General features: G+C 35.4%; 1 protein-coding gene across 2 annotated transcripts; it reads right to left on the bottom strand.

Moving 5' to 3' along the window:
- Positions 1-3,740: 3,740 nt before the first annotated feature.
- On the bottom strand, positions 3,741-18,580 carry LOC110613048 (serine/threonine-protein phosphatase BSL3). 2 transcript variants are annotated; one of them, XM_043955779.1, is made up of 21 exons: positions 17,448-18,580; positions 16,254-16,314; positions 16,067-16,145; positions 15,871-15,950; positions 15,696-15,790; positions 15,451-15,550; positions 13,727-13,796; positions 12,078-12,179; positions 11,902-11,983; positions 11,572-11,751; positions 10,543-10,816; positions 10,209-10,461; positions 9,942-10,112; positions 8,882-9,120; positions 8,050-8,134; positions 7,856-7,954; positions 7,579-7,778; positions 7,420-7,495; positions 4,836-4,971; positions 4,612-4,751; positions 3,741-4,519 (listed from the first exon to the last, which is right to left on the bottom strand). In XM_043955779.1, the coding sequence occupies exons 1-21, from the start codon at positions 17,869-17,871 to the stop codon at positions 4,436-4,438; spliced, it is 3,030 nt and encodes a 1,009-aa protein (XP_043811714.1). In that variant the 5' UTR covers positions 17,872-18,580; the 3' UTR covers positions 3,741-4,435. The 2 variants fall into 2 exon arrangements, with proteins under 2 accessions (XP_043811714.1, XP_021609659.1); XM_021753967.2 differs by having other exon boundaries at positions 10,209-10,446; positions 17,448-18,577.
- Between the last annotated feature and the right edge of the window lie 53,509 nt (positions 18,581-72,089).

Genomic DNA, 72,089 nt, shown 5'->3' on the forward strand with positions numbered 1-72,089 from the left:
CATTGCCTTAGAACTACAAGTCACAGACTGCTCAATTGATTTCATGATATTGCATAGAATGCCCTTTAATCGGGGATCGGTAATTTCTGAAGAAATCTTAGAAACATGATTATATAGCAGCTCAGCAATAGAGATAGGGGTGGATTCTAGATTCAGCTGAAATTGGACACTGGATTCATGAGAAACCAGGCAGTCAGAAGCTCATTGCTGGCACCCAGAGACAAGCCACCTTTACCCCAACTTACCTAATTTGGAGCGGATGCTTTTCTAGCAGAAGAAGAGGCACTACTCTTCCTCACTACACTCATGTTGGTCTCCTTCTCTAACCTTCTCCATTTTGCAGGAGCCTTAGAAGGATCAAAAGTTGGCTAGGAAGAAAGCCTTGAATTTTTCCTCCTCAGACTACTAGACCCTTCACCACCAGGAGAGTAGGCTCAGAGACCACAACCCTAATAATTGGGGTTTTCAAATGGTCAACGAAAGTCATGGCAGAGTCAGTAACAGTTGCAAGGTCCGCACTATCACCAACTGTCTCAGAAGGGCCAAAAGAGACCAGTTGATTAGGTCCAACTCCAACACCCTTAGAAGATTGGCCGGTAGGAACTGGAAGCTGCAAAGCTCGGATAGGAGGTTACTCCGAGTCAAGCATCTTAGTCACTACTTCAATGGTCTTCCGAGAACTCATGGACTCAATAGCTTGCTTTATGGCATCTCGAGACAAAGAGAAATTTCTAAAAGTAGTGATCTCATCCATCGGCATCACAGAAACTGGAAAATTCACAAAAGGCATTAGACCTTGTGATATTCAATCAAATTTTACAAGATAGCAAAATCTAAATGATATGTACCCGCAAAGTAACAATCCTCCCCAGGCTTGATGTTCCAACACTTGAAGACATCATATTTCAGTGGGAGGAAAGTTATCGGAGCAAAATATAATTGTTCTCACTCGATGAGAAGAGAAAACATGTTACATTATGAGCCCAGGACATCCCATACGAGCTCCAAATTCCAAACATTATTCCCTTTTAGCCCAATTATAGCAAACCTCTCAGCCTAATGCTTAATCGAATTCTTATTGCCGGTGGAAATTGATGAACTCGATCGACCATTAAAATTGTATAACCTGTTATTATAACTAAGAAATTTTAAGCAAGCTCGAAATAGACTCACTAGCGGAGAGAAACCCAAACCGCGACATATGACCCCAAAGGCACTCATGAACAAGATGGAGTTCGGTATCAATATCCTAGACCCTGTAAACCCTAAAAACTGATAAAAAGAAAGAAGAATGGGGAAACAACAACTCATACTCAAATTGCTTTATATAAAAAAAAAATTAATTTTCTCTCCTGCTGGGCATCAACCAGATTAGCAGAGGAAGAAGGGGAAAATAGAGCTACGCACTCATTGCGATATGGAGCCCTTACGTAATATGTGTAGGTGGAAAGCAACCTTCTTGGAATAAATCAAGAAAGATTGGTGGGAGTGACTACAAAAAGCAATTCTTCAACCTTAGGAAAAATCAAAGGAGCTATAACAGAGATGTCAACATACATGTACTAATAGACTCTTAAAAAGGAAAACAGAGAAGAAAATGAGAAACGTTCGAAACAAAGCTAGAATTTTAAAAGGGGAGGAGAAAAGATGAAAAGAGATTAATTGCACGATAATTTATAACCCTTCGAAATTTAAAAAGGCATTTATGATGATGCTATGAAGACCAAGGTAAAGACAGTGTGTCTTCTCACAAGACATTATAATTGAAAGCTTTCAACCACTATAGAACGAGTAATTTACCTCCCAATAATCATAAATAGCCATTTGAAAAGTAAAGAAACATCTAATAACATAAAAAAATGTGTCCCTCTTGAAATCGTGATACATGTACTACTTATCTCTTCGAATAGGTGCATCCCGAGACAAGCAGGTATCCATCTCTCAGAGTTCAGAGCGTAAAGAGTACTAAGATTATCTTACCTTTACAATGTATGGATAAAGGTGCTCGAATAGTCACTTACTCGGACGAACATATGAAGCCTTAAATGCGCATGTTCTGACCGTCTTAATCTTAATCAGCTCAGCATTAAATGAATCAACTATACACCATTAATAAATCATCTGAAAAACTTGTTAAAGGTTTCCTCAAAAAGAACATATAACAAGTGTATTTTATACGGATGGAGATATATCCCCTTCTCGAGAAAAAGAATTTCACTTTATTTTCTCTAACTTCTTAACTCCTTCTACGACTCCAATCTTAAACCATCCAAAGAACACACTCAACTCATTACTACTCTCATTTACTCAGCTAAACTCATTTACCACCACTGCAAATCCTAACGTCATTCCACATGTCATTACCTCATGGACTGCTAGATCTCACAATCACCAGAGTCCATTAGTGTTAGTAAAATTACTCAAATCGACTCTTAAGTAAGAATAAATATAAAATTGTCTTATTTTTAATGTTCTATTATGTTACTATTCTAATTGAAAATTTCTTTTGTTTTCATTTACGCAGGAAAGAATGAAGAAAGAGAAGAATTAATTTCGTTGTATGAGAAAAGATGAATATTATATATATATATATATATATTAAATGTAATAATTGTACTACATACGATGCTTATGGACTATGCTTATGTAGTTTATGAATATACAATATGTTGAAGAAGAATTGTTATGCAATTTATGTATCAATATTTATTTATTATATTTGCATGCAATTAATATATTTTAATATCGCAGTACCGCATTGGTCTGTCTAATATAATATACTTATTAAGATATTAATTACGTATGTATCTTTTAATTAAATATTATATAATTAATAATTAAATATATTATAATATAATATTCTTGCTGAGTATTATATGTAGTATACTTGATATCAAGATTATTATTGTTTAATATTAGTTTATTATTTTTATTATTATTTTAATGTAAAATTTTTAAAATTATTTAATATTTTAAAATAAACATAAAAATATCACAAGTTTACGTGTAAGAATTAAGATTTACACTAAAATTGAAGTTAAATTATAATTAAAATAGTACTGAATCGTTTAAAATCAAACCAGAACTAAAATTTAGTTTCAACTTTAATTCTTAAAAATCAGTTTCAATTCTAATTTTTAATTAAAATCATATCAAAATCATAACCGACCGACCCTACCTTATATACCACTAATATCAATATAATTTCCCTTAATCTTTTGAACCAAGTAAGTATAAGAGTCGGATAGTTTTCTGAACTCACTCCTAGTACAGAAGCGTCACCTTCGTCAGATATCATTCCCTCTTTCGTCCAGATATTGGAGTCTCAGAACAAATCTAGTACCGTTTCGCTTGTCTTGCTTCAAGGACCATGAGAAAATATTTGAGTAAAGGCGGTTTAGCTGAATAAGGAGGGACGTCTGATTTTCGCCCTTTATATGTAGTTAAATTTCAAGGCCGATGCAAATTATTTATGTATATATATACATATATATAAATCTAATACAATAACCTTATAGGGGTCTTGAAAAAAAATCTGATAGGGTAACCGGTAAAAATTTTAAATAACACTATAAATATAAAAATATCCAAGTATTATTAAAACCCTTAATATAATATTTCAATTTTCATTTTTCTTCTTATTTTGCTCATTACAGGAAACAAGACAATAGGAACATAGAACACATGCTTCATTTGAATAATGTCCTATCTTTAATAAGTGGGAGAAAAAGAGAGAAGCGTTGCAGAGAAAGAATACAAAACTAATAATTCTCAGATTGAGGCCCAAATATTCTCACGCTTGTTTTGGAATTCGCAGCTGAAACCCAATTACTGACCAAAATTTCCCAAATTTTTACGTCGCTCAAAAAGTTTCTATCTTCACACAAATTACATTGTGATTGTACAGAAAAAACACAACTGAAAACTACACCAGGATGATACCTCTATGATACATGGACGCCCCCAAGAAGGATTTAAATATTTATATCTCACCACACCATATAAGGATCTCATGCCCCCTTTTTTTAAAAAAAGAAAAAAATTAGGCCTAAACGAGGAATGGGAAAAAAAATATTAAACTAACATGGAAAATACCCAGCACTAACAACCCAAACAAAGTTTTGACTTGTACCCGCTCGTGGCTCAATTTACAAAGGCGGGTGCTCCTGAACTGCATCTTTGAGCACATTAAACTAACAGCCGCCTGCAACCTGCTTCTCACACTTGTATATTTGTCATCTCGCCTACTGACCGCACTTTGAAGTCGGAAAAAAAAAATTAGGAAAGCCCTCAAACTTTTATCAGGAAACAAAAAATAAAACGATCACAAGTTTCAGAATCCCTGGATATGGCATCGTCATCTATACAGACACCATAACTCAAGGTGCTAGCATGCGCCCGGAATGAGTATTAGGGAAATAATCATAAGCATCTACTATATCCAAGCAAGAGATCCCCTGTCATTTGTCACTGGAGGACGACCTCTGGTTGGGGTAGGAGGCCTGTTAGCATTCAACTCCTGCTCTCATACAACACCGATAGCAATTAGAAACAAATTGTAGTTTTCGGAAAAAGGGGTCAAAGAATTGACACTTTAGAGTGCAACTTCACCTGCATCCATGTATCTTCAATGTGGCGTTCAGGTGAAGCTTCCGGTGATGAGATGGCTGGTGGTAAGGGATGAATTAGTTTTGGGACCACCACAAGGTCTCTTCCCAAAACTAAAATTGCCCCAGCGTTGTTGGCAGTACCTGTGGAAAAAGGAAGTCCCAAAACTAAAATTCTAAAACAAGTTGAGCTCCAAACAAAATAGATGATCAATGCCAAAAATATACCACAGTAATTGGTAGCTGAGAAAAGTGTGATTAGATGTCCCTGGGCAAAACGCTCAAAGCCATCCATCACACATTCATGGGCACGTACAATCAACTGCAGATCATTGTTGTTGCAGAATTCCATTACTCGATCCGGCTACAATAATGAACAGCATAAAAAACAGATAGCAAACCTTGCTCAGTTCCATGCTAAAAATGGACCAGTGAAACAATCAACAGACAGAGACATGTAAATTTAAAAAATATAAAATAAGCTAAAAAAAAGGAAATTACTATTTAGTCTCTATGGTATATAAAGGAGAAACTCATTGCTTGGTCTCTCAATTTTAAAAAATGCATCAAAATGTCCCTAACGTTTTAAAAAGTCTATCAGTTAATTTCTCCGATAGTTTTAGCAGTTAAGTATTGCAAAAAAGTTTAAAATACCTCTGATACGGAAAGACTAATTAGTAAACTTTTTAAAAATACGAAGGACCAACTAAAAAGTATTTCTAAATTATAATGACTAAATAGTAAAATACTTTAACATTAAAATTAATGGAGAGACTAACTAGTAGACTATTTAAAACGTCAAGAACATTTTAATGCATTTTTCAAAACCGAGGGACCATCTAATGAGTTTTCATATACCATACCATGGAGACTAAATAATTATTTTCCAAAAAAGAAAAAACTCAACTGAAGAACAGTAACTCTACACCCCAACTTGCCAATGAAGAACACCCAAAAGCATCTTTCAGCAAGAGCAGATACATTAATCAAGCATACATGAATCATGGAAATACATAATACACATAATTATGGGTGTGGGAAAGCCGTTTCATTAGGCACTAAGTAAGCCTCATGAAAATGCAGCAGCACATACTTACAAGGACATGATATTGCAGTCGTCCAGTCTCTATAACAACTAGCGAAGGATATATTCAATATTAACCACAGATCTCAAAACATGTTGCAACAACTCCAGTAAATGCAACTCCTGTGACTTTAATATGCCAACCTATCTTTTTAGGATGTCAATGGTCTAAAATTATGACCAAGTATTTATTGTTTTCTTTTTACATATCTAAGCATGCTGTTTAAATTGAAATGTGAAATTCAGCATCTTTAGGACAGTTAACTTTGAATCAATGCATTAACCATGTTACTTATTTAACTAATTCAACTGAATAGCAATAAGACAATTCTCCCTGTTTTTACCCTGAACTCCACTATATCTATCAATTATTTGAGTAAATTATAAACTTAAAAAGGTTCATGCCCCAAAGGCAAACTTTGCTGGGGGAAAAATCTCCGTTTTAGAGGTTTGGGACTCAATTTTCAGGTGAAGGAAACAGACAACGACTTGCATAAATAGACTTTAAGAATGTTGTTAATTCAATTTGCATTAGCCATCTAAGGAACCCTTCAGATGGACACATCTCTATCTCTAGCAAGACAGACATATCCATTACCCTCTAAGGACACCCATGGAGGAATTTAAAGAAACCATCATCGTCATCATTCTTAATCTAGCAAGACCTTCAGAATTCATTGCTTGATTTATCTCATTCAAAAGCTCAACTCATTTCCAAATTCATAAACAAGCTCACAAGCTTGCTCGTTAAGTAGGTTCACGAACAGGCTCGTTAAGAAAGTTAAGTTCAATTTCATACGAGAATCAAGGCTCGTTGAGAAAGTTAAGTTCAATTTCATACAAGAATCAATTTCAAGCTCTAATATTAGAGCTCGAATCAAGTTCAAGCTTGAGCCTACATAAATTTTCATGAGACGAGTCTAAGCTTTCTGTAGTTCAACTCTACTCAGTTCAATTACAACCTTAGAATTTGGAGATATTCAACCCGTTAAGATTCGAGAGGTTGTTTGTTTAAAGGTTTGCGAGTTGGCTCATATATATTCTATTTAACTAAAATTCTTTAGGTTTAACTTATCAATTTCAAACTAAAATTTATTAGAGTTATAAATAATTGAATAGTTCATGAACTATACCGAGACTCAGCTTGTTTGCTAAATGATCCAAGCTAGAGCTTTATTAATATTCGGCTCAAGTTCGAAATGTGAACTTGAGCTCAAAAGTTTTGATGAACTAAATTTGAGCTCTATAAAGCTCAGCTTAGCTCAGCTCAGCTTGGTTCATTTACACCCCTAGCCAAATCAAACTCAGAAAAAGGTTCTCAAAGGGGCATTAACTAAAATTCAAAAATCCATTATGCAAGAAATTCTGTCATCACTTGTTATCAAGCAATCAGGTTAACTGCATATACAATTTAGTAGTAATCTGAAGATCTTTCAAAGAATTTGAACATGTTAAGTATAGTTATATCAATAACATGAATTCATTAGCAATAATTCACAAAATAATGCAATTGATTAAAGCATATTCAAACCAATTTGACCAGAACTACATTTAATTGAAATGCGAATCTGAAGATATCCGCCAACCTAAACATTTGAAATTGCTAGCCACCTTTTTTTCAACAAAAAGGTTCTTCTAACTACTTAATCAGTTCTTTAACTAGGGAGAAAAGTTAACAAATAAATTACACCAGATTCATAAATAAAAATTAAGCAATAGAGCACTCACCCCAAAAGTCACCAGCCCTGGACCTCTAGCATTCGGCCGCAGTCCTTCCACACTGTCATTTTCTGTTGGATCCGACCTAAGGGAGAACAAGAAAATTAAAAAAAGCTATGGTCATTTAGAACAAATAAATGAATGAAAATAGCATGGACATGCACTCACCATAACAAATCCATAAGAACAATTGAGCCTGCTTCCATACTAATTGGACGCTGAAGATTCTCAATCTGTTCCACATGATTTATTGAACGACCAATACCGCCATGCATACAAATTATTTTCTTTTCAATCAGTGCTGCCAAGGGAAGCCAATTGAACAAACGATTTATCCGATGCCAAATCCAAATTCCATCTCTCTCCCCCTATTAAGTGATCATTTAGTTAGCAACTAGACCAGTCAATGAGAAAGATTGAAGAAACTATTAATATAATACAATACCAAACGCTCAATGCATTCAATCCGGAAGCCAAAAAGGGCATTGATATCTGCAGCTTCGTGATTCCCACGAATCAAATGAACATTATGGGGATACTCCACCTAGAACGATGAAATAACCATGCAGAACTATTAGCTCATCCAACTACCCAAAAAAAATTAGGAGAGGGAGAGAGAGAAAAGAAGCTCACAAATACCTTCAAAGCAAGCAGAAGAGTAATGGTTTCCAGGCTGTGCTGACCCCGATCAACATAATCTCCTAAGAAGAGATAATCGATATATCTGATAGTTGGGTAACAAAATTAGCTTCATTTAAAATACTGGGAACAAGAATTTGAATCCCCATGCACATATGTTAATTCATAATCTATACAATGTGTTTAAAAACAAAATGATTAAACAAAAGACATCAGTGAGAAGAAAATGCACATCAAAGGAGAAAAAAGCTGTAAAGACCAATGCAATAGCTTTTCCAATTTCCATTATTACAAATAGACCTCCTTTATTTCTCCAGATAACAGAAAAAAAAGGATAATATGTGTTTCTATACTCCATAATATTTGATATACATGACCCAAGTCTGAAAACTTACAATGGATTAGCATATACCAAAATGAGATTTCAATAGGAGGTGATGATTGCCTCACTTTAAACATAAAACCACATCCTCCAGCTCCCTCCTCATATGCTAATGCCAAACCATGCCAAAAGGAGGTTATATGTTACCCCTCTCCTCAAGGGTAAAAGAGGTGGATTTATTTTGAAAGTATAATTAAAACTAATTAGTATGATTATTATTATTATCCTTACTATTGGTTAATCTTGCACCACATTCCTTTAATTTCATATCAAACATAATTATCTTCTCATAAATTTCCCAATACTTTACTCCTCAAATGTATGTTAACTCTAGTATTTTTTCCCCGTACCAAACACACCTTAAACAGAATTAGAAATTAGTTAAAAAAATGCTAAAGCAAGATGGAACAGAATGCATAATATGAAAGAACTAGTAACGAAAATGCTTACGCTATATCACCAGCTGTTGATGGTGCACCATACTCATCAAATAGGCGCATCAGATCACCAAACTGCCCGTGCAAATCACCAAATATCTTGATGGGAGCTCTAAGCTGTAGAACACTTGGCTCACTTGACAATATCTTTTCAGCATTGTCACAAAGATCTGAAATTTCACCGCACTCCAAGAAAAATTGACGACGAACTGGAGGTTTCCATCCACGAGGCTTCAAAAGATGTGCTATAACCTGGAATGGTAGAAAGATAACCCATTACAAAATATGAAATGGGAACTTTAACTAGAAATTAATTGTTGATGGGTGATTAACCTATAACCCCAAAAAGAGGGCACAACCTGCATAAACACAAGATATACACCACCTAACAAAATTCACCTCTTACAACTCAAGGAATCCAAAACAAAAACACCAGAATTAAGCTGAAGTAGAATCTGAGAACAAGGCAAACAAGTCTAAAAAACAGAACTTAACTACAAATATTCAATTGACTGAACACTGAACCAACAAGATTATGTGGATGCTTAGAAGTGGTTGACAACAGAACTCACCACAAAAACAGTCGATCAGTTAGCATGATGAGCACATTGACAGACCAGCAACAAATACATAAACATCTGGAAAAAGCTTGGAATGTGCATTCACCAAAGTAAATCCTCATATTTTAACAATTGCCGTACAACAAGGTTTCATGCACAAAAGAATGCCAAACTGCTTGACCCAACAAAACATTCAAAGCAAATTGGCAGATATGACAGTTCTCACTAAGGAGCTTGTCGGTGACTAAGATGCAGACATAGTAGATTGCATGAGCAAAAAGAGTTATACTGCCCAATATTTTAACAAATTAGTTAAATCTGATTTTTAACCAATGAAATTGATGCCTATGTTGGATTTATTTCAAACTATAAACGTAAGGATTTTCTCCAAATATTTGTGGTCAGATGCATGGCCCTTTTCATTATTCTAATATTCGACAGGATAAGCTAGATGCATCTAAGAACATTTCATGACCTACATACAATAAATATACAAAATAAAGTCTGTTATACCTTTTTGGGCACACTATTGATGGACATCTGCCGATCTAGTAGTTTTCTAGCAGCAGTTGCATTCTCTGGGGTCCCATAGCTGACCCGCCTGCCTTCATTTTCAAACTGATCAATTGAAAGCTGTCTGACCATCCCACCTAAAGCTCCACCAGTCTCTGCAGCTACAACAACCTGAGATAGCAGGCAGGAAAAATATCCTTTTCATGTCCGAATTGACTCAAGGCTTGAATTCACAATAATAAAATGTTAATAGAAGTATATACTCACAGCTCTGTGATGCAGCCGAACACCAGCGGGAGCAACAATATTTGATCCAGCAGAATCAGGCTTAATCAAAGTAGATATCTGTTTGCCACTAGGGGTAGCCTCTGCACCACGATCCCTGTCTGGCAGTTCAACTTCTCCATTAACTTGCCGTGCCTTAGCAGCTGCCAAAGTGGCAGTAATAGCCTCAGCTTCTGCAGCTGATGCTTCAACCAAATACTCCACCCCTCGGTTTGTTCTCCTATATAGTGATTTACTTTCAGCATTTAAATGATTTCAGAAACATTTGAATTATATCCAAGATAAACAGTAACACAATTAAATTAGCTAGGCATACCTATGTCCAGGGAGCATGGCATTTTCAGTGCTTATATCGGTGTACATATCACCATTTATAGGAGGAGCAACTGGATTGCCCAGTACAACTGCACCATCAGGTACTGCTTCATGCATTGCTTGCCTAGATCCTTCATCAACAAATCCATACCTTCCAGATATCTTGCCTGAATGTACATTAGAAGCAGCAGCTGCAGCTGCAGCTTGAGAAGCTGCAGTTGTTGTTTCAGCAGCAGCTAGATCTTCAGCAACAAGCAAATCGTCAAGCAACACTCCTGTTGCACAACCAAAGTTATATGTTACAATACCATGAACAACGAAATAGTTAGGACAACATAACACAATCATAGTGTGACCTCCATGATCTAGTTTAAAAATGCTTTAAATACCTGCTACGGATTGAATGCCTATATGCATTTCTTCTCTCTTTCATGACCAGTAACTTCATTAAAAATAACAAAGTGAATCAAGTGAAGGTTATGAAATTGACCTACTATTCTATTCTAAAATCATCAACAAATACAGACATATTTGCTTAGCTTCTCAGACATATTCTGTTCTATTATGATGACTTCACCTATCATCAACAAATAGACATATTTGCTTACGATGAGCTAAAATAATTGGCATCCTATGAGTCAATCTTTATCTAATATGGTCCTGGCTCTTCCAGAAATTCAAGCAGCGTTACAAAATATAATATCTTAAAGCATTGATGCGTATATTAATTCAGATAATGACAACTTAAAAACCACAGTTAATGTCATATGAAGTCATTTAAGGTTTAATGACGCCACATTCTTATCAATTCTACTCAAAAAAATTCTAGCTGAGGCCCAATTCAACCTTCCACTTCCCACACCAACACTTCTTGACAATCATCTTTTAGCAGGTGTCAGTATCCATCTTGTCACGCCATCCAAATCATTTTTCACTTGAGAACAAATAGATTTATTCAGAAAACAATTTAGATGGTTGTTGGCTACTTGGCTTCATGTTAGAGGGCAATCACTAAGCGCCTCATTTTTACCTCCACGCAGACCACCATATATAAATATCAAGTCACCAATTGCAGCAGCTGCATGCCTGCAACGCCTGGTCAACTCAACTGCAGCATCCCCACCAGCAGCATCAGCACTGTATCTGCCAGTCCTTGGACTAGTAACAACAGATTTTGTATCACACCAAACACCTGCTGCAGTATCCAACACTGTGCACCAGAGAAAAATGAATTATTTATCAGAAATACAATGGTTAAATCATAACAAAAACAATGATACTAGAATAAAACTAATACCAACATAACTGCCTAATAGCATTCCACAGACAGTAAAATTTGGGCAACACAATGATCAAGTACCTGCAACACTGGATGAATCTTCTACCATGCGTCCACCGCCAAGTGCACCTCCAGACACATGGAGTCTCGCATTAACAAAAACCTAAAATCCAACATATGGAAGTGTCAAACCTTTCTGGATAGAGGTCAGATAAGTTGACTAAAAGAAAATAAACTTGAAGGAAACTAAAACCCACTGCTGCATGTTGATATCTTGGAGATGGAGAGACACCAGGAGCAATTGCCCATTCCCAACGACCATCCCTATGTTTAGCAAGACCATAAGCACTGGCTAATGGCTGCAAAAGTTACAAAAGGAAAAAAGCAAGAAAAACAAAAAAGAGGTTAACCAAATGCTGATCTAATAAATTCCAAAGAATTCTAAGTCATTCGCAATGAAGGAACAACAGCTTCATCCAACCCCCATTGCCTCTTGCAAAGAAAACATCAATAAACCAAGCAATTCCCTCTTTTATTAAATCATCTCCAGCTAAATTCTCCTAAATCAACAATCGAAAGGAAAGGGAGAATATTCCTTTGTGCACCTTTACCTTTCAAAATTGCTTTCCATGGAAAAGGGTTGCATAAAAGGATTTAGAACTAAAACCCTCCCCTCCTCCCCTACAATAACAGAACAATTTTATTTTCTGCTTCCTACAATTTAACTAAGGGGTTGTCATAACTTTTCACAAATACACAAATTCCTCTAAAACGCTGAGGCATTCAAAAATCCAGATTCCACACTATTGATATCATTTTACATTAGACTAATCATGTAGAATCTCAACTTGATTTAAAGCTAACAAAAAAAACTAGAGAATTGTGATTTAAAAGGAGAATCAGCATTCCAAAAGAAAATCATACCAAAGAAAAATAGAGATGATCTATTATCAACTTCCGAAGCATACAGTTAATCACATACTTTCCTAATAATTGTCTATAATCTTGAATTCTTAAGAAGCTTGCTAAGGTTATTACCACCTGTCAAATAGAAATTATAAATTCCTATTGTTTTAATACTATCTGAATATGAAACAAATTCAGAGAGCAGAAAGGTTGTAACATTTTATGCAATCAAAATTCAAAAGTTTTAATTAGGCAGCTGAGGAATGACAGCATAAATTACAAAAAAAATAAATAAATAAATAAAAACCAACATGGCATTAAAAGAGAAAATAAAAACAATACAAAAACACAGATCCCTACTGAAACAATCACATATATCCTGCCCTATGGAGAGAGGAAAACAAAAAGAATTTTCTTTGACCTTTCCATCAAATATATCCCATAATAACAAAAAGGAATACATTTGGGCATGCCTTTAGATATCAATGCCAAAGAAGTTAAACTATTAACTAAATGAGAAGTAGTAAATCACATGCCCCAAAAAAATGCAAAGAACTGGGAACTGCACAATACTTGCTCCACCACCCCCAAACAAAACAAATCCCAGTGAGTGTAGACCCGAGTATATAATTCGAGTTAGGACCACAGAAAAATACTTTAAAGCAATTACAATTTCCAGGAACATACAAAGTTTTTGGTACTTTGACTCAATATTTATGTATTAGCAAAATATTTACAAATCAACATTCTACTTCAAGTTAACACTATCATTTTCAGAATTCATGTATGGAATTTTTTATTTTATAATCTCAAGAATTTATTTACTTTTGCCACAGATATAATAGTAAAAATGTTCTTTTGAACTTGCACATAATAATCCACTAGCCATCTCTTGCAAACAATATTAAATAAAAATAAAAAACCATTAAGAGCTTATTAATTCTCCATCAATATATCCAACATAACCAAACAATTACGAAAATCGAAATTCTTCACTCACCACACTATTTGCATCCCTCCCCCCACAAAGCAGAAGAAGACCGTCTGATCGGGCACTTGCAGTGGCATACCTAATCAAATATGAAGGATCAGAAACAGGCTCAGACCAGGATATAAATAACTACAATGCAACCAACCAATTGTGATACAAATTCCATACTCGAAACAAGTAATACTAGATGTCCTGACTCATACTAATATATATTATAATTTATAAAAGCTTTCAAATATTGTGCATGGCCAAAGGAAATTGGAAAACATAGAAAAAAAACTGCCATCATCAGTGGTAAACCTACAATGAACAGACAAACACAAAGAAAACTCAATGAAGAAAAAAAAATTTTTAATATGCTGATTTTAACAAATAAATTTTGCTCTATTTTATTTTGTTTATATCAATAACTTTATCCATATGCATATCAAGAGAATCAAAAGCAGCTTACCCTAACCTGCATCCCACTAAGGGATGATAAATCAAAAAATTCAAAATACTCAAATCTTGTAGCGTTAGCATCAACCACTTAATCACATGGGAATTATACAAGACACCCGATTCAGCTCATGCACCAAAAAGAGAAAACCTGGGATCAAGTTTCCTTTAAAAGCCATTTGGAAAACTTTGCTTAATCTGATCTTCCTTTTCTTTTTTATGTTTGGCTTAAACTGTTTAGGTATGGACTGACTGATGAGACTTGCAGAAAAGAGGTCACAACTCACAACATGGCCATGAAGCACCATCAGGGCAAAACTTTCAACCGATAAGGCGTCATTCTTTACTAAGATGCAATTGGAATTGAGATCTTCAGGAATTACCTTCCTTAGTCATGAACTTTTGGGGCTTCTATGGGAGTAACAGAAAATATTTGTGCGCTCGAAACCCCAAACTATTTCTTCCATTTTGTGTAAAAAAAAAATACATGGCCTTTGAAAGAGAAACTGTATTTCCCAGTGCTACAAGATAGATGGCTAAATACATTGATGATCAGTTTGGTAGGCAGCAAATTGTGTGTATAAATGCTATAATATATTCCACTCTTTTTTATCTTTTACGTGACATCCTACTGGCACTCTTTAATAAAATTCTTTCTTTTTACTCATCCAAACAGGAAAAATATTGGAAGTCAAATAAGCAGAGGATAGCAACTGGATATTTTCTACATCGGAAGGATAGAAATATAAAATACAGCAATTCATCAATTATTATCAAATATACAAATATATGCAAAACTATTGCTAGCAGACCACCACTTGAAATAACAATCAGGCATGTAAAACCCATAGTTACCAAAACAAAAAAATTACGAGGATCACATCAGCCATGATCCATGAACAAGATGCAATATATTACTAAGGGTCTGTTTGACATCGTTTTAGCAACTACTGTTGAGAAAAGCTTTTTTTTAATATATTAATTGGAGAGGATTAACTAATTTAAAATTAACTTTGATAAGTTTTAGTCATGAAAACACTAAAATAACAAAACAGATTTTTCCAAACTGTTCTTTTCAACATCTAAAATAGTGCCTTTTTTTACCTAAGAAACAATGTTGACCCTCAAAGGCTCAAACCACAATGCCAAATAGGCATTAAATAAGGCTTTTGGAACTGAAGTCATAGCTTTAAATGCCACAAAGGAAGACTATAAAAAAACAACAATAAATAACAAAATAATAAAGTATATTAAAGAGACAGAAAGAGCAAGGAGAGTGGGAGAGTGAGGATTACATGCATGGCGGTGGACCTTCCCCTTCAGGTTCCAATTTACGCCACTCATAAGGTTTGGCAGCAGTGTCAAGGGCCCAGACATCAGACAAAGGACGCTTCCCTGAAAATTATTAAATATTTTTATAAATACACAACACCTTAACCTGTCCTCATATGTAAATTCACAGTTATGGATCACATTTTTAATTTTTAGTCCATCTGAAAGGGTGATGAGCTTATGATGCTTTGACGTTGAAGTGACTTACCATCATTACCTCCAATTGCCATGAGATACCTTTGGCCAACCAAAGCCATAACATGTCCATATCGTGGGCCTGGTCCAGGGCCTTGAACAACAACTCTACAAGAAAATTATTGCTTCAACCACAAATCTTGTAATAAATATGAACGAATGAGCAAAGACAATGTTCAAATTCTAACCTGTGCCATCGCGGCCGTTGTTGTGTGAGGTCAAGAACATGAAGATCCTCAGCTGACAAACCAGCTGGACCAATTCCACCCTGTATTAAGATGTGAGATTTTAGTTATAACTTGGTGAATATAGCAAAGAAGAGAATAATAGAACCATGATCTAGAGAACAATATAAACATAGATGATAATTGTCAGAGTGCTAACCTGAATAACTACCATGGTGCCCACAGCAGTTGCCACATGAGCAGCCCTTGGTGTGGGTGGTTCTCCAAAAGGAGTAATCCTAAAAAAATAAGTTCATTAAGCACTACCATAATAGAGAAAGGGGTTAAAAAAACGTGGTGCCATAGCCAAGATGGAATCTAATAAAATACGAAAATTATTGGCTTACCTAGACCATTTATTTGTTAGCACATCATAACAGTGAACATCAGCAGTGGCACCTGCTAGTCCTGCAACTCAAGCAAATCATAAAGGTATTAAGGTAATGAAGTTGTGAGGTAGTAACCAGTACAAGAATCCATAAAGACAAAATTCATCATATTAATCACTTTCCGCATATGCCAGTTGGGAACACAACTAGCATCAATTCTCCCATTATACAACAACTATTCATATCAACATGATTCAGGTTCATAATTATCAGTATCATAAAAGCAAATGGGATGTCCAAAATATGAAAGCTGACCAACTAAGACTTCAAGTAAATTAAGGAACTTAGAATCATAAGCAGCATATTATTTGGCCCTTGTGTAATTAGAACTCAAAAACAACAGCATAACTAACGTCACCCACAACATTACAAGCATCCACAAAGACAAAATTCATCATATTAATCACTTTCCATATATGCCAGTTGGGAACACAACTCGCATCAATTCTCCTATTAAGCAACAACTATTCAAAATAACATGATTCAGTTTCATCATTATCAGTATCGTAAGAGCAAATGAGATGACCAAAATATGAAAACTGACCAACTAAGACCTCAAGTAAATTAAGGAACTTAGAATCATAAGCAGCATACTAATTGGCCCTTGTGTAATTAGAACTCGAAAACAACAGCATAACTAATGTCACCCACAACATAAATTTGTCAATATTCAAAGGCAAAGCAAGGGTCAAATACTTTGTGGACCATAATCAAATTAAACCATTGGACCACAAATATAAGGTTGCATATATGCACGGACAATAAGCATCGTCTGAAAATTGAAAATAGCAAAAGCAAAATATCCCGTTTAACATGCACAGAATTCAACTTCAATAATCACAGACGACTTGATCTACAGTTTCTACTGCAATAAAATACTTAGCTTATAATAACATAAACAACAAAAAACCACAAAAGCTATAACATGCCAATTAATGATGTCTTTGCTTATGTCAATTTGTCTGCCTAAATTATTGATCCCTGAGTTTTAAGGAATTCTAGAACCGAAACGATGCTCTAGATAATTTAATATACAACCAAATCAGAAATTTCTCACACCATATCAACTTTCTGGCCAAAGTTAGCAACCTATCAACTCAAAAAATAATTGAAAGGACCAGATTTACAAACTAAATGGAATGGAAAACATACTAATGCCTGCATTCCCAGCTGAGGAAGGAGCCCCTGAGGCTGCAGAATTGCCCTCAAGAGCCGTGGCACCACCGAACAAAATCAACCTCGGCCCGATGTAGCCAGGCGTTCCCTCCTCGCCAACAGCAGCCACCGCAGTCAGGGTGTGCCCACACCTAGGCCCCGGTCCATCTTCCTTCTTCTCTATAATGGCATTCACCACCGAATAAGTAGGCGCATGCCTCGGCCCCACAACGGGGCTTTGCTGCTGCCCCTGAGGCTGTGCAGGCGTCTGTACCGGTGGAGGCACCGATGAAGGACTAGAAGATCCTGCCGGCTGCGGCTCATCCCTTAGCTGCTCCCTATCCATTGCAGTTGGCGACGAAGCATTTTGCACCGCTGAATCTTGATCGGTCTCCGGCACCATCGATGAGTCCACATCCATTGTTTCAAGCCTACAATCCTAACCCTAATTTGAAGATCGGAGCTAGAATTCCAACCAATTCGCATCCCTAATCACCATTTTCAACGATTCACTCCCCAATTCAACAATAATAGCTCACAACCAACTGAAACCCTAGCTGAAATACTATATATTCACAATCCAAAAAAACACCAAAAAAAAAAAAGAGAGAACTCCAAAATTTTCCAAGGGAAATAAAATCTTGAAAAGGAGAGAGAGAAAGCGTCGATTAGGTCTTCGCGTTTTATACTCTTTAACTCTCTTTCTCTCCGTGACTCTTAAAAAGATAGGGGAAAAAAAAAGAAAGAACAATTAGAATGGAGCCAATCGAGGAGAGAGAGAGAAATAGAAACTGGACGAAGAAAATCAAAATCTCAAAGCTTCAACGCATCAAAGAAATAAGTGGAAAACACAAATCTATCTCCCTAACCAAATTATTTCTCTTTTTGCTTCTCTCTCTAGAAATGCCAAACTGTAGAAATTATGATGATGATGATGATGTGTTAATTTCTGTTTGGATTTTCCTCTTTTTTTTTTTCTCTTCTTTTTTACATTTTCTGGGAAATGATGGGGTGAGGGATTTTGTGTGTTTTTGTTTACCGTTATCAACCGGTTAGGCTGCGTACGGAAAGAGAGGAGAACGCCGTCGGATAGAGACGATTGACGGCGGAGAAATGTGATTGGGTGACCGGAATAACCGGGAATATATGTAGCTATTAACGGTGATAATCGGTTTTTCTATTTGTAGAGAGTTTTTGCCCCTTTGCCACTTAGTAGGGGAACTGGAAAGAATCGCACTCGCTGCTCTCAGCGCGTGCTCACGCGCACTTATTATTGGCTGGTGCGAAGAGAGAGATGCTTCGCCGTTCCCTCTACTCTCGTCCCAACCCTCAATTTTTATTCCATCAATTACTTCTTTTAATCCGTAGATCATGTCAAAAAATTAATCTATTAATCTCTCTATCTTTTGAATTAATAAATAATTATATATTTTTATTTCATTACGTCTAAATATGTCTATCTATATTTTTAATTAATTAGAAAATGGCTAAAATACCCTCCAAAATAAATTTCTAATGTTTTTTTTCTCTGTCTGCAACAACTCCATCTCTTTCCTTTTCTCTATGTTCCATACCAAATCACACCACAAGGCAATACTATAAATTGACCATGAGGGTAAAAATCTCATTATTTTTGTATATCTACACTAAGATTGGCAAGCATTAACAAGAGATAATGAAAATTATTAGATAATTGTTCTAATGAAAATTATATAATTATTCAATCTTATCATATTACATGACAAGTTACAATGACTCAAAAGGTTGAATATGGACTCAATACTCAAATAAGCAATATTTGAAACACTAAGTCAATAATCTAAAAAATCCGAAATATGCTGAGAGCTAGACTCAACATTCAAAATTTGCAATAGATCTGAAACATCCACTTCTAATAAGACTCTATAACCATTGAAATTCTATAAAGAGTAGGAAACTTCCTATGAAGAAAGGTGTTTTTATAGAATTTGAAGTGAAAATGAAGTCATACACAATCAGTACTCTAAGACTATAAATAGAAAGGAGTATTGGATTAACTAGGTAGTGTAACCCTAATCTTTAAAAGTGCATTCTAGGCTCTTATCTCCTCATACTAGCTCAGGCACTATGTTTTACAGATCTGACCTTTTTGAAGAAATTGACTTAACCAAATTACCTAGAGTAGCATCAACAACGCCATATATGGGAAACAACTAAGTAATAGCTTTATTGTGTCTCGCAAAATAAGTTTCCTAATTGTTGTTCATCCGAAAACCAAGCTTACTTTAAGATGGCAATTGATATCAAGGCACCACTGTCGAAAGCACCAGTTGGGCTAATTGTTATTGCACTTTCTAACGGGTCAACAACGCCGCTACAAATGGAACTTGAAAGTAACATTGACCTTATTAGAGACTTAGCAAATTTGATGAGGGAACAATTGGATGAATGAATCTAGTCCTCACAAGCCAAATTGGCTGAAAATAATAACTTGTAGGAAATCCCTTAGGGAATGAGCAAAGAGGGATGGAGCATTTATAAAGACCCAGTATTGGAATAGGGCAATAGGATAATTATTGATGGCCAAGAGATTAATTTACTCAAAAAAGGCCATAAATTAGAAGTTAGTAAGGGTGATAGAAAAAGTCACCTGAGACAGTAATGATAATATTTTTGAAATAGGTGATACCCCTCTCTGTCAAAGGAAATTTTGGCTAAGAAGTTTCCTAAGAAATTCAAGTTACCAACAATGGAAAACTATAATGGCAAATCCTGATGAAGATTTTTCTTGTTGCTTCATTAAACGAGTCCTGCAATATGCAATATTAAAAGAGAGACTTACAAAATAGATAACAAAGGGTTAGGAGTCTATCGAGACACCCTAGTAAAGACTCTCTGACGTTTAAATCAGATCTAAAAATTTTATGGTGAAAATTTATTTGATAAGGAAAGTTGTAGATAAGAAGGGAGGAGGAGAGGAAGAAGAAAGAGAGAAGAGAATTGAGGTGGAGAGGGGCTGAAGAGAGAAAGAGTTATTAGTCCAAGAAAAAGGAGACATTGGGTTCCTTTCTCCAAAATTTACCCTCACTTTTACTTCACTTATACTTTTAAAAGGGGTGTGAGAATATGCCTTAGCATACTCTTCAAGTGGAACTCATTGTTTAATTTAAATGATTTTATATATCATCAGATGTCTCCATTCCTTAGTTCGATCAAATCAAATGACTAGACATGGATCAAAATAAGAGAGTATATTATGTACTTACATAAAGTGAGAAAATTCATAGCGAATTATTTTGTGTCTTACCATTTGAGGTCTTACTTTGGAGACCTAACCTTTAAAGGCCTTATTCAGGAGGTCTTACCTTATGAGATCTTACTCTGGAGATCTTATCTTATGAGGTTTTACTCTAGATGTTTTATCTTTGAAGGCCTTACCTTATGAGATCTTACTTTGAAGGCCTTATCTTATGAGTGTTAGCAAATTTAGAGAACAGCAAATCAAAATATACAGTGGAATAAGTATTTGATCTCTAGATTATCTCCCAGAAACCAAGTGATATATTTAATTGAAAAAGAAGGATTCGAATTCTAACCTTTTAGAAGTTTTTGGAATGTTCAATAGACTCCAAGTGCTGCTTCTCGCTAACACTCTCTGCCGGTATCCACACAAATGATTGCCGTCTGGAGTGCTAACTCTTGAAAACAACTACGACTTCTCTGTTTTCTCTTTTTCTTTTTTGAACTAAAGAGTGCGTGAGTTCTCAACTCTCTTACTCTTATAGAACGTATTTCTGTTACGTAGTCTAACAAAAAAACACAGATACTCATATATTTATTCAACTCAAATTGGAATGGAGAGAGAAACGAAACATATTCTAATCCATATCAAATACAAATTGGTTTATTAATAATAATAATGATGATGATAATAACAATATCGAATATTAATATTATTATTAATATCATGTTAATAGACATCAAGTCCATTAATAATGTCTAACCCAATAATATATTCTTTGTGTGCAACCCAATAGGCTCACATTAATTGGCAGTAAACCCAATCTTTATTAAAGCCTACAAGTTATAAGTGGCCTCTAGCAAGATATTATAACTATCCAATTAATATAATGATCGATTGTCCAATTAAAATTTTATAACAGAACATGCATTAATCCTTTTGTCACATGATATTTAGTTTGAACATAAGTCATGTTCAATATCATACTCATATTGTTCAAACATATTATTACTCGATCTCCAAGTAGACTGATAAAATCAAATGTCATTGATCACACTATCAATTCATTTGAGTATGATCATGCATTTCTCAGTCTGACTTATCGAGGGGTCCATAAGATATCTCTCTCAGAGAGAGGGACAAATTCTATCTTGATTATTTAATATCCTCTACATAATTTGTACCTTACCAGATCATAATCTTTATGATTATTTGATTAAAGACAACATTTGATTATGTTAAAACATAATAGTCCTTACATTGAAAACTATGTCAATCTCAAATCCAATGATTAATTCGTAACTATTATGAGAATCACTAATAACACTAATCCATGTAGTGATTTCAGTGTGGATCTATCAAATACTTTATTCTCTAACAAACATCTATTATATTAATTTGCATCATCATACACATAATCATCTATCAAACAATATGTATACTAGTTATATATATTATTATCTCTACAATAATAAGAACCGAGGATATAAATCATTATTATGAAATATGCAAACAAATAATAATAATGACAAAACTTCTTTATTAATAATAAAATGAGTAACATAAAGGTCCAAATTAATGGCCTAGGGCACATACACTAACAATGAAGTCCTGCTCTAAAGGTTCTTACCCTTAAGGTCTTTCCCTTGCAGTTTTATGCTTGAGGTCTTCCCTTTGCAATCTTACTCTAGAGGTCTTCCCCTTGCAATCTTACCTTTGAGGTCTCCCCCTTGAGGTCTTTCCCTTGTAGTATTCCTCTTAAGTGTCTTTCCCTAGTGGTCTTCCCCTTAAATGTCTTTCCCTAGTGGTCTTACCCTTAAGATCTTCTCCTTGCAGTCTTTCTCACTTCCTCTTGCACTCTTATCCTTGAGGTTTTCTCCTTGCAGTCTTATCTAGGAGTGAGCAATATTCGGTTCAAACCGAAAAAACTGATCGAACCAAATTAATTTGAAAATTCAGTTCGATTATTTATTTATTTTGGTTTTGTTAGGTTTTTAATTTCAAAATTTTTGGTTATTTCGGTTCGGTTTGATTTTGATAAAAAAAATCAAAAAATTAAACCGAATCGATTAGTGATAATAGTATATTATTTTCAATAATATAGAGAGATTAGATCATATTAAAGTTAAAATATTTTAATTAAATTTTAAAATACTAAAAATAAAGTGTAAAAAATAAAAAATTTATTAAAAATTCAAACCGATCAAATCAAACCAAATCAAATTAAGTCAGATTAGTTCGATTCCATTACGTTTCTGATCAAAATCGATTCGGTTCGATTTTCATAAATACCAAAATTTTAATTTTCGATTTATTCGATTCAGTTCAATTTTAAACCGAACCGACCGAATGCTCACCCTTAGTCTTATCCTTGAAGTCTTACTTTTGAGGTCTTCCCTTGTGGTCCTATCCTTGAGGTCTTCCCCTTGTGGTCTTACCACCTTTGAGGTCTTTCTCTTGCAGTCTTATCCTTAAGGTCTTCACTGTGTGGTCTTGCCTTTGAAGTCTTCCCCTTGCAGTCTTGTCTTTGAGGTCTTTCCCTTGAGGTCTTACCTTTGAGATCTTACCTTTAAGGTCTTCCCCTTGCAGTCTAACCCTTTAAGGTCTTCCTTTTGCAGTCTTCCCCTTGCGTTCTTACCTTTAAGATCTTCTCCTTACGATCTTACCCTTGCAATCTTCTCCTTATAGTCTTACCTTTGATATCTCTCCTTTGCGATCTTACCCTTGAGGTATTCTCTTTGCAGTCTTACCCTTGAGGTATTCTCTTTGCAGTCTAACCTTTTATTTTAAACTCTTTTATTGAGGTTTTTTAGACCTAGTAGTCTTACTTTTTATTTTGAGCTCTTATATTAAACTATTTTAGATCTATTAATTTTAACTTTTTTTATTTGAAACTCTTACATTGAGCTCTTTTAGACGTTTTGGTCTTACATTTTATTTTGAACTCTTACATTAAACTCTTTTAGACTTGCTAGTCTTACTTTTTTTTTTAGCTTTTATATTGAGCTCCTTTAGATCTAGTGGTCTTATTTTTTACATTTTTTTCCTTTATTAAACTCCTTTAGAAGTATTAGACTTTATTTAGAGTCATATAATACCCCCTACTTCAAGCATGAAATTTTATGTAGTGTCTTGAAGTAGTTAGCTTTTTTTTCTCTTTTCTTTTTTCTTTTTTTAATCATGGGCCTTGGCTCTAAGGTCGTGCACTAATAGACTATTTTGCTTTGTAGTTTTTCATAATAGGACTTTAGCCTTGAGAATCCTACCCTTTAATTTTTAGGAGCTCGTACCTCTGCAAGTGAAAATATTGTCCCTTTCTTGATAAATATATTTTGATTACTTTTTGTTTTTAAAGTTTATCTACAAAATAAATCTTATACCTATATATTCATGAAGATAATATTTATCATTAACGAAATAATATTTACCAATAAATAATTAGCTATCTAGAAATCTATTTTCATATTTCCAAATATTTTACATAATATTCAAAAGATTGAACCAGTATTTTTCACAAATAAATATAATGATGATTTCTAAGAAAATAATATAATATACCAAATACATAATCTCCTTTTCTTATAGTTTTCACACTTGGTGTGATTAGTAATGGAGGTCTTCAAGCCAAAAGAATAAATGAGATGCAATGTCATGCATTTATACGAATATTGAGCATAATTTCAATCAAGATTAAATTTCATTGTAATACCCGGCTAGACTCCGGTATCAAAATTCCTACCGTCCGGTGGAATCTCGGATGTCGGAAACCTCTAGAAGGGGTAAAAGTATGTTTTTATGATATGTTTTCATGTTTTTAATAATTTTAAGTATGTTTTTAAATGAGTTTTTGTATGAAAAGTCTTTGGAGGAAAACCCAGGTTCGGCCGCCGAAAGTCAAGTTCGGCCGCCGAACATGCATGCGTTTTGGAGGCACGTTAGGCCTCCGAAAACATGAGAAAAGGGGAGTCCAGGTTCGGCCGCCGAACATGGCATGCATGCGGAGGCACATTCGGCCCCCGAACGTGGCCTGGCCAGCCACCTATAAAAGGGGCACTTAGCCGAAATGGGCGAGCTTTCTCCCATTTTCGGCCACAGCTAGCTTCCGACCTCCCTCTCCCCAAATCTTGTGTTCTTTCTTCAAATCTCCTCCATTTTTCTTGAGTTTTAACCTCACATTGCAAGTTTTGAGCTTTTAATACAAGTTTTGGAGATTTGGAAACTCAGGAGCTCATTTGCTTGGATCTCCGAGTTTAGGTCGTCTCTCTCTCGATCTTCAAGAGGTAAGAGCCGATCTTAAGCTCATAGTATGTTTTAAGTAAGTTTTATGAAGTTTTATGGGGTAGAAATGCATGTTTAAGTTAGTTGAGCTATGTTAGGTTTTATGTGATTTGTGAGCAATGTGGCATGTTTGAGTATGTTTGAAGTGTTGTAGTTGGGGTATATGTTTGTTTGAGGCCCTTAGGAGCTTGTATGCATGTTTTGGTTGAGTGGTATGCATGATTTGAGCTTGGGAGGCGAAATGTGCATAGGAGAGCTGAGTTTCTGCCATTCGGGAGAAGCTCAGGTTCGGCCGCCGAAGGGACTTTCGGCCGCCGAACCCCCTTTGTGGAGGCAGCATTCGGCTGCCGAAGCTAGCCCCCGAAAGAGGACTTTCGGATCTGTCTGGGACTTTCGGCCGCCGAAAGTGCCTGACTTTCGGCTCTGGAGGGACTTTCGGCCGCCGAACCTGCCGCCGAAAGTGCCCTGTTCAGCCATTTCATGCATGTAATTCTATGATTATTTCATGATGTTTTAGGGGGGTTTTTGGGGAGTATATTAGAGTTATGTTTTTGTATGTTTGGTCCCTCATTGGAGTCCACCTGTGTAGGTTCGGACCCGAGGAACCGAGAACCCCCGCAGTGAGCCAGCTGCTATAGAGTTTGTCTGAGCTAGCCAGAGGTGAGTGGAATAAACCTTAAGTTTAAATTAATGAAATATGAATTTTGAGCATGACCCATGCATCATGAATGCCATATGATATTTTAGGTTGTTTGCATTAGATTCCACAAATATGTTGCATTGCATATTTGATGATGTTGTGGATGGGCATTGAATGATCCTTTAGTCCTTGATATGTTATGATGAGGCATGTTATGGTATGGTTGCCGGTTGTACCCATTCTACGTCCCGGCCAGAGTAAGAGAAAGACCAGGTTGTACCCATTCTACGTCCCTGGCATATTGGAATGTTATGTTATGTTATAGTAAGAGGAAGTCCGGTTGTACCCATTCTACGTCCCGGCATTTTGGAATGTAGAGGACTAGAGGTGACAATACCATCCTTATGTGATAGGTTTGTGATGTGTTGCATTTCATGTAAGCATGAAATTTTAAAATATGTTTTCTCTATTCTGCTCACTGGGCTTTGTAGCTCACCCCTCTCCCCTAACCCCAGATGTGCAGGTACAGGGTAGACCAGGAGGTTAGCCAGAGTTTTGAAGGATGTTTATGTAATAGTTAGGTTGTGGACATGACAATTGTACTATGATGTAATGTAAAAGATTATTGCATGTTATGTAATGAGATATATTGAGGTTATAGTTGTGCTTGACCCTATGGGTATTGTTGTCCCTTTTGATACATGATCTATAGATATGTTTATGATGTTCATGACGGTCCAAGCTCAATGTATGATGAGATACCCCATTGGAGCATTGATGAGGACTCCAGTGGTGGTTTATGTTTATGATTATGTAATGTACAGGTTGAGCTTGGTTGATATATGAGAAGGTTTACAGATTCTTTTGAGTTTGTTTGATCATGTATGGGATTTACAGGTTTACAGGTTTTATGTCAGGCTTGCTACGGGTCCCGGCGGCCTTACGCCGACCTGGATCCTAGCGCCGGTAGCGGTCCGGATTTTCGGGCTGTTACAGAATGGTATCAGAGCAGCCTAGGTTCATATGGTCGGACCTAGAGTGTTGGGCTCATAGAGGTTATAGGAAGTCAAGCACAATAGGAAAGGTCATGTCCACTAGGATAGGATGTAGAGTCCTGTCTTGTATGATGATGTGAAATGCCATGAGTATATGCATGTGCATTGATGCTATGATATGTATGCTATGTTTATGACGCAGGTTCATGTGTTTTCACATGAACCATACGATGCTAATGTTTGTGCCATGTGTGCTGTCTTTCAGAAACAGGATGAGAGGAACTCGTCGATCCGCAAGATTGACTGGAGTGCAACCTCAGGACGAGGGCACTGATGCCCGTCCTCCAGCATTGCCTAGGGCAATGTCTAGTAGGTCTAGCAGAGAAAGAGCAGTGAGAGACCCTAGAAGGTCTTTGGATCTGGGTAGAAGCAGATCAGTAAGAGAAACAGTACAGGGCGGTATGTCAGAGGAGTTGGGGGATCAGATGGATGTGGATCAGAGGAGGGACAGCAGTCTTGGAGTGAGTATGTCGGAAGAGGGAGTGGGAGAGTCCCAAGGAGGCACTCAGGCCTTGGGATTTGTTCAGCCACCTTACTACCCACCCTTTTCTCATAGCCCCGGGTATTCGATGGGAGGTACATCGGATTACCCCAGTTTTAACCCTTATCACTCTCAGATGCCATACCCACCATACTACCCACCATACTCACAATACCCTATGTACCCACCTCCACCATATTACCCAGGTACAGCACACCCTACCCCGGGGGATGCTGCACCTTCTCCACCACCAGCAGCACCTACTGTCCCAGAAACCCAAATACCTCAACCTAGCTCATCTGGAGGGGGCAAGGTTAAGATGACCGACTACATGAAGTTGGGTGCCCCGCAGTTTGAAACTGGTGATGACCCGTTTGTTTATCTTGAGAGAGTCAAGGTGATAACAGATGAGATAGGGGCGGATGACAGTAGAGCCATTCAGATGGCTGGGTTCACATTAAAATATAAGAAGGCCCGTGAATGGTTCAAGAGCTATGTGAACCCTAGGGTGGACAGTATGTCTTGGGAGGAGTTTGCCAACGAGTTTGCGGGATGGGCTTTCCCTGAAAGCTCCAGAGAGCTGAAGATGATTGAATTTGAACAGTTGAGGCAAACAGATGAAATGAGTGTAGATGAATATACTGACAAGTTTATGGAGTTGCTGCCATTTGCTGGGCAGAACTTGGACACAGACCAGAAGAAGTCAAGGAGGTATATCATGAAGCTCCATTCCAGGTATTCCTCCTTGATACAGTCAGCAGATAGAGAGAGTTTCCACGCCATAGTGGATATGGCCAGGAGAATGGAGGCTAGTGCTATCATCGAGGGAAAAGTCAAGCAGTCAGTGGCATAGCCTTCTGGGTTCAAGACCCCAAGTGGGGCAAAGATAGACCCCTCTTCTCTGAGTTCAAGCAGTAAGAAGTGGAGTAACACCACCAGGAAATCAAAGAAGAATAAGTTTTGGAGCAAGATTAAATCAGGTCTAGGACTAGGAAGTGGTTCGAGCTCTAGTGCAGATAACGCTGTTTGTACAAAATGTGGTAGGCAACACTGGGGGGTGTGCCGGTTTGGGACAACAGCCTGCTACAGATGTGGGCGAGAGGGACATATGTCACGGGAGTGTCCTAAGGCAGTTCATACAGCACAGCCTCAGCAGACAGCATCAGGTAGTGTGGCGCAGCCAGTAGCTCCAGCTGCTACACAGGCCAGTGGCAGAGGCAGAGGGAGAGGATCAGCCTCTTCTTCAGCAGGGTTCAGAGGTGAGGGTCCGTCAGCTCCAGCAAGGATCTTCACCATGACACAGCAGGAGGCTAACACATCCAACACCGTGGTGTCAGGTAATCTCGTCATTGGGTGTTCTGATGTGTATGCATTAATGGACCCGGGTGCATCTCATTCTTTTATTGCTCCGAGAGCCGTTCAGAGGTTAGGGTTGATGGTCTCTGAGTTAGAGTGTCCCCTATGGGTCAGTGGACCCAAGTGTGACCCGTCAATTGCAGAGTCAGTCTGCCAGTGTAGTCCAGTTTTTGTAGAGGGAAGATGCTTGGCCGCCGACCTTGTGGTTCTAGATTTGATAGACTTTGACGTCATTCTAGGGATGGATTGGTTATCTACCCATGGTGCTACCTTGGACTGCAGGGACAAGGTAGTTAAGTTCATATGTCAGGATGGGTCAGAGGTTGTCTTCAGAGGAGACAAAAGGGGCACACCTAGAGGTCTGATATCAGCTCTTCAGGCTCGTAGGTTGCTTAGGAGGGGATGTCAGGGTTTTCTAGCTCATGTCAGAGAGCTAAACAGTCAGGTTAGAGAGCCCGCCTCAGTGCCAGTGGTCAGAGAATTCTTAGATGTTTTCCCAGACGAACTGCCAGGTTTACCACCTGCCAGGGAGATAGAGTTCGAGATTGAATTGATGCCTGGAACTAGACCGATCTCTATCCCTCCCTACAGGATGGCCCCAGCTGAGTTGAAAGAGTTGAAAGAACAGTTGCAAGAGCTGGTAGACAAGGGTTTCATCCGACCGAGTACCTCACCTTGGGGTGCTCCAGTGCTATTTGTGAGAAAGAAGGATGGATCCCTTAGACTTTGTATCGACTACAGGCAGTTGAACAAAGTCACTACCAAGAACAAGTACCCTTTGCCAAGGATCGACGATCTATTCGACCAGCTAGCAGGAGCGGGTTGTTTCTCCAAAATAGATCTGAGATCTGGGTACCATCAGCTGAGGATCAGAGATGAGGATGTGCCAAAGACGGCTTTCAGGACCAGATATGGGCATTTTGAGTTCCTTGTAATGCCGTTCGGGTTAACCAACGCCTCTGCAGCATTCATGGATCTCATGAACAGAGTGTTTAGCCAGTACCTGGATCACTTCGTTATTGTCTTCATAGATGATATCTTAGTGTATTCCAGGAATGCAGAGGAGCATGCCCATCATCTGAGGGTAGTTCTACAGACCTTGAGGGAACATGGCTTGTATGCCAAGTTCTCCAAGTGTGAGTTCTGGTTGAGGAGCATCTCGTTCTTGGGGCATGTAGTGTCAGAGAATGGAATTGAAGTAGACCCCAAGAAGATAGAGGCTGTGACTAACTGGCCTAGACCCACCTCAGTGACAGAGATCAGAAGTTTCTTGGGTTTGGCTGGTTATTACAGGAGGTTCGTTCAGGGCTTCTCCAAAATTGCAGCTCCTCTGACCAGATTGACCAGGAAGAATCAGAAGTTTCTGTGGACCGACCAGTGCGAAGAGAGTTTTGAAGAGCTTAAGAAGAGGTTGACTTCAGCACCAGTTTTAGCTCTGCCATCAAGTGATGAGGACTTTACAGTCTTTTGTGATGCGTCCCGTGTGGGACTGGGTTGTGTACTGATGCAGAATGAGAGGGTGATTGCTTATGCTTCTAGGCAACTGAAGAAGCATGAGTTGAATTACCCCACACATGACCTTGAGATGGCAGCAGTAATCTTTGCACTCAAGATGTGGAGGCACTACCTCTATGGGGTAAAATGTGAGATCTTTACAGATCATAAGAGCCTGCAGTACATCCTGAGTCAAAGAGATTTGAATTTGAGACAGAGGAGATGGGTAGAGCTGCTGAGTGACTATGATTGCAAGATTCAGTATCATCCGGGTAAGGCGAATGTCGTGGCAGACGCCCTAAGCCGAAAGTCACTAGGCAGTCTATCCCACATCACGGCAGAGAGGAGACCAGTGGTGAAGGAGTTTTACAAGCTCATTGATGAAGGTCTACAGTTGGAGTTGTCTGGTACAGGTGCGTTAGTGGCCTAGATGAAAGTGACACCCGTGTTTCTCGAGCAGGTGGCTCAGAAACAGCATGAGGACCCAGAGTTAGTGAAGATTGCCAGGACTGTTCAGTCAGGCAAAGACAGTGAGTTCAGATTTGACAGTAAGGGGATCCTCCGCTATGGGAGTCGATTGTGTGTACCAGATGACATAGGGCTAAAAGGAGACATTATGAGAGAGGTTCATAATGCAAGATACAGCATTCACCCCGGAGCCACCAAGATGTACCAAGATATGAAGAAAGTTTATTGGTGGCCAGCAATGAAGAAAGAAGTGGCACAGTTCGTGTCAGCCTGCGAAGTGTGTCAGAGGGTGAAGCTGGAACATCAGAAGCCGGCTGGAATGCTTAACCCGCTACCTATTCCAGAGTGGAAATGGGAGAATATAGCTATGGACTTCGTAGTGGGGTTACCGGCGATGTCCAACAGATTGGACTCCATATGGGTGATTGTGGACAGACTCACCAAATCTGCTCACTTCATCCCTGTCAGGAGTGGCTATTCTGTGGACAAATTGGCGCAGGTGTACGTCGATGAGATAGTCAGACTGCATGGGGTTCCTGTTTCTATAGTGTCAGATAGAGGACCCCAGTTCACCTCCTGGTTTTGGCGGAGTCTGCAAAGTGCCATGGGTACCAGGTTAGATTTCAGTACTGCCTTCCACCCCCAGACTGATGGACAGTCAGAAAGGACCATCCAGACTATCGAGGATATGCTCAGAATGTGTGTGCTGGACTTTGGCGGTTCTTGGAGGCAACATCTACCCTTGGTGGAGTTCGCCTACAATAACAGCCATCATGCTAGCATCGGGATGGCTCCATATGAAGCTTTATATGGGAGGAAGTGTAGGTCACCTGTTTGCGGGGAGGAAGTGGGAGAAAAGGCCTTGGCAGGGCCTGAGCTAGTAGAGATCACCAGCAGGGTGGTGCCCATTATCAGAGAGAGAATCAAGACTGCTACGAGCAGACAGAAGAGTTATGCAGACATCCGCAGGAAACAGGTAGAGTTTCAGGAGGGGGATCTAGTATTGCTCAAGGTGTCTCCAATGAAAGGGGTGGTTCGGTTCGGGAAGAAAGGTAAGCTAGCTCCACGATACATCGGACCCTTCGAAATATTGCAAAAGGTCGGGAATGTGTCGTACAAGCTGGATTTACCTGCTTCAATGCAAAGAATCCATCCGGTTTTCCATGTTTCCATGTTGAGGAAGTTTGTGTCAGATCCGGACAAGGTTCTTAGTGAGCCTGATGTGGAGATCCAAGAGGATCTCACCTATGTTGAGCAGCCAGTACGGATCATAGACACCCAGATCAGAAAGCTAAGAAACAAGGAAATCCCGATGGTGAAAGTCCTTTGGAACCACCACAATATAGAAGAATGCACCTGGGAGACACGGGAGTCCATGCTCCAGCAATATCCCCATCTCTTTTAGAGGTTAGTATCCTTGTGTGCTATGTGTTATGTATGTATGTTATGTTGTTTTGCTATGCATGTACTAGTTGAGGAACATTCGGGGACGAATGTTCTTAAGGGGGGGAGAATGTAATACCCGGCTAGACTCCGGTATCGGAATTCCTACCGTCCGGTGGAATCTCGGATGTCGGAAACCTCTAGAAGGGGTAAAAGTATGTTTTTATGATATGTTTTCATGTTTTTAATAATTTTAAGTATGTTTTTAAATGAGTTTTTGTATGAAAAGTCTTTGGAGGAAAACCCAGGTTCGGCCGCCGAAAGTCAAGTTCGGCCGCCGAACATGCATGCGTTTTGGAGGCACGTTAGGCCCCCGAAAACATGAGAAAAGGGGAGTCCAGGTTCGGCCGCCGAAACTGAAGTTCGGCCGCCGAACATGGCATGCATGCGGAGGCACATTCGGCCCCCGAACGTGGCCTGGCCAGCCACCTATAAAAGGGGCACTTAGCCGAAATGGGCGAGCTTTCTCCCATTTTCGGCCACAGCTAGCTTCCGACCTCCCTCTCCCCAAATCTTGTGTTCTTTCTTCAAATCTCCTCCATTTTTCTTGAGTTTTAACCTCACATTGCAAGTTTTGAGCTTTTAATACAAGTTTTGGAGCTTTGGAAACTCAGGAGCTCATTTGCTTGGATCTCCGAGTTTAGGTCGTCTCTCTCTCGATCTTCAAGAGGTAAGAGCCGATCTTAAGCTCATAGTATGTTTTAAGTAAGTTTTATGAAGTTTTATGGGGTAGAAATGCATGTTTAAGTTAGTTGAGCTATGTTAGGTTTTATGTGATTTGTGAGCAATGTGGCATGTTTGAGTATGTTTGAAGTGTTGTAGTTGGGGTATATGTTTGTTTGAGGCCCCTAGGAGCTTGTATGCATATTTTGGTTGAGTGGTATGCATGATTTGAGCTTGGGAGGCGAAATGTGCATAGGAGAGCTGAGTTTCTGCCATTCGGGAGAAGCTCAGGTTCGGCCGCCGAAGGGACTTTCGGCCGCCGAACCCCCTTTGTGGAGGCAGCATTCGGCTGCCGAAGCTTGCCCCCGAAAGAGGACTTTCGGATCTGTCTGGGACTTTCGGCCGCCGAAGGTGCCGCCGAAAGTGCCTGACTTTCGGCTCTGGAGGGACTTTCGGCCGCCGAACCTGCCGCCGAAAGTGCCCTGTTCAGCCATTTCATGCATGTAATTCTATGATTATTTCATGATGTTTTAGGGGGTTTTTGGGGAGTATATTAGAGTTATGTTTTTGTATGTTTGGTCCCTCATTGGAGTCCACCTGTGTAGGTTCGGACCCGAGGAACCGAGGACCCCCGCAGTGAGCCAGCTGCTATAGAGTTTGTCTGAGCTAGCCAGAGGTGAGTGGAATAAACCTTAAGTTTAAATTAATGAAATATGAATTTTGAGCATGACCCATGCATCATGAATGCCATATGATATTTTAGGTTGTTTGCATTAGATTCCACGAATATGTTGCATTGCATATTTGATGATGTTGTGGATGGGCATTGAATGATCCTTTAGTCCTTGATATGTTATGATGAGGCATGTTATGGTATGGTTGCCGGTTGTACCCATTCTACGTCCCGGCCAGAGTAAGAGAAAGACCAGGTTGTACCCATTCTACGTCCCTGGCATATTGGAATGTTATGTTATGTTATAGTAAGAGGAAGTCCGGTTGTACCCATTCTACGTCCCGGCATTTTGGAATGTAGAGGACTAGAGGTGGCAATACCATCCTTATGTGATAGGTTTGTGATGTGTTGCATTTAATGTAAGCATGAAATTTTAAAATATGTTTTCTCTATTCTGCTCACTGGGCTTTGTAGCTCACCCCTCTCCCCTAACCCCAGATGTGCAGGTACAGGGTAGACCAGGAGGTTAGCCAGAGTTTTGAAGGATGTTTATGTAATAGTTAGGTTGTGGACATGACAATTGTACTATGATGTAATGTAAAAGATTATTGCATGTTATGTAATGAGATATATTGAGGTTATAGTTGTGCTTGACCCTATGGGTATTGTTGTCCCTTTTGATACATGATCTATAGATATGTTTATGATGTTCATGACGGTCCAAGCTCAATGTATGATGAGATACCCCATTGGAGCATTGATGAGGACTCCAGTGGTGGTTTATGTTTATGATTATGTAATGTACAGGTTGAGCTTGGTTGATATATGAGAAGGTTTACAGATTCTTTTGAGTTTGTTTGATCATGTATGGGATTTACAGGTTTACAGGTTTTATGTCAGGCTTGCTACGGGTCCCGGCGGCCTTACGCCGACCTGGATCCTAGCGCCGGTAGCGGTCCGAATTTTCGGGCTGTTGCATTCGTAATATCATAAATGAGGGCTGAATGTTAATTTAAGTATGTTGCTTAGTGATATTACACAATAATAATCCACAGAAGGCCATATGTTGGCACTCGAAGTCAGGGCCACGTGATAAGAGTCTGATCAGGTGATACTCAGTCCCACAAAAAAAAAGAAGATCCGAACGCTTTAAGTCTCGCCTCTTCTTCAAAACTCGCCCTCCTCTACAGAGGTCGGATCTTCACAGGAAGTTACCGTTAGCAGCTACAATTCAACGGACCCCCTTTATATCTATGATCACGGGATCTCCAACCAATTAACCAACGAGATCCCTTATCAACACGCCCGCCACATCATTGTCAGATTTACAGGAAATATAATTAACTCTCCCTTCTTACAGTATAAAAACTAGTAATTACAGAGATAAAAGTATACAATTCCTACACAACTACTCCTGAGTTCTAAGCAATTACATTATATTTGCTCTTCTCTTTAATTTACTAACTTGAGTGTCGAAAGTGGTTACCGTAGGTGTTAACAACCTCATGTTCTCTCTCTCGAAGGTTGCCCAATCATAGCACAGCTTCATTTTGGCCAGGCCCCAACTACCTCACATTCTCTTTCTCGTTGGCCTATCACAACACAATTTCATTCTGGCTGCATCATGAGCAATGCAAAGCTCAGGAGGAGACGTCACTTATGTCATCCCTAGTTACTTATTATTATAATGATAATGATAAAATATGACTAATATGATTATTGATTAATAATTATGAGATGATTATGCAGATATTGATATAAATCAATAATCATAGATACTTATTTGAGAACAAAGTATTGGATGGACCCACATTGAGATCACTACATAGGTTATTGTCATAAGTGAATATCAAGATAGTTATATTTTAATCCTTTGACTTGAGAGTGTCATAGTTTTCAACATAAAGACTATTATATTTTGACGTAACCAAACATTGCCTTCAATCAGATAATCATAAAAGTTATGATTGAACATAATAGAAATTATATAGAGGATATTGAACAATTAAGATAGAATTTGTCCATCTCTTTGAGAGAGATATCTTCTAGGTCCCTCATAAGTGAGACTGAGAAATGCACGGTCGTGCTCAAATAAATTGATAATGTGATCAATATCATTTGGTTTTACTCAATTTGCTGCAGTTTTAAGTCCAAATTTATTACATGTATACCTCTTAAGAAACTCTCCTCTGACCTCCCAAAAATATGGCAAGGTGAGGGTGAGTCTCTAAGAGGTTTCATTTCACGTTTTAATGCTGAAGCTATATAAATAGAAAATTTAAATAATGAGATAACACGCGAAGTCTTAAAAAGGGGAACTCGAAACATAAAGTTCATGGATTCCCTTATTAACAACCCAGCAACTACTTATCAGGTAGCTGATAAACAAGACTTAGAAGTACCTACAATTGGATGGTGAAATCTAGGTGCTGAGGGAGGATAAGAAGTTGGGCCAGAATAAGACCCAGAAGTTTGAAAGGCGAGGTTATGAAGCTGATAGAAAGAGTTATCATATGTCACATGGAAGAGATGACCGAGGTAAGTTTAAAAATTACACTCCTTTAAACAACTCACGAACACATATACTTATGTGGATTAGAAAAAATGATAAAAAAGTCAGATGGCTCGCCAAGCTCAACCCAGACAAGGCAAGCAAAGGTCCAGGCATTAATGACAAAAATTAGAGAAAAACTTGGTGATTGTGAGCTTCACTAGGGGATAACGAGGAAGCAGATTTACTAGCAAAAATAGAGGCAATAGGAGAGCAACATTTGACCCAGTCTGTGCCGTTTGAAGTTTTGCATACCCCGACAACTAATGTGGTGGAGGTGCTGTCGATCAAAGTCGCAAATATGTGGATGACTCTAGTTTACAAATTTTTGACAGAGGACGAGTTACCTATAGAAGACTTAGCAACCAAACAAATAATAAGAAAATCTTCAAGATATACACTAATAAATGGTTGGTTGTATTGGCGATCCGCAATCCAACTATGGTTGTGTTGCATAATAGAGGATGAATAAAAACATCCTCAAGGATATCCATAAATGTGATTGTAAAAGCCACGAAAGGGCCCAGACAATTTCTCAGAAGGCCTTCAGCCAAGGTTATTATTAGGGGTGAGCATTTAATCATTTCAGTTCAAAATTGAACCAAACAAACTGAAAAACTGAAATTTTAATATTTGTAAAAACCGAACTGATTTTGGGCAGAAATTGATTTGAATCAAATTGGTCTGATTCGATTCAATTCAGTTCAGTTTGATCGGTTGGGCTTTTTAGTATTCTAAAATTTAATTGTAATATTTTAATTTTGGTTATGGTGTAATCTCCCTATGTTATAAAAAATAATATACTATTGTTACTAATCGGTTCTGTTCAGTTTTACTGAATTTTTTCTGACCAAAACTGAATTGAACTGAAATAAATGAAATGTTTGAAAATAAAAATTGAACCAAATTAAAAAGAATAAAAAACTAAACTGAATTACTGAATTAATTTGGTTCAGTCGATTTTTTCTACTTGAATTGAATACTGCTTACCCCTAATTATTACTGGCCCACAGTAATGCAGGATGTAAAGGAGCTGGTCCAGAAATGTCAAAGATGCCAGGTGCACGCCAACATACGTCGAACACTAGGAGAAATGCAAATAGCCATTGGCAGTCCCTAGCCTTGCTTTTAATGGGGGCTACATCATTGGCCCATTCCCAAAAATATCAGGGTCAAAGGAAATATGTGATCGTTGCAGTTGACCACTTCAGTAAATGGGCAGAGGTAGAAGCAACGCAATCCATCACAACTCAGCAAACCATTTCTTTAGTTAGAAAAAATATTTTTACTCGCTTTGGTATACCTAAAACTATTATCACTGATAATGGGACATAATTCACCAGCTCCAGGTTTAGAGAATTTCGCAGGAAGCGGGACATTGATCTACGGTTTAACTTAACATACCACTCACAAATCAATGACATGACAGAGGTTACGAACATAATAATTTTACAAGGGTTGAGAAAAGGCTCGGCCAAGCCAAAAGCAAGTGCCTCAGATACTTTAGGCATGCATAACAACTCCAAGAATAACAATGTAGGAAATCCCATTCTCACTAGTATATGGGGCCGAGGCAGTTATAATATGGAGGTCCAAGTGAGAAGTCTCAAAATCCAACGCTCCAATGCATCAAGTGATCCTAAAGAAATGCAATTTAATCTTGATCAGACCGAGTATATAAAGGAACAAGCTCTTATCAGAATAGTTGTCTACAAGAATAAGATGTCGCAGTTATTTAATTTTTGAGTCAAAGATGGAGTCTTTAATGTGGGGGATCTAGTCTTTAAGTAGTCTGATATAACAAGTAGGGATATCAGGTCTAGTAAGTTGGACGAAAACTAGAAAGGATCATATAGAGTCTCAAAGGTTATTCATCCTAGTGCTTATAAATTGGCCAAGTTAGGCGACTGTATTATTTTCCATTCTTGGAATGTTTGTAATTTATGAAAATTTTATCAATAAAGTTAATAAGGTATTTTTTCAATTGTTTTTATTGAATCAGAATCATGTAGAATGACGTGTTGTCAAATAGTGCCAGTTAGAAAGACAATGATAAAAGTAGGGGTGAGCAGTATTCGGTTCAAACCAAAAAAACTGACCGAACCGAACCGAATTGAAATTTTGGTTCGGTTTTTTATATATTTCGGTTCGATTCGGTTCGGTTTTTAATTTCAGAAATTTTGGTTATTTCGGTTCGGTTCGGTTTTAATCAGAAAAAAATCGAAAAAACCGAACTGAACCGATTAGTAATAATAATATGTTTTTTCAATAATATAGAGAAATTAAATTATATTAAGATTAAAATATTTTAATTAAATTTTAAAATACTAAAAATAAAGTGTAAAAAATAAAAAAATTATTAAAAATCGAAACCGATCAAACTGAACCGAATCGAACCAAATCAGACCGGTTCAGTTCGATTCGGTTTCTGATCAAAATCGATTCGGTTCAATTTTCATAAACACTAAAATTTTGGTTTTCGGTTTATTCGGTTCGGTTCGATTTTGAACCGAACCGACCGAATGCTCAGCCCTAGATAAAAGGCAGTCTCTTGCTAAAAGAACGCCACAAGCCGGGTAACTGTCAGACGAGTAACTGAGTGTTAGTCCCATTAATTATTAAAGGTATTTTTTGCTAAAAGGACGCCATAAGACAGGTAATTGAAAGGCCATTAAAATCGGGTGTTAGTCTTATTCGACAGTTCAAAAGCAAACTTTTGAAGCCAAACATTTGGGCGTTCAATCTTCAAGGAAACAAAAAATTGAAACGTCATTACGTTAAGACTGAATGTTAACCTTGAGTAAGTTTATGGGCATTACAACCTTTTAAATTGTGTGCCAAGTTAATTTCTTCCTCTTTACATATATGTTATTAGGTGATGGTCCACTCTTGATAACAATTAGCGAAAATTCAAAAACAGATAAAGTTGAATAAAAGTTGAGAAACATCTTTCATAAGAGAGGAGGTACAAAATTACAGGGCAGGAGGGTCTTTTTCAATACTCTTCTCCCGACTTTCTACTATATTATCATCTATAGTGAGCACATTGTTTCTAGTAGAAGTCGGGATAAAGGGGTTGTTCTCATCTTTCCGCCTTTCCTCCTCTTCCTACTCCAATTCATCCTCCTCAGGGAAGATATTATTGATCCAGGAAAATACTCGGTCAGAAAGCGCTTGATAAGCTCTTTCTTCGCAGAGTCCCGACCTTTAACGAATATCTTTCCACCACGAGCCATCGTGTCTTTCAACTCATTCTCTAACTTTGCAACTCTATCATCGGTGGCTCGCTTCTCTATGGCTTTTGTTTGAAACTTTTGGACTTGCCATTGAAGCTCGGCAACTTGGTCCTTCATAGCTTTTGCTTCGGTTTTCAAAGCGACCTTTGTAGCATTGGCTTCGTCCAAATCCGACTGGAATTTATCCATGAACTCAAGGGTCTCCTTCATTGTCCCCTCTACCTCTTTAACTCGAGCCTTCAACAGTTGGCCCTTCTCTAGCAGAAGATTTCTCTCTCCCTTCAGAGCCCCAAACTCTCTCCTAAAGGCTTTATCGCGCTCCTTTGCTGGGTACACAGATAAACGCACTCCATGGCATAGTAGATGGTGTTGTCTTACAGATCATTGGTCTTAACCATCCCTAATCGATGACGGTCGCTCAGGCATATCGCAAAGAACACGATCAGGAGTGAGAGCCAAGGCTCCTCGTGTAAGGAGTCTACTCGAGTTCAGGTCAGGACCAGATGTTGGATGCTTCAGGGCTAGAGGGCTTTGATACCAACTTCCTCATAGGTTAGAGGAACTGTACGGTTTAGAGAAGGGGGGAGTACCCCTAATTGAGGTCTTGGCCTGAGAGTTGGAAGGCTCGATAGGAGTCGTAGGGGCGATAGTTGGAGGTGGAAGAAGAGGCAATACAATAATCTCCTCCTAGCGATGAGCTCACTTTGGAGGTGGAGCTAAGGTCCTTGTAATAGTTTTACACTTTTGGGTAGCATGAGTCGCTTCGGCAAACCATCTTTTTCCCTTGCCCACCATTTCTGCATAGAAAAAGGAGTAAGTAAGCACAACATAGAAAAAAGAATGATTTCATAATGCAAAAGATCGGGAATGTATCGTACAAGTTGGACTTACCTGCTTCAATGGAGAGAATCCATCCAGTTTTCCATGTTTCCATATTACGGAAGTTCGTGTTAGATCCGGGCAAGGTTCTTAGTCAGCCTGATGTAGAGATCCTAGGAGATCTCACCTATGTTGAGCAGCCAGTGTGGATCCTAGACACGCAGATCAGAAAGTTGAGGAACAAGGAAATCCCGATGGTGAAGGTCCTTTAGAATCACCATAATGTGGAAGAATGTACTTGGGAGACACGGGAGTCCATGCTCCACCAATATCCTCATCTCTTCTAAGGTGAGTGTTATGTGTTTTGTATGTATGTTTATGTTTTATGCTATGTATGCTTGTTTGGTGAACATTCGGGGACGAATGTTCTTAAGGGGGGAGAATGTAATACCCGGCTAGACTCCGGTATCGGAATTCCTACCGTTCGGTAGAATCTCGGATGTCAGAATCCTCTAGAAGGGTAAAATCATGTTTTTATAAAATGTTTTCATGTATTTTATGGTTTTTATGAAGAAAAGAATTGAGTTAAAGTTTTAAAGAAAAGAAAGAAAGAGAATGAAGGAAGAGCCCAGGTTCGGCCGCCGAACCTCATGTTCGGCCGCCGAACATGGGGTGCATGCGGAGGCACGTTAGGCCCCCGAAAGTGGCCTGGTCAGCCACCTATAAAGGGGTCCCCTGTCCGAAATGGGTGAGCTTTCTCTCCCCATTTCCGGCCAAAGTGAGTCTCCGACCTCCCTTGTCGATCTTGTGTTCTTCCTTCAAGTCTTTCATGTTTTTATGAGTTATTCACTTGGTTTTGAAGATTTTTGGAGCTAAGATCAAGATTTGAAGCTTGGAGACCCCAGAGGTTTTTTCCTCCATTTCTCCAAGTTTTGGTCGCCTCCCCTCTCGATCTTCAAGAGGTAAGGGTAGATCTTTAGCTTATCCCATGTTTTAAACAAGTTTTTTTAGGAGTTATAGGGTAGAAATGCATGTTTAGGTTAGTTGATTGTTGTTAGGGTTAATGTTGAGTTTATGGATAATGTATGTTGTATGAGTTGCTATATGTGTTTGTGTTGGGGTTTAGGTTAGTTTGAGACCCCTATATGCTTATGTATGTGTATATGCATGTTGTAGAATAGCTAAATGCATGTTTGAAAGGTTTGGGAGGCAAAATGTGCATGAAGAGGCTGAGTTATGCCACTTTGGAAGAACTCAGGTTCGGCAACCGAAGGCACTTTCGGCCGCCGAACCTGCCTGTGGAGGCAAGCTTTTGGCTGCCGAACCCTGCCCCCGAAAGTTGGACTTTCGGCTCTGGAGGGGAGTTTCGGCCGCCAAAGGTGCCGCCGAAAGTGGCTGAGTTTCGGCTCTGGAGGGACTTCGGCCGCCGAAAGTGCCCTGTTCAGCCTTCCTTTGCATGATTTCTATGATTGTTTTAAGGTGTTTAGGGGGTTTTTGAGGAGATGTTTAGAGTTATATTCATGTATGTTTGGTCCCTCATTTGAGTCCATCTGTGTAGGTTCGGACCCGAGGAACCGAGGACCCCAGCAGTGAGATAACTGCTTCAGTGTCTTTTCAGAGCTAGCCTGAGGTGAGTAGAATGACTCTTTATGTTTCAAAGCAAATAATGAAAGTTTTAGCATGATTCACGCATCATGAATGCCATGAGATATATTAGGTTGTTTGCATTAGAACTCACGAATATGTTGCATTGCATATTATGTTGTTGATGTGGATGAACATTGGATGATCCATTAGCCCTCGTATGGTATGATATGATATGATGATGACACGGTACGAAAGTTCAGGAAGACCTATTCTACGTCCCTGGCACTATGTAAGAGAAAGTCCAGGAAGACCCAGTCTACGTCCCTGGCACATTGGAATGTTATGATATGTTATGTAAGGGAAAGACCAAGACCCATTCTACGTTCTGACACTATTGGATATGTAGAGGGCTATTGGTGACAAGTTCATCCTTAAAGTGATTTGTTTGTGATGTGATGCATTTCATGAAAGCATGAATTTTAATATAATGTTTTACTATTCTGCTCACTGGGCTCTTGTAGCTCACCCCATTCCCTTAACCCCTAGGTTTGCAAGTATGGGATAGACCAGGAAGTCAACAAGAGTAAAGTCATGTTTTATGTAATAGCTAGTTGTGGACATGAAAAAGACATTGTAATGTAAAGTATAGTAATGTGATGTAATGATGTATATTGAGGTTTAGAGTTGTGCTTGACCCTAGTATGTAAAGTTAATCCCTTTTGCACATGATCTATGAAATGTTTTAATGATGATTTATGTAAACCAAGCTCAATGTATGATATGTTACCCCATTGGAGCATTTAGTGAGGGCTCCAGTATGGGGTTTTATGTTTATGGTTATGTGCATGCAGGTTAAGCTTGGTAAATGAAAGAAAAAGTTTAAAGTTTTTATGTATATGTTTGATCATGTATGGGATTTAACAGGTATACAGGATGTACAGGATGTATGTTAGGCTTGCTACGGGTCCCGGCGACCTTATGTCGATCTGGATCCTAGTGTCGGTAGCAGTCCAGTTTCCGGGTCGTTACAAATCTCCTCCTAGCGATGAGCTCACTTTGGAGGTGGAGCTGAGGTCCTTGTAATAGTTTTACACTTTTGGGTAGCATGATGTTGGGAAATCCGGAGATTAATTGCAATCTAATTGCGCAGCGGAAAAATAAAATTTTGGATTTCCTTTCCAGAATCCGAGTGCTCCGTTTAAATCATAAGAAAGATGTGAGACTAACCTGTTAATCTCGTAGTGAAGATACACTGGCGGATTGATGGTGCTGCCTTTTCAAACGAACACCCTCTATGGTATCCACACGAACGTCTTCTATCCTTCTAGAGTGCTAGCTCTTTTCAAGATGGATAGATTATGTGCTCTATGTTCTACAATCTTTTAGACTGAGTTTTCTCAAAATTTTTACAACCAACCAACTCAATCTGTAGAAGGAGTATTTATAGGCCTCAGTCTTTTTATTTTCCCACAACTCTTTTCCTAAAAGAGTTGTGCTTAGAACCCACTATCACAATCTCACAGATACTCAAATATCTTTATGTGATAGAGTCCTTTATCTGTAACACTTACAGATAGACTGCAGATCTTTTAAATATTATTATCTCATAATAATAAATTATTATTATTAATAATAATAACACTTATTATTATTAATTATATTAATAATTAATATTAATAATAATATTAATAATAATAACACTTTATTATTATTAATTATACTAATGGGCTTTTAGCCCATTAATATAGCACATCAACAACGTTCTTGTGTGTGACCCAATAGGCTCATATTAATTGGCAATAGGCCCAGTCCAACAAGGCCTATAAGTCATAAGTGGCCTCTAGCAAGACATTATGACTACCCAACTAATATGAGGATCAATAGTCCGATAAAGCCTATTAAATAGAACATGTATTAATCCCTTTGTCTCACGATATCTAGTTTGAACATAAGTCATGGTCAATGTCAAACTTATAATGTTCAAACTTATGATTTCTCGATCTCTAAGTAGACTGATAAATTCAAATGATATTGATCACACTATCAATTCATTTGAGCACGGCCATGCATTTCTCAGTCTCACTTATCGAGGGGCCCAGAAGATATCTCTCTCATAGAGAGGGACAAATCCTATCTTGATTGTTCATTTTCCTCTACATAATTTCTATTATGCTCAATCATAACCTTTATGATTGTCCGATTAAAGACAACGTTTGATTATGTCAAAACATAACAGTCCTTATGTTGGAAACTATGACAATCTCAAGTCAAAGGATTAAGACATAACTACTTTGAGATTCACTTATGACAATGACCCATGTAGTGATCTCAATGCGGGTCCATCCAATACTTTGTTCTCTAACAAGTATTTATGATTATTGATTTATATCAACATATACATAATCATCTCATGATTATCAATCAATAATCATACTAGTTATATTTTATTATTATCAACATAATAATAAGTAACCAGGGATGATAATCATTATTATGTAACATGCAAACAAATAATAATGATAAAAACCTCTTTTATTTATAACAAAAATGACATACAAAAAGGTACAAGATAATGGCCTAGGGCATATACACTAACAATCTCCCACTTGCACTAGGCCTAATCATACAAGTATCTAATACCCATAGACCTAGTGTGCTGATCATGCTTGACCTGTGAAAGAGGCTTGGTCAGTGGATTTGCAATGTTGTCATTTGTGTCTACTTTGCATATTTTGATATCTCCTCTATCAATGATCTCTCGAATAAGGTGATATCGTCTGAGTATATGTTTAGATCTCTGGTGAGATCTGGGCTCCTTTGCCTGTGCTATGGCACCGTTATTATCACAATAAAGGTCCATAGGTTTTGCAATGCTGGGAACCACTCCCAACTCTGTGATGAACTTCTTCATCCAAACTGCCTCTTTAGCTGCATCTGATGCTGCTATATACTCAGCTTCTGTTGTAGAATCTGCTACAGTGCTCTGCTTGGAACTTTTCCAACTAACAGCTCCACCATTTAATATGAATACGAATCCTGACTGCGATCTGAAGTCATCTATGTCGGTTTGGAAACTAGCATCTGTGTAACCACTTACAACTAGCTCGTCTTCCAATCCTCCATAAACTAGGAATGCATCCTTAGTCCTTCTAAGGTACTTTAGGATATTCTTAACAGCTGTCCAGTGACTCTCACCGGGATCTGTCTGATATCTGTTTGTTGTGCTCAAGACATATGAGACGTCTGGTCTAGTACATAACATGGCATACAAGATAGATCCAATAGCGGAAGCATAAGGGATCTTATTCATCCGTTCTCGCTCATCAGAAGTCATAGGACATTGATTCTTGCTGAGATGAATACCATGAGACATAGGCAAGAATCCTCTTTTGGAATCTTGCATGCTGAACCTTTTCAGCACCTTGTCAATATAAGTACTTTGACTCAGACCGATTATCCTCTTGGATCTATCCCTATAGATCTTAATACCAAGGATATATGCAGTCTCACCTAAGTCCTTCATTGAAAAAGAATTCCCTAACCAAGTCTTAACCTTTTGCAAGGTAGGGATATCATTTCCAATGAGTAATATGTCATCCACATATAGAACTAGTAACACAACTGCACTCCCACTAACCATCTTGTAAACACAAAATTCATCTTCATCAATGAGTAAAAGTTCACGATTATCAGTCATGAGAAATCCATATCTCTCAGGCTGATGACGTGTCTTATCAGATCTGCATGGGACTTGTGTCACCCTTTCAGTCTCCACAACTGTTTGTGGTACTGGAAGTGGTTCTACTGGCGGTTCAATGCTCTCTTGTGGTGCTTGAGTTTTCTCAAGTCGCACTGTACTCCCACTGAATCTCTGAGAGATAAATTCCTTTTCCAAAAAGGTACCATTTCGAGCAACAAACACTTTGTTCTCTGAGGGAGTATAGAAGTAGTATCCTTTGGTTTCCTTAGGATACCCCACAAAATTGCACTTGATAAATTTTGGAGCTAACTTATCTGAAACTGGGCGTTTCACATAAGCCTCACAACCCCAAATCTTAATGAAAGACAAACTGGGCACTTTCCCAGTCCATAACTCATATGGTGTCTTTTCAACCGCTTTCATGGTACTCGGTTCAGAATGAATACAGCTGTTTCCAAGGCGTAACCCCAAAACTATAAAGGGAGATCTGTTTGACTCATCATAGATTGAACCATATCTAATAAAGTTCGAATTTTCCTTTTAGAAACACCAATCCATTGTGGATTTCTTGGAGGAGTTAATTGTGAAACAATTCCACAGTTTTTAAGATGTTCATCAAACTCTTGGCTCAAATATTCACCACCTCGATCAGATCGAAGCATCTTAATAGTTCTACCAAGTTGATTTTGTACTTTATTTTGAAAAGTTCTAAACATTTCAAAAGATTCATGCTTATGTTTCATTAGGTAGACATAGCCATACCTACTGAAATCATCAGTGAATGTAATGAAGTACTGATAACCTCCCCTGACACTAATGCTTAGTGGGCCATATACATCTGTATGTACTAAGCCCAATAAGTCTGAAGCCCTTTGACCTTGTCCAGTAAAAGGGTCCTTTGTCATCTTACCTAGCAAACAAGATTCACAATTTTCAAATGATTCAAAATCAAATGAATCTAATAAACCATCTTTATGGAGCTTAGATATGCAATTCTCGTTTATATGACTAAGACGACAGTGCCATAAATATGTTGGGTTTAACTCATTTGGCTTAGTTTTCATAGAAGTTATGTTATAGATATTGCTGTCTCTAGAATCATCTAGATAAAGGACATAAAGGCCATCATATGAATTTGCAATACAATAAAGCAAACCATCTTTATGAATGGAGCATTTCTTATTCTTAATGAGAAATGAAAAACCTTCATCGTCCAAAACAGAAATTGAAATAATATTCCTACTCAAAGTAAGAATATAAAAGCAATTGTTCAAAAAGCCCATCGGGCAAAATAAGTCCCTACAGCTATGGCAGCAACTCTTGCTCCATTGCTTACACGTAGGTCCACTTCGCCCTTTTTCAGTTTTCTACTCCTTTTGAGATCCTGCACATTTGTACAAATATGAGAACCATATCCGGTATCTAATACCCATGAAGTAGAAATAGATAAATTAATATCTATAACATAAATACCTGAAGTCGTAGTCTCACTACTCTTCTTCTTCTTGTACTCATCCAAATAGAGTTTGCAATTTCTCTTCCAATGCCCTGGTTCCTTGCAATGGAAGCAGATTCCTTCCTTAGGAACTATTTCCTTAGGAACTTTTGCCTTGGATTGCCATTTAGGCTTGCCTCGTCCCTTAGGCCCATTACCACCTTTAGACTTGGGTTTCCCCTTATTTTTCATGGGCTTACCCTTATTGACATTCAAAATTTGGGTAGGCCTTTTCTTAATATTTACCTCAGCTGTCTTTAGCATCCCATGCAACTCAGGAATGGATTTCTCCATATTGTTCATGTTATAGTTCATGACAAATTGAGAAAAACTGCTAGGTAAAGAATGTAGGATCAGATCCGTAGAAAGTTCTAAACTCAAAGGATAGCCAAGCCTAGCAAGGTGATCAATGTAGCCTTTCATCTTTAAAACATGAGCACTAACTGAATCACCTTCAGCCATTTTGCAATCATGCAATGCAATGGTAGTTTCATACCTATCCTGCCTAGCTTGTTGTTGGAAAGCTTGTTTGAGATGGACACTCATCTCATAGGCCTCAAGGTGCTCCAGATCCTTCTGAAGTTCTGGGCACATAGTTGCCAACATAAGACATCCAATGTCATTAGAATCATCCATATGCTTCTTATGCTTGTTCTTAACAGCATTAGTAGCATCAGCAGGAGGTGGTTCAGGGATAGCTTCATCAAGCACGTAGGACTTTTTCTCTTGCTTGAGAACAATTCTCAAGTTTCTAAACCAGTCAATAAAATTAGTCCCATTTTCTTTCAGTTTATCCTTCTCAAGGATGGATCGCAGTGATAAGGTGGAATTGTTATTAGCAGCCATAATAATCTACAAAAATATGCAAATATAATTAATTTAATAAACAAATTAATATTGAGGTGATAATAATCTCCCACTAAAATATAACCCTCAAAATAATAATAATATTTTAGTGGGCTAAGATCCATATTTCACCTAATTCTAAGTCAGCTTTGGCATGACGCTTAGAATTAAGTTATTTAGGTAGGTAACCCCTTACCAATTACATCTAATGTAACTCTTAAATTATGAGGTATTGACATCATATGTCAAATGCATGTTATACCTCATCTAATGCCTTAGGCCCAAAACCGTTTTGATAGCCTAATTAAGCTCAACCAAAATTAAATAAATGAGTAACCATTACTCATCCTACCTTACTAGGATAATCCTAATGCACTTTGCTTTGGCAAAACCTGCATTTTGGTGATCTTAGTCTTGATAGGTTTTTAATATATGGGTGGCATTAAAACTTAAAATTTTGAAATGAGGGTTCAATTTTAATTTTAATTATTTTGTCTTGCATGTGTATATATTATGACATCCAATATGCATACATATATAAACCATCATGCATAGTATCTCATACTAATGTATAACAAAATAATAAAATTATTTTACATAGTCATTTAAATCTGATTTAAAGACTAAAATAAAATAATTTATTTTCTATTTTCTTATAATTATTTTGTCTTGCATATATATATTATAGCATCCTATATGCATACATATATATAGACAATAATGCATAGTATCTCATACTAACATATGACAAAATATAGTCATTTAAATCTAATTTAAAGACTAAAAGAAAATAATAAAATATAGTCATTTAAATCTAATTTAAAGACTATAAATAATAATAATAAAATATAGTCTTTTAAATCTAATTTAAAGACTAAAAGAAAATAATTTAAAATATAGTCATCTAAATCTAATTTAAAGACTAATAATTTTAAAATTTATTTTCTTATTATTATTATTATTTTAAATTTTAATTCCAGGGGCATATTTGTAATTGCAGCATCTTCTTCTTCCTCCAGCTCCTGCCCGAAGGTTCAGAAGCCCGCCGGACGCTCCGGCCGTCGCTGCCCCCACCTTCGCGCGACTCACCGGTGGGCGAACCACCGGTGCACGCCCCTCCGGCGCGCGAGGCGCGCCAGTGCACGACCCTTGGTCGCGCGATCCTGTGGTCGCACGACACCCGGGGCTCGCGGCCTTCCGGGGAGCGCGGCCCTCCGGGCGCGCTACCCCTTGGGTCGTGCGACCACTCGGGTTGCGCGACTCGCGCAACCCACTGGGAGGTCACTCGCGCGGCCCTTCCAAGGGCAATCCTCCGGTCGTGCAATCTGCCGCTGTGCACGGCCTCCTGCTATCAACGCATCGTGCATGCGTGGTCCTGGGTTCACGATGACAGTGTTCATCATGAACCCAAGCTGCAGTTTTTTTTTTTTATTAATTGTTGTTGTTTTAATTTTAACAATTAAAACTTAAAACAACGAATCAAAACAATTTTGATTCTAGATGTAAAAGAAAAATTTTAATTTAATTTTTCTAATAATCTAAATGATCCAATCATTCATCCATAAATTTAACCATAATTATCATGCCATTCTAATAAACATATATCGCATATATAATATCAATCATGGCATAATTAATTTAAACGAAAAGCACAGGTAGGCTCTGATACCACTGTTGGGAAATCCGGAGATTAATTGCAATCTAATTGCGCAGCGGAAAAATAAAATTTTGGATTTCCTTTCCAGAATCCGAGTGCTCCGTTTAAATCATAAGAAAGATGTGAGACTAACCTGTTAATCTCGTAGTGAAGATACACTGGCGGACTGATGGTGCTGCCTTTTCAAACGAACACCCTCTATGGTATCCACACGAACGTCTTCTATCCTTCTAGAGTGCTAGCTCTTTTCAAGATGGATAGATTATGTGCTCTATGTTCTACAATCTTTTAGACTGAGTTTTCTCAAAATTTTTACAACCAACCAACTCAATCTGTAGAAGGAGTATTTATAGGCCTCAGTCTTTTTATTTTCCCACAACTCTTTTCCTAAAAGAGTTGTGCTTAGAACCCACTATCACAATCTCACAGATACTCAAATATCTTTATGTGATAGAGTCCTTTATCTGTAACACTTACAGATAGACTGCAGATCTTTTAAATATTATTATCTCATAATAATAAATTATTATTATTAATAATAATAACACTTATTATTATTAATTATATTAATAATTAATATTAATAATAATATTAATAATAATAACACTTTATTATTATTAATTATACTAATGGGCTTTTAGCCCATTAATATAGCACATCAACAACGTTCTTGTGTGTGACCCAATAGGCTCATATTAATTGGCAATAGGCCCAGTCCAACAAGGCCTATAAGTCATAAGTGGCCTCTAGCAAGACATTATGACTACCCAACTAATATGAGGATCAATAGTCCGATAAAGCCTATTAAATAGAACATGTATTAATCCCTTTGTCTCACGATATCTAGTTTGAACATAAGTCATGGTCAATGTCAAACTTATAATGTTCAAACTTATGATTTCTCGATCTCTAAGTAGACTGATAAATTCAAATGATATTGATCACACTATCAATTCATTTGAGCACGGCCATGCATTTCTCAGTCTCACTTATCGAGGGGCCCAGAAGATATCTCTCTCATAGAGAGGGACAAATCCTATCTTGATTGTTCATTTTCCTCTACATAATTTCTATTATGCTCAATCATAACCTTTATGATTGTCCGATTAAAGACAACGTTTGATTATGTCAAAACATAACAGTCCTTATGTTGGAAACTATGACAATCTCAAGTCAAAGGATTAAGACATAACTACTTTGAGATTCACTTATGACAATGACCCATGTAGTGATCTCAATGCGGGTCCATCCAATACTTTGTTCTCTAACAAGTATTTATGATTATTGATTTATATCAACATATACATAATCATCTCATGATTATCAATCAATAATCATACTAGTTATATTTTATTATTATCAACATAATAATAAGTAACCAGGGATGATAATCATTATTATGTAACATGCAAACAAATAATAATGATAAAAACCTCTTTTATTTATAACAAAAATGACATACAAAAAGGTACAAGATAATGGCCTAGGGCATATACACTAACACATGAGTCGCTTCAGCAAACCATCTTTTTCCCTTACCCACCATTTCTTCATAGAAAAAGGAGTAAGTAAGCACAACATAGAAAAAATAATGATTTCATAAATAAATACCTTGTTCATTGGGGTGGGATAGGATGGCCCACGGGGGATAGTGAGAGGAGACCAGGTTTCGCTAGCTTGTTTGGCCTAGATTTGACTTTGCCAAGCAAGCATGGCATTCTCATAACCACAGTGATGTCCATTTTTCGGTTGGGAGCCATCTTTTAAAGAAAGGCTAGGGAATCCTCCTCCTCTCTTCGAGGCCTCACTCCATCTTTTCGAAGTTCTACGTAGAGGTTTCAGCTTGTCCGGAGGTTTCCAAAACCCTTGGACACTCGGTGGCAGAGTATAAAGAACTTATTTTTTCACCATTTAAGGGATGAAAAGAGTTAGTCAAAAAGTGTGTGACACTTCTTTTCGCTAAAGAACCAGTATTCCTCATTGAATCGAGTACCCATTTGGTATAGCTGGGAGAATAGGGTAATGTTCGGCTCAATATTATTATTAAAACAAATGAACTGGAATGCCACCAGGATTTTCCAACTGTTGGGGTGAAGTTGGGCAGTGGAAAGCTTCTGCAAATTGAGGATCTCCGAGTAGAATGGGTCAACGAGAAATCTAAGGCCCGCCTTTAGCTGCTTCTCATATACTATAGCCAACAAAAATTTTGGTGAGGAGCGTAGATTCTAAAAATGTCTCAGAGGATATGATAGGTATCATACAGATGCTCTATGTCTTTCTCTATTAGCACGTACATGATATCGTTTACTAGGAAGGCCTCATTATCATGAACGGCCCGTAAAGGGGCTATGGGGGCTAGAGCACAAATGGGACCGTCAAAGGATGAGATGAAGGAGGAGTTATCCCCAAAACATGACGAAGAAGAAGACCTATTCATTTTGATAAGAAGAAAAGGGCAGTAGAAGGAATTACCTTGGTAGAAGAATTTAATGAAGAACACGGCTGGAGAATAATGAGATTTTTTTCAAGAAAGAAGAGTATGTATGCAAAAGTGGTAATGGTGTGAAGAAGGAAGAATTTATAAGGCTAATACGATCGACTGGTTTTAATGGGCCTCGAGAGACAAAGTGTTTTAGACATTAAAAAAGATGTGAGATAGGAAACCAATTCGGTAGCACCATGTGTCTAGACAATTAGTGTTAGCTATAAGCCTTCGAATTTGAAGAATCAAAGACTTTTAGAGGGACTTCTGATATGACTCAATACTCGCCCAAGATGTGTCACATGGTGGTAACCTTTTATTGATCCAAGTGGTGACATTCCTATAATCAATATGCTCGAACATCCAGGTATCATTCGAAGATGTGGAGTTAGGGACAACCGTATCTAGGATGTCCGACTTTAATAAAGATTCGCCCAAAGGAGTTGACAAAGTCTTCAAGGATTTCGTTCCTTACTGTTGAAGGCTGTTACAGATCAATCCTTAGTATCCCAATTATCACAGGATTCTTTATCCACTAGCCGATACAAATAGAATTCTCAAATAAAATCACCAATTAACCAGATCTTCTTACAATAGAAGATTATATCCAAACATAGGTTCAAGGAACACATTCTACTACTCATTTGTATTGATCTCAATTGTTATTTTACTTGTCCAATTAATCAGGTTATTGATTTAAGCGTCGGAGTGGTTGCGTTTAGATACCAGCCATCTCACCTTTCTTTTCAACATATTGCTAGGTCATGTTGAAAGTATTTTCGGCAACATCAATTATTATTTAATATTTTCATTATTTAAATTAAAAAAACTTAAAAAATTGACTGGTCCATTAACTTCCAACCCTAATTCAACATACTAATTATATTTAATGGGCTTGCACGTCTAATTTAATTATTTCTATACTCATACCAAGCTTAAAGAAATATTTTTTTGTCAGAATTAAAGAAATATTAAATTAAATAAAAATTCTAACTTTTATTTTTAAAGAATTTTAAATTTTCTAAAGTGTGTTTTTGAAACCACAATTTCTTAAATTAATTTTTTATTGAATATTCTATCCATTCTAAAATCTCTCCAGTGTTTTGATATTCCACATTAATCTGTAGTATTTTCTTATAATATTGGTGGGTTATCAATGATTGAGAATACAAATAACCTAACTCAAAATTACTAAATAAATTGGTCAACTATTTTGAACCTATTTGAAAAGGAAAAAAGTCTAAAAATTATTTGGACAAATTTAATTAGTGTTAGAGTTACTCTATATCATAAAGTTATATGAAGCTACTGAATTACAAGAAAAGAGCTACATATGATAGGAGGTGGAGTGATCGAAATATTAGTGAGTCATAATATCTGAGAGTTCGATTTTGATTTAGCAATTATATCCAATATAGTATTGCAACATTGCAATGAGAATGTCATAAAATTTAGTGAGAAAAAATGTAACATCCACCACTTGATTGGATTTATCCCATATGAGTGGTTAGCAAATGAATGAGGTTTTTTAAATAACCTAATTCAAACCTACTAAAATAAATTAGATTAAATATTTTAGGTCTATTGAAAAACAAATTCAAAAGTTATTTGGACCATTTTTGAAGTTTCGTTATTGCAACATAGGATTATTTGATTCAAATTTGTTACTTCTTGGGAAGTTATTTCTCATTAGGTTGGGTAAGTAAATTACTTTTGATGATCTGAGATCAAGAAAATAGGGTTTTACAAGAGTTCTGTAAAACTGAAAAAAGCTAGACCTAGAGGAGAATATTTCTCCTTTTATATGTTTCCTCTCGTCCGCGAGTGACGTGTAATAGAATGTGTGTCATTGGGCCATCTGTTCCTGCTACGTTGATACGGACGTACGAGGAGATCAGATCTTTGTCCCATGCGTAACAGCCCCTGATTCTCTCGGACACGCATGCGGGTGGTCCCACAAGGCGGATGGGCTGAATCCCTTCATGGTTCCGAGCTGGGCCGGAAGATAAGGTTACAACTAGGCCCAGAAGGAATCTGTTGATTGAGTCGAAAGAGTTGGGCCGACCTGTTTGAAGAAAAAGACTGAAACCTGGTCTTTGAGTCGGGCGGGCTGGACCTGGTTCTTGGAGGAGGCTTAGAAGTCTTCAGATTATGGGCTGCTCTAATGGCCTTGGCCTTAGTCAGGGGCGAAAAAACCCAGCGGTCATCAACTTTCATTTTCTTTTTGAAAAGTTAAAAAGAAATGACAACTAAATAAAAAAAAAATCATTCGTTTCTGATTAAGCCCCTTGTCCCATCATCAAATGGTAAGGGTCTAACTCCGGATGTTTGAGTGCAAGTCATATAAAGTATCATTTGTTGGTCTTTGAATTTAATTCTAACTATAGTTTTACTTAGAAATATTTTTAATTTTTATGTCTTTGTTCAATAGATTTTTTTAAAAGAAAAGAATTTTAACTTAATTCTTGTAAATTTACGTAGGATTTAATTTTTTTTAAAAGTGAAATTCTTTAAATTAAGAGTGTTAAATTCTCTAATTACAAATAAAAAAATTAATAGAAAAAAATCAATTCAATTGAAACTTTTTGACAGTCTTTATACCTAATAGGGACATAAGAAACGAATGTGGAAGTCTAAAATGAGAATTTGATGATCATTTATCCATCTTCCAATTTTATTAATAAAATAGTTATTGTATTAAAATTTACTGTTAAATTATACTAATTTAATTTTTTAAATTTTATTTTTTATAACAATTTAGTTTATTTAATTTTAATAATTTATAATAATTTAGTTTTCATAGTTTTAATATTTATAATAATTTAATATATTTAATTTTAATTATTTTTAATTTATAATTAATTAACGATAAATTAAATAAATTATTTTATTAACAAAATAAAAATTTAAAGTTTAAATTGTTTACTATTAAAAATATAAAAAGTAAGTTGTGAAGCTGTGGATTCAGGAACTATACAGTAAGTTATCAAAAATTAAATCTACATGTCTCACAAAATATTAAATAGTTTATAAGATATATATTGAAAAATATAAAAAATATTAAAATAGAATTAGATTTCCTAATATTATAGATTATAGATGTTATATAATTGGCGCTTCTTCTAAAAGAATTAAATAAAATATATTTTTTTTAAATTTTAGTAAGATTTCAAGATATATTTTGCAATAACAATTAGTTTAAAAATATTTTATTCCTTGTTATAGGAACATCGCACCTATGAACTATCGCCACAAAATAGAGTTGTACAGTAAGAATATGATAAGTGAATGGTGCGGCTCCATCTAAGAAAAAAAAAGATAAAGACATCTAAAAAATGTAAGATTTGAACATAACACCCGATTTATTATCAAGATCCACCATTCACTAAATTATGGAGTCTTAACATAAAATTACCATTAGTAGATATAATTCAGTAGACCTCCTGTTACGCCAATAATTACGAATCTCTGATCAGTTAACCCACTGGAATCTCTAGCCGGTCACATCATCGCCAAATTATGAAAAAAATTTATATTTATCTCTATTTTTTTACAATATAAAATCAAAGCAATTATAAAAGTAAATTTATACAATTCTGTTGTACAACTACTTTTAAATTTTACATTCATCTATTTTTCGATTTATTGACTTGAGCATAAGATGACTGTCGTGAATATCCACCACCTCACATTTTCTTCTTTGTGGATTTAATCAATCACACAATTAGCTCTACTTTTGGCCGCCTCAATAGGAAAATTACATATGTTTCACAATATAAATTATAAAAATTAATTTATTATGTAGGCATTTAATAATATGGCAGTGATTTCTTTAAATTTTTTAATTTATTATATTTTAAAAATTAATGAAAATATTAATTTAAAAATTTATCTATAAAAATTATTAATTATATTTTGATATATATTTTTAATTTATAGCACATTTAATAATTTATATAAATATTTAATATAAAATTAAAAAATTATGCTATTTCAAAAAAATGAAAAAAATATAAAAAATAAAAGATTAACAACCTAAAAAAAACAACCTAAAAGTAAACTAGAATATAATAAACCAAAACGAAAAATAGGGTTACATTATATCCCTCTATAAATAGTTGCCAAAATAAATTAAAAAGGAAAAAAAGGAAAAAGAACTAATGCTTTAAACAATGGATTTATTATTTAAATAATATAAATTATAACAAAAGTTAAAAAGTAAAATAGTTTTGCAACTATTTATAAAATTAATGTTGGCTTTTAAAAAATCTCTATGTGAAAAGTATTTTTTTTTTTATATTTTGATGTGATAATAAAAATTAAAAATGGACCAATATATTCAAACTGTTTCCCTAATTTTACAATTTCATTAACTCATCCTCATATAATGAAAATATTAACATTAGACATCTTAACACATAACTATAATATGTTAAAAGGATCTCATATTTATGAAGTATTTTATCGATTAAACTATAAAATCATGAATACAGAATTATGTCCTAATGCCATTAATCATAATAGACAAACAGGAGAAACAATTTTTTGAAAAATTGACCAAACCAAAGCTAATATAAATATACCTAAGTCCATACAATGGAAAGATGTAAATTTACCAGAAACATGGAAATATCCAGCTAAAACCATGCCAAGTTTACCTGCTAAAGAAAACACAGAAATAGATTATATTATACAAAATAATGATGGGACAGTAGAATTAAAATTTAAGAGATCCAATTCTTTTCGACAAACTACTCCTAGTATTTACCAACCATCCAGAAATTCCATAGGATCTTCCCTAAGAAGACCCCATATTGAGATCAATACAGATACAAGTATATCTGAGGACTCCACTATTCCACATTACCAAGGACCTTTTGTAGGAGAAACCTCTGGAACGAAACCAATAGAAGAAACATTTGACCAACATACTAAACCTCACAATCCAACCAAAGGTATCAAAATACAGGAAGGTGTCTTTCGACAAGGCCAATTTAGTCAACCATATGAAGATAATGACTATTCTATTAATACATTCACCCTGACTTTTCATCTTGATCAGGACCAAATTCAAGCTGACTACATGTCAGATCAAAACCGGGGGAAAAGAGACATATTTATCCAAACCTATTCCAGAAAAGAACAAAGTTTAATTAAAAAACAATTCTTTGCATTTTGTAAACAAGTAGAGACAACTATACCATTCTTTACATATTTAAAATATTTCCATGAAAAGAAGTTAAATGTATTAGAAAAGAAAATACATAAATGGCACAAAGTAAGTAATTCAGGAGAACCTAGTGATTTAGCACATGAATGTGAAAGACCACCACTAGATAGAATATTTTTCAGAAAAAACCAAATATCTCATGGAATGCAACCGATTGTAGATACTACACATATAGCAAAAAACCACACCAGAGATATCACATTACAAAACAATTGGACCAATGTATCATTACATATAATAGGACAACAGTTAGATAGAATGGAAGAAAAAATAGACAGAAATCATGAAGAAATAACGAATATAGAACACATAGAAACACCACAAGCACCCTCGCCTATACATCCTAAACCAAATACTATATATTTATCCCAGAGATATAGTAATCCAAAACCATATGACATAGATCCAGCCAAAAAACAAATGAATAAACCTTTTACAAAAATGATACCACCTTCACAAAATCCAATTGATACAGTAACAATAAGTCCAAAGACAGAATTAAATGATATGTCAAAACTATTGCAAAAAATTATAAAAGAACAAAATATTGTTAAAGAAGAAAGTAAACAAAGAACATCTCCAAAAACCAATAAGACAGGGGGCATTAAAATAGATGAACCTATACAAACTCAAAGTAACATACCAAGAGAAAGTTCCAGTAAAGATAAAAATAAAATAACTATTTTAACTGAATATAATGAAACTTCTTCATCCGACGATGATACTATAGACAATCCCTTAGAAGGATCAGACTCTGACCAAAGCGATGCTATTCCCATAAATGCCATAGGCAGACAATATGAAACTAGACCAGATGATTTAAAAATCTTAGATAGAAAACAAAAACAATATAATGCAAAAAATATTTACGAATGGAATATAGATATAGATGATATGTCTGAAATTGAAATAATACAAATAACTAAAGAAATGGTAATTGTAGGAAATATATATAAACAAAGAGTTGGAGTTACTGAACGAGAAGCAGCTGAAAATATAATATTAGGATTCACAGGAGAATTAAGAACTTGGTGGGACAAATTATTAAGTAATGAAATAAAAACTAATATATTGACAGCAAGAAGAATAGATAATACCACAGGAGAACCAGTTATTGACTCAACAACAGGACAAGCACAATCCTTCACATTAGCTTATTTAGTTTATAATCTTATCTCGCATTTTATAGGAGACTTAGATTTATATACAGAACGTAATAGTGAAATTTTACAAAACCTTAAGTGTAGAAAGTTAGAAAATTTTAAATGGTATAAAGACAATTTTCTAAAAAGAGTTTATGCATTAGCAGACCCAAATGCATACCATTGGAAAGAGAAATTTTTAACAGGATTACCAAGATTATTTTCTACAAAAGTAAAAGAAACAATTGAACAAAAATTTGGACACATATCCTATGATGACTTAACTTATGGTGATCTAATAACATGTGTAAATCTAACAGGCATTAGATTATGTAGAGATATGAAACTACAACAAAAATTGAAAATGGAAAATAGACAATCCCGAAAAGAATTAGGAAATTGGTGTGAACAATTTGGATTTGGAACCATAAAGAAACAGAAACATAAAAAATATAAACCCTTTAAAGATAAAATCTATAAACAATATAAGTATCCTAGAAAGAAGTTTTATAAGAAACAATATGATAAACAACCTACAAGAAAACCATTTATCAAGAGACCATTTAAAAGAAATACTTACAAGAAAAATAATTTTAGAAGATCCAATAATAACAATAACATAACATGTTATTTATGTAACCAAAAGGGGCATTATGCCAAAGAATGTCCTGCAAGAAAGAAAATACATGAATTAGGTTTAGAATTAAAAATTGACAATATAGATCAATTATTAGATAAGATTGACCAAATTAAATTATCTTCTTCAGAACTAGAAGATGAATACAGTAGTGACAATTCATTAGATACAAGGAATAGTACAGATAGCAACCATAATTGTCAAGGAGAAATTTGTCATTGTAATAACAAAGTAAATGTCTTAACAGAATATCAACAAGTATTAGAACAAATAGAACAAGTACAAGATTCCAATATAAAAAGAAAAATGTTTAAAAAATTAACAAAATTAATTAATGAAGAAATAAAATAAGAACTTGTTCCACCAACCAAATTTGAAGATATTGAATAAATGTTTAAAAACAAAAAAGCAGTAACAACAATTTCCTCCATGGACTTACAATCTGAAATAAGACAATTAAAATCAGAAGTTAACCAATTAAAACTAAGATGTGATTATTTAGAACAAAATCAACACATACAACAAAACCAAAGTATAGGACGGAGTTCAGGAAAAGATAAGACAAAAATAGAAGAAATAGAAACAGACACAGAAGAAGAACAACCATTAAAGTTTAATGATATTACTAGAATTAAATATCAAAAATGGTATGTAAAAATTAACTTAACAATTAAAGACTTTACATTAGAAACCATAGCCATGTTAGACTCAGGAGCAGACATGAATTGTATAGACCAAGGAATAATACCAAGTAAATATTTTCATAAAACTAAACAAACTTTGTCCGCCGCAAATTCAACAAAGGTAAAAATAGATTACAAAATACCAAGTGCACATATATGCAACAATGGGATTTGTTTTAAAACAACTTTTATGTTAATAAAAAACTTGAATACACAAATTATCTTAGGAAACCCATTTTTACAAATGTTGTATCCATTTAAAGTCACTCAATTAGGATTAGAAACAAACGTATTAGGACAAGATATTATTTTTCAATTCATTACACCAATTAATTATCATGATGTTAATTTATTTCAACAAACAAATGTAAGTAAAATAAATAATTTAGAAAACCAGATAAAATTTTTAAAAAGAGATTTACATTCTATAAGAATGGAAGAACAATTAGAAAAACCAACTGTTCAACAACAGGTAAAACAAATTCAAGAACAATTTGAAAGAGATTTATGTTCAGATTTACCAACAGCTTTCTGGAACAGAAAACAACATATAGTTACGTTACCATATGAACCAGACTTTAAAGAACAAGACATTCCTACAAAAGCTAGACCTATTCAAATGAACCAAGAAATGTTAGATTTTTGTAAAAAAGAAATCCAAGATTTATTAACAAAAAATTTAATTAGACCAAGTAAATCACCATGGTCATGTGCAGCCTTCTATGTTAATAAAAATGCTGAAATAGAACGGGGTGCACCTAGACTAGTAATTAATTATAAACCATTAAATAAAGTGTTAAGATGGATTAGGTATCCCATACCAAATAAACAAGATCTTTTAAACAGATTATACAAAGCAGAAATATTTTCAAAATTCGATATGAAATCAGGATTTTGGCAAGTACAAATAGATGAGAAAGACAAATATAAAACTGCTTTTACTGTACCATTTGGACAATACGAATGGAATATAATGCCTTTTGGACTCAAAAATGCACCAAGTGAATTTCAAAAAATAATGAATGATATTTTTACACCATATGATTTTATCATAACATATATTGATGATGTTTTAGTGTTTAGCCAAAATATTGACCAACATATTAGACATTTACAAATCTTTTATAAAATTATAAAAAGAAATGGCCTAGTATTATCTAAGCCTAAAATGAAAATATTTCATACGAAAATAAGATTTTTAGGCCATGAAATTTATAAAAATACAATTGTACCAATACAAAGAAGTATTGAATTTGCAGACAAATTTCCTGATATTATAAAAGACAAAAATCAATTACAAAGATTTTTAGGATCATTAAACTATATTTCAGATTTCTATCCTAATCTCAGAATTTTTTGCAAACCTTTATACAATAGATTAAAAACAAATCCTAAACCATGGACTGATGAACATACTAGGATAATTCAGGAAATTAAGAAACATGTGAAAACTTTACCATGTTTAACTATATGCAATCCAGATTATCCAAAGATTGTAGAAACTGATGCATCTGACCAAGGTTATGGAGGAATTCTTAAACAAAATATAAAAAATAGAAATCATATTATACGCTATTATTCTGGAATTTGGAATCCTACACAGGAAAAATATTCGACAATTAAAAAAGAAATTTTAGCAATAGTTTTATGTGTTACAAAATTCCAGAGTGATTTACTTAACCAAAAATTTACCATTAGAGTAGATTGTAAAGCAGCAAAAGATGTATTGACAAAAGATGTAAAAAACTTAGCTGCAAAACATATTTTTGCACGTTGGCAAGCATTTTTATCTATATTTGATTTTGAAATTGAACATATTAAGAGTACTGACAACGTCATTGCAGATTTTTTAACAAGGAAATTTTTGCAGGGAACATCATGAATAAAGGCAAGGACAAAACAGAAGAAGCACCAAAGATTTCATTAAGACAAAAGACCAATGAGACACAAAAAATAAATGTAAATTTATTTTCAGGACAAAGTCCTCGACCAAATGTTTTCTCATCTATGTCAGGAAATAATCCTCGACATAATATATACATGAATAGACCAATTTATACAGACACTGCAAGTATAATAAATAGACCACTCAGCCCAATGTCCAGTGCCCTTACCATAAGACCAAGTTCTCCTCAATCCAAATCTTTAAACCCACAATTTACCTTGCTAAACAGGTTCTCTCCTTTACAACCACAAAAATTAATAACTCCTTCGACCTTTAAACAAGCAGTCACTGGACAAAGTTCAAGTCCAAACCCAATATCTTCACCTACACAATCACTACACCTAACCCAACCAGAATACAGTTACAAAACCATTGAAGATATTATCTTAACTATTGAACCAGAATACTGGTCACAAAATCCGAACCTTAATGTTTATCAAATTTGTGAGTCCATTTTTCCAAAAACCCATTTCTATATCCCTGACAATTTTGCTAAAAACCAATCCTTTTATGAGGCCATACTTGTTAAAACAAATTCTATTCTTATGTATAACAACTTTGATCCTCATATTCAACATAAAATCAGATATTGTAAAGTAAGAATAATTAAAGTATTTACTATTTCTGATTGGGGGCAAGAACCTTATAAAAGTAAGGATATATCTTTGACCAATGGACAAATGACCAAATTTAATTATTATGACTATCAGAATGCTTGGGAACGCACGTTCCTAAAACAAAATGAGCAATTATCAATTTCATTTTTCTTTTATATTTCTGATGATTTTTCTTACCCTATACCATATTGGTTCCACCAATGGTGGCAAAAGATTGGTATTGATCCTACCATCATCCCAGAACAAATTATATCAGCTCAAAACCAATTTTTCGAAAATACCCATCTACCAGATGACATTCTTCTATCTCCTAAATGGCTGATCTATTCTCACCTTTTTCACATTCCATGGATATATATGTCTGAATACCAAATTAAAGACTATACCCTAAATAATTTCCAAATACCCAATTTAGTTCGCAAACACAAAATCAAATGGTGGCCCAAAACTGACCTAGACAATTGCGGCCCAAAAGCTGTGGACCATTTCCTTGTTTCACAACCCCAATATTGCAAAACATTAAGCCATGTTCAAATTACCAAACAAGAAACATTTCTAGCCAAAAAGCAACAGATTATGGCCCAAATGGCCAAATGCACATCAGAAGAGGAATATGACAAGTTACTAGAAGAATTGAAAGAAACCAAAAGTTCTGTCTCCTCTCCTTTAGATCTCTCCATCAACAATGACGATTTCTTTACACAAGCAAAAATGTAGGGCCCACATGGACCGACACTTTGACCCAAAACGATAAAGACAAAATAATGACGCAAGCAATGATGCAAGAAAGCATTACAGACCTAAGGCAGAAAAAGACAAAATAATGACGCAAGCAATGACGCATTATGCAGACAAGTGGCCGACAAAGAAGGGACCCGTAAGGCACTCACTCACCAAGTGGCAGACAAAGATCCTTGACAGACAAAGACCGAACGGACCTACAGAGCACTGACCAAAGACCGCTCAGCTCCATTTGATAATTTTTGAAGTCCGCTCTCGGCTATAAATAAGAGGTTCTTGACAAGTTGAAGACACACCGAGAAATTCTCACAAAACTTCTCTCAAATGTATTACAAGGGTAGTTTCGTTTTATTTTCAACAAGTTGTAAGGAAACCACTGTTTACGACAACGTGGTAGTAGCAGTATTTGTGTAAAATAGCTTAAGTAAGTGTATACTTGTACTTATATTTCATAGTTCAATACAATTTGTATTATACAATTGCTACTGTGTAAGTCCGTATTGACGGCAAATCATTCTCTCTCTCTCCGATAATCACTCTCAGTTAATTCTGGGTTTCCAGGTTAACGTTGCAGGAACCTTGACCAGTATAAAATCAACCATAAGTATGCTCTGTGCTTGCAGTTTACACTGATCTGGCATATCAGAAATCATGAACATTGAAATAGGAATATTTTATTGTCATATTTGTTACCAATTTTATATTGAATACTATTGTTATGAATGTAAATGTTTTTATACTGTCAATATTATTGATCCCTATTGTACTTTAAATATTGAATAAATAAAAACAATATGTTTGTTATTTTATTTGATCCCTATTGTACTTTAAATATTAGAAAATTGTTTTTATTTATTGTTTTTTAAATAACAAACATATTGTTTTTATTTATTCAATATTTAAAGTACAATAGGGATCAATAATATTGACAGTATAAAAACATTTACATTCATAACAATAGTATTCAATATAAAATTGGTAACAAATATGACAATAAAATATTCCTATTTCAATGTTCATGATTTCTGATATGCCAGATCAGTGTAAACTGCAAGCACAGAGCATACTTATGGTTGATTTTATACTGGTCAAGGTTCCTGCAACGTTAACCTGGAAACCCAGAATTAACTGAGAGTGATTATCGGAGAGAGAGAGAATGATTTGCCGTCAATACGGACTTACACAGTAGCAATTGTATAATACAAATTGTATTGAACTATGAAATATAAGTACAAGTATACACTTACTTAAGCTATTTTACACAAATACTGCTACTACCACGTTGTCGTAAACAGTGGTTTCCTTACAACTTGTTGAAAATAAAACGAAACTACCCTTGTAATACATTTGAGAGAAGTTTTGTGAGAATTTCTCGGTGTGTCTTCAACTTGTCAAGAACCTCTTATTTATAGCCGAGAGCGGACTTCAAAAATTATCAAATGGAGCTGAGCGGTCTTTGGTCAGTGCTCTGTAGGTCCGTTCGGTCTTTGTCTGTCAAGGATCTTTGTCTGCCACTTGGTGAGTGAGTGCCTTACGGGTCCCTTCTTTGTCGGCCACTTGTCTGCATAATGCGTCATTGCTTGCGTCATTATTTTGTCTTTTTCTGCCTTAGGTCTGTAATGCTTTCTTGCATCATTGCTTGCGTCATTATTTTGTCTTTATCGTTTTGGGTCAAAGTGTCGGTCCATGTGGGCCCTACATTTTTGCTTGTGTAAAGAAATCGTCATTGTTGATGGAGAGATCTAAAGGAGAGGAGACAGAACTTTTGGTTTCTTTCAATTCTTCTAGTAACTTGTCATATTCCTCTTCTGATGTGCATTTGGCCATTTGGGCCATAATCTGTTGCTTTTTGGCTAGAAATGTTTCTTGTTTGGTAATTTGAACATGGCTTAATGTTTTGCAATATTGGGGTTGTGAAACAAGGAAATGGTCCACAGCTTTTGGGCCGCAATTGTCTAGGTCAGTTTTGGGCCACCATTTGATTTTGTGTTTGCGAACTAAATTGGGTATTTAGAAATTATTTAGGGTATAGTCTTTAATTTGGTATTCAGACATATATATCCATGGAATGTGAAAAAGGTGAGAATAGATCAGCCATTTAGGAGATAGAAGAATGTCATCTGGTAGATGGGTATTTTCGAAAAATTGGTTTTGAGCTGATATAATTTGTTCTGGGATGATGGTAGGATCAATACCAATCTTTTGCCACCATTGGTGGAACCAATATGGTATAGGGTAAGAAAAATCATCAGAAATATAAAAGAAAAATGAAATTGATAATTGCTCATTTTGTTTTAGGAACGTGCGTTCCCAAGCATTCTGATAGTCATAATAATTAAATTTGGTCATTTGTCCATTGGTCAAAGATATATCCTTACTTTTATAAGGTTCTTGCCCCCAATCAGAAATAGTAAATACTTTAATTATTCTTACTTTACAATATCTGATTTTATGTTGAATATGAGGATCAAAGTTGTTATACATAAGAATAGAATTTGTTTTAACAAGTATGGCCTCATAAAAGGATTGGTTTTTAGCAAAATTGTCAGGGATATAGAAATGGGTTTTTGGAAAAATGGACTCACAAATTTGATAAACATTAAGGTTCGGATTTTGTGACCAGTATTCTGGTTCAATAGTTAAGATAATATCTTCAATGGTTTTGTAACTGTATTCTGGTTGGGTTAGGTGTAGTGATTGTGTAGGTGAAGATATTGGGTTTGGACTTGAACTTTGTCCAGTGACTGCTTGTTTAAAGGTCGAAGGAGTTATTAATTTTTGTGGTTGTAAAGGAGAGAACCTGTTTAGCAAGGTAAATTGTGGGTTTAAAGATTTGGATTGAGGAGAACTTGGTCTTATGGTAAGGGCACTGGACATTGGGCTGAGTGGTCTATTTATTATACTTGCAGTGTCTGTATAAATTGGTCTATTCATGTATATATTATGTCGAGGATTATTTCCTGACATAGATGAGAAAACATTTGGTCGAGGACTTTGTCCTGAAAATAAATTTACATTTATTTTTTGTGTCTCATTGGTCTTTTGTCTTAATGAAATCTTTGGTGCTTCTTCTGTTTTGTCCTTGCCTTTATTCATGATGTTCCCTGCAAAAATTTCCTTGTTAAAAAATCTGCAATGACGTTGTCAGTACTCTTAATATGTTCAATTTCAAAATCAAATATAGATAAAAATGCTTGCCAACGTGCAAAAATATGTTTTGCAGCTAAGTTTTTTACATCTTTTGTCAATACATCTTTTGCTGCTTTACAATCTACTCTAATGGTAAATTTTTGGTTAAGTAAATCACTCTGGAATTTTGTAACACATAAAACTATTGCTAAAATTTCTTTTTTAATTGTCGAATATTTTTCCTGTGTAGGATTCCAAATTCCAGAATAATAGCGTATAATATGATTTCTATTTTTTATATTTTGTTTAAGAATTCCTCCATAACCTTGGTCAGATGCATCAGTTTCTACAATCTTTGGATAATCTGGATTGCATATAGTTAAACATGGTAAAGTTTTCACATGTTTCTTAATTTCCTGAATTATCCTAGTATGTTCATCAGTCCATGGTTTAGGATTTGTTTTTAATCTATTGTATAAAGGTTTGCAAAAAATTCTGAGATTAGGATAGAAATCTGAAATATAGTTTAATGATCCTAAAAATCTTTGTAATTGATTTTTGTCTTTTATAATATCAGGAAATTTGTCTGCAAATTCAATACTTCTTTGTATTGGTACAATTGTATTTTTATAAATTTCATGGCCTAAAAATCTTATTTTCGTATGAAATATTTTCATTTTAGGCTTAGATAATACTAGGCCATTTCTTTTTATAATTTTATAAAAGATTTGTAAATGTCTAATATGTTGGTCAATATTTTGGCTAAACACTAAAACATCATCAATATATGTTATGATAAAATCATATGGTGTAAAAATATCATTCATTATTTTTTGAAATTCACTTGGTGCATTTTTGAGTCCAAAAGGCATTATATTCCATTCGTATTGTCCAAATGGTACAGTAAAAGCAGTTTTATATTTGTCTTTCTCATCTATTTGTACTTGCCAAAATCCTGATTTCATATCGAATTTTGAAAATATTTCTGCTTTGTATAATCTGTTTAAAAGATCTTGTTTATTTGGTATGGGATACCTAATCCATCTTAACACTTTATTTAATGGTTTATAATTAATTACTAGTCTAGGTGCACCCCGTTCTATTTCAGCATTTTTATTAACATAGAAGGCTGCACATGACCATGGTGATTTACTTGGTCTAATTAAATTTTTTGTTAATAAATCTTGGATTTCTTTTTTACAAAAATCTAACATTTCTTGGTTCATTTGAATAGGTCTAGCTTTTGTAGGAATGTCTTGTTCTTTAAAGTCTGGTTCATATGGTAACGTAACTATATGTTGTTTTCTGTTCCAGAAAGCTGTTGGTAAATCTGAACATAAATCTCTTTCAAATTGTTCTTGAATTTGTTTTACCTGTTGTTGAACAGTTGGTTTTTCTAATTGTTCTTCCATTCTTATAGAATGTAAATCTCTTTTTAAAAATTTTATCTGGTTTTCTAAATTATTTATTTTACTTACATTTGTTTGTTGAAATAAATTAACATCATGATAATTAATTGGTGTAATGAATTGAAAAATAATATCTTGTCCTAATACGTTTGTTTCTAATCCTAATTGAGTGACTTTAAATGGATACAACATTTGTAAAAATGGGTTTCCTAAGATAATTTGTGTATTCAAGTTTTTTATTAACATAAAAGTTGTTTTAAAACAAATCCCATTGTTGCATATATGTGCACTTGGTATTTTGTAATCTATTTTTACCTTTGTTGAATTTGCGGCGGACAAAGTTTGTTTAGTTTTATGAAAATATTTACTTGGTATTATTCCTTGGTCTATACAATTCATGTCTGCTCCTGAGTCTAACATGGCTATGGTTTCTAATGTAAAGTCTTTAATTGTTAAGTTAATTTTTACATACCATTTTTGATATTTAATTCTAGTAATATCATTAAACTTTAATGGTTGTTCTTCTTCTGTGTCTGTTTCTATTTCTTCTATTTTTGTCTTATCTTTTCCTGAACTCCGTCCTATACTTTGGTTTTGTTGTATGTGTTGATTTTGTTCTAAATAATCACATCTTAGTTTTAATTGGTTAACTTCTGATTTTAATTGTCTTATTTCAGATTGTAAGTCCATGGAGGAAATTGTTGTTACTGCTTTTTTGTTTTTAAACATTTGTTCAATATCTTCAAATTTGGTTGGTGGAACAAGTTCTTGTTTTATTTCTTCATTAATTAATTTTGTTAATTTTTTAAACATTTTTCTTTTTATATTGGAATCTTGTACTTGTTCTATTTGTTCTAATACTTGTTGATATTCTGTTAAGACATTTACTTTGTTATTACAATGACAAATTTCTCCTTGACAATTATGGTTGCTATCTGTACTATTCCTTGTATCTAATGAATTGTCACTACTGTATTCATCTTCTAGTTCTGAAGAAGATAATTTAATTTGGTCAATCTTATCTAATAATTGATCTATATTGTCAATTTTTAATTCTAAACCTAATTCATGTATTTTCTTTCTTGCAGGACATTCTTTGGCATAATGCCCCTTTTGGTTACATAAATAACATGTTATGTTATTGTTATTATTGGATCTTCTAAAATTATTTTTCTTGTAAGTATTTCTTTTAAATGGTCTCTTGATAAATGGTTTTCTTGTAGGTTGTTTATCATATTGTTTCTTATAAAACTTCTTTCTAGGATACTTATATTGTTTATAGATTTTATCTTTAAAGGGTTTATATTTTTTATGTTTCTGTTTCTTTATGGTTCCAAATCCAAATTGTTCACACCAATTTCCTAATTCTTTTCGGGATTGTCTATTTTCCATTTTCAATTTTTGTTGTAGTTTCATATCTCTACATAATCTAATGCCTGTTAGATTTACACATGTTATTAGATCACCATAAGTTAAGTCATCATAGGATATGTGTCCAAATTTTTGTTCAATTGTTTCTTTTACTTTTGTAGAAAATAATCTTGGTAATCCTGTTAAAAATTTCTCTTTCCAATGGTATGCATTTGGGTCTGCTAATGCATAAACTCTTTTTAGAAAATTGTCTTTATACCATTTAAAATTTTCTAACTTTCTACACTTAAGGTTTTGTAAAATTTCACTATTACGTTCTGTATATAAACCTAAGTCTCCTATAAAATGCGAGATAAGATTATAAACTAAATAAGCTAATGTGAAGGATTGTGCTTGTCCTGTTGTTGAGTCAATAACTGGTTCTCCTGTGGTATTATCTATTCTTCTTGCTGTCAATATATTAGTTTTTATTTCATTACTTAATAATTTGTCCCACCAAGTTCTTAATTCTCCTGTGAATCCTAATATTATATTTTCAGCTGCTTCTCGTTCAGTAACTCCAACTCTTTGTTTATATATATTTCCTACAATTACCATTTCTTTAGTTATTTGTATTATTTCAATTTCAGACATATCATCTATATCTATATTCCATTCGTAAATATTTTTTGCATTATATTGTTTTTGTTTTCTATCTAAGATTTTTAAATCATCTGGTCTAGTTTCATATTGTCTGCCTATGGCATTTATGGGAATAGCATCGCTTTGGTCAGAGTCTGATCCTTCTAAGGGATTGTCTATAGTATCATCGTCGGATGAAGAAGTTTCATTATATTCAGTTAAAATAGTTATTTTATTTTTATCTTTACTGGAACTTTCTCTTGGTATGTTACTTTGAGTTTGTATAGGTTCATCTATTTTAATGCCCCCTGTCTTATTGGTTTTTGGAGATGTTCTTTGTTTACTTTCTTCTTTAACAATATTTTGTTCTTTTATAATTTTTTGCAATAGTTTTGACATATCATTTAATTCTGTCTTTGGACTTATTGTTACTGTATCAATTGGATTTTGTGAAGGTGGTATCATTTTTGTAAAAGGTTTATTCATTTGTTTTTTGGCTGGATCTATGTCATATGGTTTTGGATTACTATATCTCTGGGATAAATATATAGTATTTGGTTTAGGATGTATAGGCGAGGGTGCTTGTGGTGTTTCTATGTGTTCTATATTCGTTATTTCTTCATGATTTCTGTCTATTTTTTCTTCCATTCTATCTAACTGTTGTCCTATTATATGTAATGATACATTGGTCCAATTGTTTTGTAATGTGATATCTCTGGTGTGGTTTTTTGCTATATGTGTAGTATCTACAATCGGTTGCATTCCATGAGATATTTGGTTTTTTCTGAAAAATATTCTATCTAGTGGTGGTCTTTCACATTCATGTGCTAAATCACTAGGTTCTCCTGAATTACTTACTTTGTGCCATTTATGTATTTTCTTTTCTAATACATTTAACTTCTTTTCATGGAAATATTTTAAATATGTAAAGAATGGTATAGTTGTCTCTACTTGTTTACAAAATGCAAAGAATTGTTTTTTAATTAAACTTTGTTCTTTTCTGGAATAGGTTTGAATAAATATGTCTCTTTTCCCCCGGTTTTGATCTGACATGTAGTCAGCTTGAATTTGGTCCTGATCAAGATGAAAAGTCAGGGTGAATGTATTAATAGAATAGTCACTATCTTCATATGGTTGACTAAATTGGCCTTGTCGAAAGACACCTTCTGTATTTTGATACCTTTGGTTGGATTGTGAGGTTTAGTATGTTGGTCAAATGTTTCTTCTATTGGTTTCGTTCCAGAGGTTTCTCCTACAAAAGGTCCTTGGTAATGTGGAATAGTGGAGTCCTCAGATATACTTGTATCTGTATTGATCTCAATATGGGGTCTTCTTAGGGAAGATCCTATGGAATTTCTGGATGGTTGGTAAATACTAGGAGTAGTTTATCGAAAAGAATTGGATCTCTTAAATTTTAATTCTACTGTCCCATCATTATTTTGTATAATATAATCTATTTCTGTGTTTTCTTTAGCAGGTAAACTTGGCATGGTTTTAGCTGGATATTTCCATGTTTCTGGTAAATTTACATCTTTCCATTGTATGGACTTAGGTATATTTATATTAGCTTTGGTTTGGTCAATTTCCCAAAAAATTGTTTCTCCTGTTTGTCTATTATGATTAATGGCATTAGGACATAATTCTGTATTCATGATTTTATAGTTTAATCGATAAAATACTTCATAAATATGAGATCCTTTTAACATATTATAGTTATGTGTTAAGATGTCTAATGTTAATATTTTCATTATATGAGGATCAGTTAATGAAATTGTAAAATTAGGGAAACAGTTTGAATATATTGGTCCATTTTTAATTTTTATTATCACATCAAAATATAAAAAAAAAAATACTTTTCACATAGAGATTTTTTAAAAGCCAACATTAATTTTATAAATAGTTGCAAAACTATTTTACTTTTTAACTTTTGTTATAATTTATATTATTTAAATAATAAATCCATTGTTTAAAGCATTAGTTCTTTTTCCTTTTTTTCCTTTTTAATTTATTTTGGCAACTATTTACAGAGGGATATAATGTAACCCTATTTTTCGTTTTGGTTTATTATATTCTAGTTTACTTTTAGGTTGTTTTTTTTAGGTTGTTAATCTTTTATTTTTTATATTTTTTTCATTTTTTTGAAATAGCATAATTTTTTAATTTTATATTAAATATTTATATAAATTATTAAATGTGATTCATTTATAAATTAAAAATATATATCAAAATATAATTAATAATTTTTATAGATAAATTTTTAAATTAATATTTTCATTAATTTTTAAAATATAATAAATTAAAAAATTTAAAGAAATCACTGCCATATTATTAAATGCCTACATAATAAATTAATTTTTATAATTTATATTGTGAAACATATGTAATTTTCCTATTGAGGCGGCCAAAAGTAGAGCTAATTGTGTGATTGATTAAATCCACAAAGAAGAAAATGTGAGGTGGTGGATATTCACGACAGTCATCTTATGCTCAAGTCAATAAATCGAAAAATAGATGAATGTAAAATTTAAAAGTAGTTGTACAACAGAATTGTATAAATTTACTTTTATAATTGCTTTGATTTTATATTGTAAAAAAATAGAGATAAATATAAATTTTTTTCATAATTTGGCGATGATGTGACCGGCTAGAGATTCCAGTGGGTTAACTGATCAGAGATTCGTAATTATTGGCGTAACAGGAGGTCTACTGAATTATATCTACTAATGGTAATTTTATGTTAAGACTCCATAATTTAGTGAATGGTGGATCTTGATAATAAATCGGGTGTTATGTTCAAATCTTACATTTTTTAGATGTCTTTATCTTTTTTTTTCTTAGATGGAGCCGCACCATTCACTTATCATATTCTTACTGTACAACTCTATTTTGTGGCGATAGTTCATAGGTGCGATGTTCCTATAACAAGGAATAAAATATTTTTAAACTAATTGTTATTGCAAAATATATCTT

The sequence above is a fragment of the Manihot esculenta genome, chromosome 4 (assembly GCF_001659605.2).
Source record: "Manihot esculenta cultivar AM560-2 chromosome 4, M.esculenta_v8, whole genome shotgun sequence".
Taxonomy (NCBI): Eukaryota; Viridiplantae; Streptophyta; class Magnoliopsida; order Malpighiales; family Euphorbiaceae; genus Manihot; species Manihot esculenta.

Bases quoted from the DNA above. Each gene is read 5' to 3' on its own strand.
- LOC110613048 (XM_043955779.1), bottom strand. From the start codon at position 17,871: ATGGATGTGGACTCATCGATGGTGCCGGAGACCGATCAAGATTCAGCG. The intron at 4,972-7,419 runs GTGAGTGCTCTA...TCATTATTGTAG, and splicing joins CAGGGCTGGTGACTTTTGGG to CCGGATCGAGTAATGGAATT. The intron at 4,520-4,611 runs GTGAAGTTGCAC...GTATGAGAGCAG, and splicing joins TTGAAGATACATGGATGCAG to GAGTTGAATGCTAACAGGCC.